Source organism: Nicotiana sylvestris, chromosome 9 (genome assembly GCF_000393655.2).
Source record: "Nicotiana sylvestris chromosome 9, ASM39365v2, whole genome shotgun sequence".
Lineage (NCBI taxonomy): Eukaryota > Viridiplantae > Streptophyta > Magnoliopsida > Solanales > Solanaceae > Nicotiana > Nicotiana sylvestris.
Genome location: NC_091065.1, coordinates 58453052 through 58525140, shown reverse-complemented (window position 1 = coordinate 58525140; position 72089 = coordinate 58453052). Strand labels below are relative to the sequence as shown.

The 72089-nt window shown below is 38.6% G+C and overlaps 3 protein-coding genes across 3 annotated transcripts; 1 reads left to right on the top strand and 2 right to left on the bottom strand.

The window, feature by feature from the left end:
- The first annotated feature begins 42575 nt into the window (after window positions 1-42575).
- LOC104239245 (BTB/POZ domain-containing protein At5g48800-like) lies at window positions 42576-46578 on the top strand. The gene is made up of 4 exons (XM_009793828.2): window positions 42576-43080; window positions 44091-44157; window positions 44400-45572; window positions 45887-46578. Exons 1-4 carry the CDS (start codon window positions 43019-43021, stop codon window positions 46403-46405), a joined length of 1821 nt encoding a protein of 606 aa, XP_009792130.1. The 5' UTR covers window positions 42576-43018; the 3' UTR covers window positions 46406-46578.
- Window positions 46579-49076: 2498 nt separating this feature from the next.
- Window positions 49077-53760, bottom strand: LOC104239246 (cytochrome b5). The gene is made up of 3 exons (XM_009793829.2): window positions 53415-53760; window positions 50075-50141; window positions 49077-49595 (listed from the first exon to the last, which is right to left on the bottom strand). Exons 1-3 carry the CDS (start codon window positions 53499-53501, stop codon window positions 49339-49341), a joined length of 411 nt encoding a protein of 136 aa, XP_009792131.1. The 5' UTR covers window positions 53502-53760; the 3' UTR covers window positions 49077-49338.
- A 16233-nt stretch (window positions 53761-69993) lies between these two features.
- LOC138877630 (uncharacterized) lies at window positions 69994-70443 on the bottom strand. Its single transcript, XM_070157255.1, has one exon. The coding sequence runs from the start codon at window positions 70441-70443 to the stop codon at window positions 69994-69996; it is 450 nt and encodes a 149-aa protein (XP_070013356.1).
- Window positions 70444-72089: the final 1646 nt, after the last annotated feature.

Sequence of the window (72089 nt, the reverse complement as noted above, 5' to 3'; positions counted from 1 at the left end):
TTACTGTTGCTGGGCAGTTGTTGCTATTGTACTGTTATTATTGCTGCTGATTCTCATCATCATTTTCTTTTGCTTCCAATATCAGGTACATATCTGAAAATTCATGTCATGAAAAGCTTCAACATGGCAAGTAAATGAAGTTTGATTATAAGGATGTTTTCTACTCATTTAAATTTTATTAGTTTAAGTTTCAGTTTTGTTTTAGTTGGTTAATATAGTATTAAATCAATTGGTAGATTAGTTCTCTTTCTTAATAACAAATGGCTTAGTTATTTTAGGAACGCGATCAACTCATTTCTTTTAATATATGAAATAATGTCAATGATTTTTTACAAAATATAGAGTTAGTGTTTGCAAATATTCGCATAGGCAGAATATAAGAATTGGTTTATTTATCTCAAACCCAATCTTCGTAAGCAAAATTAACCAAACAATTATAACCTCGGACTAAAAACAAGTGGTGTAAAAGAAGGATGAGATTTATAGATTGTAACTTTTTAAGTCAAAAAATGTGTAAATAGCGTTTGCTCCAAATATAACAATGAAAATTCTTCAAAAAATATTACTTCATTTATTAAATCAATTGTTTTCCTAAGTTTTATACGCAATTCGCTTTTTGGGTAGATAAATATTGTATTTACCATAAAAATGGTAGTATTAATCACACGTTGTTTATTTTTATTTTATTTTTATTTTACTCTTTAAACTCATGGTTTTTGAGGAATATAATTCACACGTAAAAAATATAATTTGCGGTCAACACTTAATGAATTGTGAATTCTTTTCAAGGAATTTAGAGGCATCTCAAATAGTGATTTCTCATGACTCTTACATTTAAAAATAGATGGATGCAATAAACATTTGTAGAGAATTTATATTACTGTCAAGAATATTTGCATAATTAAGGATGCGTTCGCGTGACTTGATTATACTTCTAAAGGCGATTCGGATTATGCGTTCGCGCAACTTCGAGCAAATTTTTAATAAAAAGGGGTTCTTCGGAGATCATCAATATTAATTTCATATAACCCGAGATGTGCAGTTCACTATTTAATCATACAAGAGCGACAGACGTTCTTAATTTTATTTAAGCACAATTTCGAACTTAAGTCTATTTTTTATAATAAAAAAAATCGAAAATAATAATAATTATATTATCAATATCATTGTGTACACGTGCGCGTGACACAACTCTGCATGTTTTAAAAAATATAATTTATAACACGAATATACGTACGCGTGATTCGATTCAAAGAAGGGTCTTTAAATCTAAATAGAAGCGGTAACAATAAAATCATGCAATAAAAATGTATTTAACAAATCAAAATAATCAAGCCGAATATAACAGTTGAGCGACCGTGCTAGAACCACGGAACTCGGGAATGCCTAACACCTTCTCCCGGGTTAACAGAATTCCTTATCCGGATTTCTGGTGCACAGACTGTTAAATAGACAGAGTCATATTCTTTTCCTCGATTCGGGATTAAAATAGGTGACTTGGGACACCCTAAATCTCCCAAGTGGCGACTCTGAAATAAAGAAATAAATCCCGTTTCGACTGTCCTTTAATTGGAAAAAACTCCCTACGCACCCTCGCGGACGCGGAAAAGGAGGTGCGACAACTCTGGCGACTCTGCTGGGGACTTAACCCAGAACCACTGGTTCAGGGTTCAAGAATTCGAGCTTAAAATAATTGTTATAGTTGGCTTTATTTATTATCTGATTTTTTTACATGATATATGCCCAATGTGCTAAATGACACTTTTACCGCTTTAATATTATTTGAATTATGAATATATACAACTGCTACGAAACCCCCTTCTTTCTGAGTCTTCTAAATTTATGGTGCACACGTGCGCGTGGCCCACCTTTCTGTTAAAGTCATACCAAATAAGACGAAGTTGGGACAAGTAACTAGGTCGGGTAGACTTTCGTGCTCCCGGTACATTGCCCCCGCTTCGGCTCAAACTGTCCGTTTGGGTAAGCCAGGGGTAGATCAATATGCCTCAGGTTTTTTCACTTAGAATAACTCAGCTTCATGCCGGATCCTTAGTAGGAGCGATTGTTTGCATCACGTGCATTTGACTTTGGAGACTCAACACAGGGGTTGGGTCTGTCTAGGAACAGGTGTACCAAAAAAAATGACCATCCTGATGCATCTTACTTGCTGCTACTTGCGCATTTATTTGATTCGGACTTATGTGTTGACTGACTTTTGAATATCATGAATAATATTTTGAAATTGAAAAAAAATAGCGGTTAGGGAATTGATTGTTTATTTTTGAAAAAAAAAACCCAATGCACAAATACTGTCAAAACTCTGCCGAAATTTTGAAAAAATGAAAAAAAAATAAAATGTTTTATTAGTTTGTTTTAAGCAAAGGAAAAATAGAAGAAAAAAAAAGTTTCTGTCTTATTTTTTCTAAAAAAATAAAAAAATAAAATAAAAATATATAAAGGAAAATAGTTTGTCTTCCCCTAAAATGACAATGAAAAGAGTCTTTTTTTTTAAAATAGTTTTTTTATTTGTTTCTGAAAATGCCAAAATGAAAATGAAAGAGTCGTGCTTGGAAAGTGGTTTTGTTATTTGCTGCTGGAAAAGAAAAAAAAATCATGTTTTAAAATAGTTCGGTTAATTTGCCCGAACTACACGGGTTTGATTCTCACTGGATGTGAGATACGTAGGCAACCCTCATCGGGTCCAACCCCCCTTTTTTGCTAAAATAAGCCAAAAACCAATAAGTAAATAAAAAACGTGTCTAAATTTTAATTTTGTCATAAATAAGTCGGATAGTGTCTAGCCTCCCCTTTATTGCTAAAATAGCCAAAAACCAATAAATAAATAAAAATGTGTCAAAATTTTAATTTTGTCATAAATAAGTTGGGTGGTGTCCAACCCCCCCTTTTTGCTAAAAATAGCAACAATAAAAAATAAATATGTCAAATTTTAATTTTGTCATAAAGAAGTCGGGTGACGCTGTTTTATCAAGACATAGTCGAATGTTCCCGAAAGGGACGCCGGAAGGCTGACTTTGCATAAACAGCCACCTTTGGGTCTTTTTTTAAAATTTGGTCCGTTGACCCACACAGCCTTAAAAAATCTTCGTCCCCGAGGCGCTGAAGGGCCGTGTTGCAACACCTGGTTTTTATTGTAATTTGAAAAAAAAAACAAAGAGTCAACGGTCAGGTGAATACCGTTTAGATTTTTGGTCAAAATAAGCCGAGCCAGCTTCGGCCGCATCTTAAACCGTTCTTGCCGAAATAGCCTCAGAGTATCTTTCAGTTGTCGAAAGGCTATTTTCATAAAAGACGGACAAGTGTGTAAAGTGTCATAAAATAATCCTCTCCGGCCTCAAAATTTGGACGGGGCCACATTTGCAAAAATAACCGTTTGGTTGCATTTGTCAAACGGAGAAAGGAAGCTGGCCGTTTGTTTTGGAGTTTGTAAAACTTTTGATTATAATATGTGGGTCGTTTGATTTTCAAGTTTGTAGGTCATTTTTAAACCTTTGAAACCCAATATGAAAATTGAAAAAAAAATGATTAGTATTGCTTATCTTTTATTGGTCCGAACTACGCAAGGTCTGATTCATGCGGGGTCATGATACGTAGGCAATCTCCATAAGATTCGACCACCACTGAAAAAGAAAAAAAAAGGGAAGAAAGAAAAATAAAGGAAAGCGCAGTGCATCGCATTTCTGATAGAACAGTTTAACTGCTTAGGTGCATTGCATCTCTAATATATGATTATCTGTCAAATGCCCTGACACTAATGTGCTGGCTTCCTTTTGTTGTGTTCATATATAGAAAAGTGGTTGGTTGTGGTAACTCCTCCCTGCAAAGCAAATGACACAGAACATCAAAACAGGATGGGTCGGTACTGATGACCGACAACAATTGGTCGAACAGAACAACGGGTTGGTAGAAGAAGTGAAAATGCTTAGACAACATGTGGCAGACATGTATCAGGCATGGATAACTGGGAAAGCACCACCCCCACCACCGCCAAGCTTTTCAAACTCTGGCATTACCCATCCCCCATACTCTCCATCCCAACCCACTTATGACAGCTTTCCTAGCTACCCGAGTAGCTCCATCACTCGTCCACGCTACTCCCCTCCCCAATGCTACTTCTCTCCACGAGGTTCCCAAAGATGGGCTTCACTTTCCAAATACCCAGCTCCACAGAAGGCCTATCCACCCTCACAAGCCTACCGGAAGCCCCCTGGATCAGGTTTCCGGCCCAATCAAGCATTTAGGAACGAAAGGTTGCTGAAACGAGGAAAGGCTCTCACCCCTATCGGAGTATCTTATGCAAGTCTGTTTGAAAGGCTAAAGCATGCTGGCTTGATTGAGCCGCTCCCCGCATATACTCCAGATCCACATGCAAGAAACTTTGATCCGGCAGCGCAATGCGCGTACCACTCCAATGTCATAGGGCACAACATTGAGAGTTGTCGTAATTTGAAAAGGGAAGTAGAGAAAATGATCCAAGAAGGGCGGATTGTGATCGATAACAGTAACATGGAGCACTCAAACCCTATCGAGAACTTGTTGACGGAGGTTGATGATATGGAAGCTGATAATGGTCTTGGCAATACTAATGCAAAGCTTAGTGGCTAAGATGCCAATTTTGATAAAATGGGAGGACGCTCCGTTCCTTGGTTAGCAAGAGAGAAGCTGTTGGTGGTTTATTTTGTTGTCATTTCTGTTATCCGGATTATTCTTAGGGTTGTAATCCGAATATTGTCTTGTGTCAAACCTTCTTATCTTTCCATTTTTGTCGTATCAGTTTGTTTAAGTCTCGTTGATGTTGTGTTAAGATTTTATTCTGGTTGTTTTGTTTGTTTTTCTAACCATTTCGCCGGAAGTCTAATACAAAAGCCGGTCTTTTATTATTTCCAGTCATCTTTTTATTTAGTCCTTTTGTCATTTTCGTTCAATGCCGATTCTAGGGACATGACATGCGCACACAGTTTGGGCCTAGTCTATAAAGTTAATCATAAAACCCTGGGAAGGTGATCAAAGCATTTAAAGGAAATAAGAACGGTTTGAGATTATTTGAAGCCCGAGTCATGTGGAACTGGGGCAAGTAAAACATAAAGAAAACCGTTAAATGCAAGATTCGCCAAATTGGCATGAGGGTCGTGCATGAGAGTGAGAGTGTCGCCCAGCAGTGCTTTAGAAATGACAAATGAAAAAGCAAGTGTTTAACATAATTGTCAAGTCCAGCACCATCGGAAGAGACTATAAATCTATGTTCAATTGTGTTGTTTGCACTTGGCATGTTTTGAAGACTGGAATGACGAAGGCATTTTATTCTGCTACCTAAACACTTTATCCTTCGTTACCCCTTTTGAGCCTTATTTATTTTCTTTCATACCCCTCGTTCGGAATCAATAGCAATGACTAGGAAATACGAGCCTGGAAGGTAAAGAAAAAATCAAAAAAAAAAAACGAAAAAGAAAAAGGAAAGAAAAAAAAAAGTCAAATGAAAAAGAGGAATTGGGAACTACGTTTGACCTGATTCCTCAAAGAGGATACGTAGGCGCCTCACGGCTCGGTCATAGGGTGCATAGTGTGCATAATGTGCATGGTATGCATGGTGTAATAAATTTTTAAAAAAAAATTAATTAAATAAATAAATAATCCCCAAGCAAGAAACTGGGGCAAGGGTTTCGCTTGTTGTAAACAAATATGATTTCGAAGGTTGTAATTTTTAAACCCCAAATTTATTTGTTTTTTTTTGAGCCTTTAATACCCTTTCTTTCTAAACCTATCCAAAAAACCCACATTACGGTCCAAAGAAAGACATTCTGATCAGTCTGCAAAAGATGCCAAGTCAGACAAATGAGAATCTTACCGACGAACATAACATTCTGTTCCACAGCAGAAAGAACTCTAATCTCCAGTAGAGAGAATCATACCGACAACACTCCAAATCCCCAGCTGGAAAGTGATATAAATGAGAGAGTCTTATCGGTGAAAATCTTCACGGACACCATAAGGCGATGAAAGCTGAGAGAAAACCCAAAATGAGAGAGGCTTGATAGTGAAAACCCTTCGGGCACTACAAGTCGAATAAGATTGGGAATCAGATGGGGGATAGTCAAGGGAAGACCTTGAAAGACGATTGATGACGAAGGATAGGCCACATATGCATGTCATGACCATTAGAGTCAGTGTTTTCATTTGATAGGTTTTTATTTATAGTTTCTTTTGTTAAAGAGTCATTTTTTCCTTTGTCTTTTATTCTGTTCCCTTTTATCTTTTCCTTTCATAGAAATTTCCCCAGTAGAGTCTGTTTGGTCAAAACCAGTGGGAAATGACTTCAAAGTAGACCATAAGCTTTCCAAGATAAGATCTGACTAGTACATCCAAGTGATATAGTCAGGAAGGAACAAGCGCAAGGCCAGTGTCAAGAAAGATATCCCCAGCAAAAGGATTGACGAGTGTCAAGAGGGATATCCTTTCCGAAATCAAAGGTTATTAAACCTCAAGACCAGAGCCCGTGGACAAAACAAGAAAAACAATAAGCATGATTTGGGAAATTCATGCGAGACTAAAAGGTCGGGAAAATGCAAGTTTCCGAGCCATGCCACGAAAGAAGAGGGATATCCCCAGCAGAAAAGGATTATCCCCAGCAAATAATATCATCCCCAACAAGTTGTGGAATGCAGAGCAAGGAAGGGAAAAGGGAAAACCATCCCAGTGGGAGTATCACAACCAACCACCGCGTTTTAAACTAACAAATTTTGTTTAAATTGAAACAGGTAAAGGAAGTGGCATTGATGTCGGAAATGCATGCCACAAGAAAGATTGTCAAACTGGGGCAGAAAATTTTCTTTTCAGTTAGAAAATTTTCTGGAAAATCAGGTACCCATTTGGGGAAGAATAAAAATAGCACCAAGGAAGTGGTCTTTGAACCAGGGTTGCCCCCAACATAATAAGTTTCCAATGGAGGAAGTTATCCCCAGCAGACAGAATAAAGGGATGACACTTGTGCTCAGAAAAGCAAAGAGCCATTATCATCCCCAGCAGCTTCCAAAAGAATGAAGCATCGATTTGAAGGGATAAAATTCCCTAGCAGCGTTATCCTCAACAACGTTATCCCAAGAAGATAACACTTTTATCCCCAGCAGTGTTGAAGAAAAAAAAAAAACCAGAAACAAATTTGAAGGAAGGGAAGAAAGGAGACTCCCACAGTGGTATTTTCTCCCAAGATAAGATATCAAATCTTAGTCGGATGAATCTTTCTCCTAAGATCACAACAAAATGGACCTAGTCTGACGATTTATCTCCTAGAGTCAAAATCTTGGTCTGATGAAATTTTTCTCCCAAGATAAAATCTTAGTCGGATGAATCTTTCTCCTAAGATCACAACAAAATGGACCTAGTCTGACGATTTATCTCCTAGAGTCAAAATCTTGGTCTGATGAAATTGTTCTCCCAAGATAAAATCTTAGTCGGATGAATCTTTCTCCTAAGATCACAACAAATGGACCTAGTCTGACGATTTATCTCCTAGAGTCAAAATCTTGGTCTGATGAAATTGTTCTCCCAAGATAAAATCTTAGTCGGATGAATCTTTCTCCTAAGATCACAACAAATGGACCTAGTCTGACGATTTATCTCCTAGAGTCAAAATCTTGGTCTGATGAAATTTTTCTCCCAAGATAAAATCTTAGTCGGATGAATCTTTCTCCTAAGATCACAACAAAATGGACCTAGTCTGACGATTTATCTCCTAGAGTCAAAATCTTGGTCTGATGAAATTTTTCTCCCAAGATAAAATCTTAGTCGGATGAATCTTTCTCCTAAGATCACAACAAAATGGACCTAGTCTGACGATTTATCTCCTAGAGTCAAAATCTTGGTCTGATGAAATTGTTCTCCCAAGATAAAATCTTAGTCGGATGAATCTTTCTCCTAAGATCACAACAAATGGACCTAGTCTGACGATTTATCTCCTAGAGTCAAAATCTTGGTCTGATGAAATTTTTCTCCCAAGATAAAATCTTAGTCAGATGAATCTTTCTCCTAAGATAAGGTATCAAATCCTAGTCTGATGAATTTTCTCCTAGGATAATGATAATAATAAAAAAAAATGAAAAAATTGAAAAAAGAAGTCAGGCGTCCACCTGGAGAATGAGGATGAAAAATCGAAGAAAAAATCAGGCGCCCACCTGGAGAACAAGGGAAAACAGTTGAATTATCAGAAATCAGGCGTCCACCTGGAGAACAAGGAAGGACAGTTGAAATAGCAATCAGGAATCCACCTGGAGAACAAGGAAGAGGAGTTGAAATATCAGAAGTCAGGCGTCCACCTGGAGAACAAGGAAAAGCACCAAAACTGGGGCAAGAAGATTTTCTGCCATGATCGAAAATTTTCTCGGAAGAACGAGGAAATCAATTCAAGTTTTAAGAGATAGCAAGACGACACGATTCGAAGAAAAACAGTCGGAGGTAAGACAATTCCAAGATTTTGAAAATGGGATCATCCGCCCTCGAATAGGATATTTTGGGTTCATCCGCCCTCGAATAGGATATTTTGGGTTCATCCGCCCTCGAATAGGATATTTGGGTTCATCCGCCCTCGAATAGGATATTTGGGTTCATCCGCCCTCGAATAGGATATTTTGGGTTCATCCGCCCTCGAATAGGATATTGTTGGGTTCATCCGCCCTCGAATAGGATATATTGGGTTCATCCGCCCTCGAATAGGATATTTTTGGGTTCATCCGCCCTCGAATAGGATATTTGGGTTCATCCGCCCTCGAATAGGATATTTTGGGTTCATCCGCCCTCGAATAGGATATTTGGGTTCATCCGCCCTCGAATAGGATATTTCGGGTTCATCCGCCCTCGAATAGGATTTTATTTTTAAAAGTTGTTGAAGTCAGGAGCTCGCCTGAAGAGAGGAAAGGCATTTTTAAAAAAGTTGTTGAAATCTTGCCAACCTAAAGAAAGGAATGGCGATGTATGGTTTGAAGTCAGGAGCCCGCCTGAAGAGAGGAATGGCGAATTATTTTCAAAGTTGTTGTTGAAGTCAGGAGCCCGCCTGAAGAGAGGAATGGCATTCATTTTTGTTGTTAAAGTTGGGAGCCCGCCCATAGAACAGAGGCATACATTTCAGTCTTTAATTTTCAAGCATTGAACTTGGGAGCCCGCCCAGATAACAGAGGCATACATTTCAAGTCTTTAATTTTCAAGTATTGAAGTTGGGAGCCCGCCCAGATAACAGAGGCATACATTTCAAGATCAAGTCAGAGGACAATAAAACAGAGGGTTACAATAGGAATCCCCAGCAGGAAACAATAAAATTCCCCGGCACCGGGAAGCAGAAGGTTGCAACAAGAGGTCACAGCACAAACTCAAGTGCATGTGTCAAAAGAAGAAAAGTACCGGAAGAAATGCAAGCAGACAAGAAAGCAAGGCAACAAAAACAAATTGTACTCTAGCCTAGCTTCTTGTTTTCTTTTAAGCATGGTGTAACAAGAAGATCGGTAAGCAGTGATAACAGCATGCAACAACAGTAACATCGCAGTCCCACGGTAGTCCCAGCTACCAAAAACTTCCCGAACTACATTGACCTGATTCCTGTTTAGCCCAGGATATGTAGGAAACCTTTGAAGCAAAGGTTCGGTCAAATCTTTTTCAAAAAATGCTTCACACGGAGTACTCGGATGGGCAAAAATCGCTCGCTTTATCTTTGCACGAAAACCCTTCGTGTCTCCGGGCAAAGAGGGGCAGCTGTAAGCACGTGATTTTTGCCCTATATGAGAATTACTCCCAAAAAATTCAAAAATAAAATGATTTTTCTTTGGTGTGCAATTTTGTGATATTTTGAAGAATTATTTGTATTTGTCTGTGCGTGTTTATTCGCTAAATTAATAAAAAATACAAAAATATGTCGCATTTTGCATGTAGGATTTAATTCTACAATTGTTAGTAATTAAAATTGTTTTACAAAAATTAAAAATTACAAAAATAGGCATCGTTTGCATTTTTAGCATTTAATGTCCAAATATACAATTTTATGCTTAATTAATACTTAATTGTGTGTTAATTGTTATTGGGAGTTAATTTGCGCCTTTATAACTTAATTTAGTTCTTAATAATAGTTTAAGTATTTTTATAATTTAGTTTTAGAAAAAATAAAAGAAGAAAAGAGAGCGAAAATATAAAGAAAGTCGGAATTAGGCCTCTTCTTCAATTTCAAGCCACAGGCCCAAAAATGGCCCAATCTTCCCTACGACCCAGTCCATTTCGAACTGGGTCGACCCAGTCCATAACCCAAAAGACCCAATACCCCTATCTTGCATTTCAAAGACACAAAACAAAACAAAAAAAAAAACCAAAAAACCCTAAAAATGACCTAAGTCATCCGCCCCCCCCATTCTTCTTCTTCTTCTTTTCTTCTTCTTCTCCATCTCCAAAATAGTGAGCTGCCATGGCTACCCAGCAGCCACTCCCCTTCGTCAAACACCACCCAAGCACCGTCCAAACACCACCAAACGACGCAACCTCCTTCGCGTTCAAACGACCCCAACCCTATCCGCCATTGATGAAGCTCGGCGAGCTCAAGCTCATTGAGCTTGACGTCTATGTCGTTGTTGCTTCTGTCTCAACCAAACAACCAAACGAACACAGCCTCGACGAGTCAGCTGCTGTTCGAAGCTCCCATCGCCGCTGCTCGTCACGACCAAGCTCGCGCGCTGCCATCGGAAGCAGTCCATTCCGCCATGGACGTCGTCGACAGTTGCTGCTGCTCGCTGCTTTGGACTGTTGCTGCTTCACGTCGTCTCCTTCACTGCTGTGTACTGCCATCGACGACCCCAGGAGTCTTCCGTTTGGTTGCTCACCATTGCACTGTTGTTGACGACGCAAGGCAGTCCGGTTAAAGTCCGGCAAAAGTTCGAGGGTTTTTCGTCAAGTGAAGATCCTATACGTCGTGAGTTCATCGTCAAGTTCGTTGTTTGTTTGGTCGTTGTTCGTCTTTCGATCCGGTTAGTAGTTTTTGAGTTTTATTTTGTCCGTATTTTGTTTTGATATTTTCGAATCTAAAATCAACAAATGTTTGTTTTGTTTATCGTTTGAATTAATTTTTAGTTCATGTTCATGTGTTATTTGTTAAATTAATTTTCAGATTTTAAAATGGAAGTTTAATTAGTTGTTTTCATATTCATGTCATGTTTGTATTATTGTTTAAGTGAATATTTGTTGGTTTGTTAGATTCAAATTGAAATTTAATTAATTATTTCTTCAATTTGTTTCATGTGTTATGCATTTGTATTAAAGGAATATATTGTTTTAATCGTTTAATCCGTCATGTTTGTTGTCTTAAAATAGATTCATTCATGTTCATACTTTGTTTGGATGATCTTGAATCCGAATTTTGTATAGTTTGATTTCTTGTTTACCATTTATGATTATTGCTTGAATTGTTCTCATAATCTTGTTTAAAGTTTAATATAAGAATTGTTTGTTGTAATGTTGTTAGAGTTGATTTTAAGTTCAATATGATTGAATTTAGAAATCTTCATACTTTGTTTGTTGTTGTTGTTGAATCCGAAAATAGGATTGTTTGTTGCTAAAATATTGTTCAATCAAATTTTAGTTGTTCTTTGTTGTTCAATTCGTGTTCATGTGATTTGTTGTTGAAATGTTGTTAAAATCGTGTTCATGTGATATTGTTGTTATGATGTTCATCCATGTTCATATTGTTGTTTGAACATTGTTAGAAATTGATCATATTGTCTATATTTTGGTTATGCTTGATTAAATGATGTGTTATAGCTGATGGGTAGTTTGGTAAATTTGTAGTACGTTCAGGGGTAGTTTGGTAATTTCAGTAAGGTCGGAGGGGGTAGTTTAGGAATTGTACATTTTGTAATTGTTTATTTGAAGCATGGGGGACAAAATGAAATGGGGTGGGTTGTGATATGATTATTTAATATAAAGGGGGGACAAGATTTAAATTAAAGGGGAATCTTGCATTATTTTAAATAAAGCATGGGGGACAAAATATAATGGGGTGGTGTGATATGTTTATTTAATGTAATGGGGATGAGTGGAAAGATAATGGGTTGGGTAGAGAAAAAGTATTGATTAATTGATTAAAAGATTTAGGGGATGAGATTATATATATGTGTGAAGTCTTGAACACAAGATAGAAAAGAAATACAGAGAGAGAAATAGGGAGAGAGATACGAAAAAAATACACACACAGATAGAGAGAAAAATTCCGAAAAATATTTAAGCTTTCAAAATAAAAAATAAAACTAAAAAAAATCTACTGCTTTCTTTCTTTGTTTGAAATTAGTATTAATGGTTGTTGTTTCATTTAAAGCTTAAAGCTTTTGTTTTTGGGATTACTACTCCACCGGTCTGTTACTGGGTTGTTACTGTTGCTGGGCAGTTGTTGCTATTGTACTGTTATTATTGCTGCTGATTCTCATCATCATTTTCTTTTGCTTCCAATATCAGGTACATATCTGAAAATTCATGTCATGAAAAGCTTCAACATGGCAAGTAAATGAAGTTTGATTATAAGGATGTTTTCTACTCATTTAAATTTTATTAGTTTAAGTTTCAGTTTTGTTTTAGTTGGTTAATATAGTATTAAATCAATTGGTAGATTAGTTCTCTTTCTTAATAACAAATGGCTTAGTTATTTTAGGAACGCGATCAACTCATTTCTTTTAATATATGAAATAATGTCAATGATTTTTTACAAAATATAGAGTTAGTGTTTGCAAATATTCGCATAGGCAGAATATAAGAATTGGTTTATTTATCTCAAACCCAATCTTCGTAAGCAAAATTAACCAAACAATTATAACCTCGGACTAAAAACAAGTGGTGTAAAAGAAGGATGAGATTTATAGATTGTAACTTTTTAAGTCAAAAAATGTGTAAATAGCGTTTGCTCCAAATATAACAATGAAAATTCTTCAAAAAATATTACTTCATTTATTAAATCAATTGTTTTCCTAAGTTTTATACGCAATTCGCTTTTTGGGTAGATAAATATTGTATTTACCATAAAAATGGTAGTATTAATCACACGTTGTTTATTTTTATTTTATTTTTATTTTACTCTTTAAACTCATGGTTTTTGAGGAATATAATTCACACGTAAAAATATAATTTGCGGTCAACACTTAATGAATTGTGAATTCTTTTCAAGGAATTTAGAGGCATCTCAAATAGTGATTTCTCATGACTCTTACATTTAAAAATAGATGGATGCAATAAACATTTGTAGAGAATTTATATTACTGTCAAGAATATTTGCATAATTAAGGATGCGTTCGCGTGACTTGATTATACTTCTAAAGGCGATTCGGATTATGCGTTCGCGCAACTTCGAGCAAATTTTTAATAAAAAGGGGTTCTTCGGAGATCATCAATATTAATTTCATATAACCCGAGATGTGCAGTTCACTATTTAATCATACAAGAGCGACATACGTTCTTAATTTTATTTAAGCACAATTTCGAACTTAAGTCTATTTTTTATAATAAAAAAAATCGAAAATAATAATAATTATATTATCAATATCATTGTGTACACGTGCGCGTGACACAACTCCGCATGTTTTAAAAAAATATAATTTATAACACGAATATACGTACGCGTGATTCGATTCAAAGAAGGGTCTTTAAATCTAAATAGAAGCGGTAACAATAAAATCATGCAATAAAAATGTATTTAACAAATCAAAATAATCAAGCCGAATATAACAGTTGAGCGACCGTGCTAGAACCACGGAACTCGGGAATGCCTAACACCTTCTCCCGGGTTAACAGAATTCCTTATCCGGATTTCTGGCGCACAGACTGTTAAATAGACAGAGTCATATTCTTTTCCTCGATTAGGGATTAAAATAGGTGACTTGGGACACCCTAAATCTCCCAAGTGGCGACTCTGAAATAAAGAAATAAATCCCGTTTCGACTGTCCTTTAATTGGAAAAAACTCCCTACGCACCCTCGCGGGCGCGGAAAAGGAGGTGCGACAGTTGGGATGACTAAGATGCCCCTCATTTTGACAAAAGGCACATGGCCTAATCTATTATGCCACAAAATGTCTACATTGCATTTCTCCTAAGCAGATGCATTAGGAACAGGAACAGAATTACACGATTCATGAGAACCAAAGGAAAGATAAGAAGAAACATTTGAAACATGACACTCATTATTATTGTTTGTAATAGTCTTTCCTACAATGGACTGCACTTTATTTCTATTGTGTGCGGGAATGGATGCACAAGGTGCTATATGTGAGGTGTGTGACAAGGCAGTAGTGTCAAGTGCAGAAAGTAAAATTGAGTTACTTTTGCATGAGTTTGTACAATGAAAGTAAATGATGTCCTTCACTTCACCAATATCCAGTGGCCTCTTCAGTGAAGGGCCCTATAGAAGAAGACAAGAGAATTTTGTAAATACAACAATGCAATCTAGTTGCACAGTTAGGGAATGAACAAAAATCAAGTTAAATTTGAAGCTGGGCACATAAAGTACTTTTTTCCGAATGAATTTTGGACTAAGGATCACATCACCAATGAGTGTCACCTTCACTTTGTATCCATTGGGTAAGGAAACTAAGTAAGGGTAGACTAAGGTCTTCACATTGCATAGTAATTTCTTATTGAAGGTCATATGGTTTGTGGCCCTGGAATCAAGGATCCACTGATCAACATTTGAATCAGAACAATCACACAATTGATTATCATGCTCAATAGAAAAAGAACAAGCGACTATACCTGCAAAGTTCACAGCTCCTCCCGTCAGCTTCATTTCTCCTGGTTTCTTCCCTGTATTTCCTACTTGGAGCATTTTCAGAATGTTAAAAAGTTGTCCATATTGCTCTTGAGTCAGGTGATGCATAAGTCTTCCCTCTTCATGATGATCTCCTTCGACTTCTAAAGCATTAAGTCCATCATTTGGTGTTCGAAACACATTTGATGCAATTCTTTTCCTTTTATTGTTGTTACCATAGTTGGGATACCTTGAATTCTGAGGATACCCATGGAGTTTGAAACATTTATCCTTATTATATCCTGGCCTCTTACAGTAGTCACAAAACATGGGATGTTTGTTTGAAGGATATCATCCTCTATTTGCATTGTTTCAAGCATTTCCAGTATTGTATTCACCTGTGTTGTAATTGGTCCTAAAATTATTGTTTCATGTACTTGCATTAAGAGATGCAGATTCCATCACAAACTGATTGTGTGGCTTAAATTCCCTCTGTTTCTCCTCTTGAATTAGTATGGAAAATGCTTGTGCAATGCTGGGTAGTGGATTCATCATCAAGATACTGCCTCTCACCACAGTGTACACCTCATTTAATCCCATTAAGAACTGAATTGATCTTCTATCCCGTTCCGCCTTGTGCATGTTTGCCTTAGCTCCACAAGTGCAGGTGCAATTGCATTGAGCATGTGCATTCAAGGTGTTAAATTCTTCCCAAAGCTTTTTATTTTGGTGTAGTACCTAGTGATGTTAAGAGTTCCTTAACTTAGATCACTGATTTCTTTTGAAGCTGATACAATTTGGCACTATTAGTTTGGTCATATCTATCTTCCAATTCCTGCCATAACTCATTTGAATCCTTAACATACTGCAAACTATCAGCCAAATCTTTTGAAAGTGAGTTGAGAATCCAGGAGGTGACCATATCGTCACAACGTTCCCATTGATCAAAGGTGGCATGAGTTGGATATAGCTTCTTAACCTTTCTAGTGATAAAACCGACCTTGTTCTTCACCATAATGCCCTAAGCCTCCTCTTCTCCAGGATCTATAACTTGTGCCATCGAAAGCCGTCGGTACCAGCATCGTTTCGGCGTTCTCTGACGGATGCATGTACAGCGGGCTAGATGAATCTAGGGCTTCCTTGTCCGTTGCCATGATTAAAAAATGTAGGAATCATCTCACTATCGAATAACAATCAGAAATTAATATGAGTAATTACCTTCTGCAATTATGCCCTAATTAAGGCGAATCAAAAATCTCGAAGAAGAGAAAAATGAGTGAAGCGTTGACAGAAATCAAATAAATCGAGTGATTAAGGAACGAATCGGAGCCTATGCTCTGATACCATGACAAAATACTGAAGATCAACAATGGTGCTAAGCTTAGATCGAGCTCTAATGAACGACGAAGAAAGGCATTCTCACTGAGAAGCTTCAAGAAACAGATGGAGAGGCGAAAATGAATTCTTCTTACATCAAAATATCTGTACAATGTCTTATATACGTGTACAACTAATTCCACTAACCAATAGCCTAAATTGACTTATTACAATGATAGCCTAACTAATTACAAAATTGACCTATACAAAGAATAGCCTATGTAAATGTAAAATAATTACAGTGTGGCTAACAATTAAATAATCTCAACACCTTTAATTTTTTTTTTGAGAATCAGAGCGACAAACTCATGTGAACATCATCAATTAAGTTCACATTCGCAATGTTATATATGTGAAGGAAAGTTATAATGTATGTGAGCAGCGCTTAGTTCTGAAGGAAAAATCAACAGCTACACCTATATTAATATACTAATCAAAATGATGAAGACCATAAGAAATGTCAAGTATTTAAAAACATTTAAAGCGATGAAGAACACATCTTCTACACTTTTTTTTTCATTTCTTAGAAAAAACAAAAAGGATTACTTGAGAATGGGTAAGAATGTTATAAATGCATCATACGCTAGGCCAGTGGCTAACGTGTCTAATAAATATATTATGTTTATGTATGTATATGGTAAAAATCAGAGGGTCCGATTTTATGGTCATTATGGCGCTTCACAAACACGTCTCCAAAGGCTCAAGGCAAGGGTCGAGGTTTAACCCCAAAGTGTTCTCAACGTTCGATCTCGGGGCAATGCAAAACTGTAGTTATGATGGAAAAATGGAAAGTTCCCAAGGCACGTGAATAAGGCTGATCCGGTCTATTAGCCTAGCACAAGCCCGTACCGTGGCATTAAATGGCTGTACCAGCCATATATCTTTGTAATAAATGCGTCTGTACTATGTTGGGATTCCATCTCACATAGAAAGGGGACCCTTATCATTTTGTAACACACATGACACAAAACACAATATTCAGTATACAAGAACATTCTCTGCTCTCTAACTTAAACACATTCTCCCTTGATTCTACTATTTACATTTATTGCTTACATTTATTGTGTTCCATTAATTGTTCTTCATTTATTGCTCATTATTGATCATAGATCAAAGCTCTTAGAATTGTTAGACCTTCATCGGTCGATCATAGCCTAACGCTTAGCTCGACTTCGAGGCCCCGTATAGGCCAGCTCGAGGCCCTGATTCTCAGCCTCTTGGTTTGCTTAAACACACTACCTTCAAGCTCTTATCTTATTTTCTAGTCTCACACTTAGCATTTACTGCCTAACAACTAGCATAAAATTAAATCACGTATTTTTAGAATCACAAAATCAAATTTAATTGTAATTACCATTTTCAAGGTAAACAGTTTGGCGCCCACCATGAGGCTAAAAATAATAGTGATTGTTTTCTTGCTGGTTTACTACATAACGCAAGTTATCTTTCACACTTTTTTTTGTCCAAGAATCTTTTATTTCAGGACAAAATATCTAACTCAGTGAACGCACATGAAAACAATGGTCTTGAGAACCATGGGGAGAATGGTGTAGCTGTTTCAGGTATTGGTGTGCCACCACGAAACCCTAAGGATGCACCAGAACTGATTCTCGTGGATGTGGTCTCACGCAATGCCCAACACGTCGACGTAAACTCCCACACTGACAGGAGTATATGCCAAGAAAACCAACAAGAAGCTGAGGAAATCCCAGCGCGAGGGGAACAAGAGGTTAGCCCTCATGTTATTTTTGAGATGTTACAGGCACAACAGCTAGCGATTTCTCAACTATAAAGCCACAAAAAACTCCAAGCACATCAGCACCGGCAACGACTCCTCGAGCCGACAGGTACCAGAAAGATCGAGTAACAACGGGTCAGCGGCCGACCCCGCTATTATGAAGATGCTCGAGGACCTCACAAAGAGGATTGAATCGGGCGAAAAGATGATAGAAGCTAACGACAAAAAGGTGGAGACCAACAATTCAAGGGTCGAATAGATCCCAGGCGCACCCCCGATCCTGAAGGGTATTGATTCAAAGAAATTCGTACAAAAGCCATTCCCATCAAGTGCATCTCCGAAGTCCATCTCGAAGAAATTTAGAATGCCCGATCTCCTAAAGTACATCAAAACTTCGGATCCTAATGAGCATGTCACTGCTTACACTTGCGCGGTGAAGGGCGATGAGCTGAGGGACGACGAGATCGAATCCGTCCTGGTAAAAAAGTTCGGAGAAACACTTTTGAAAGGGGCCATGATGTGGTATCAAAACCTAGCTCCGAATTAAATAGACTCATTTGCCATGCTGGCAGATTCTTTCATAAAGGCACATGCTAGTTCCATCAAGGTGGCTACAAGGAAACCCGACGTCTTCAAAATCAAACAAAGAGAAAACGAGATGCTGCGAGAGTTTGTATCTCGCTTTCAAATAGAGCGAATGGAACTACCACCAGTCTCTGATGACTAGGCAGTGCAGGCCTTCACCCAAGGTTTGAATGAGCGAAGCTCGGTGGCTTCGAAGCAGCTGAAGCAGAATTTGGTTAAATATCCTGCCGTGACTTGGTCGGATGTCCACAACCAATATCAGTCGAAGATTAGGGTCGAGGATGACCAACTGGGAGCCCCATCGGGCTTCGTATATCCAAGCAGACTCATGGCAAAGGAGCCAAAGCCAAATAAGGAAATGTACCAACCATACACCAAATATAGGAGAAACGCCCCAAGGCATAACATACCCCGAAGTGATCGAAGTATAGATCAAGGTCAGAATCCTTGGGGACTGGTAAGCAGAGCCGAATTCAACAGACATATAGGACTGACGGAGGCACCCGCTTGTCTAAATACAACTTCAACATTGACGTTTCGGACATCGTATCTGCCATCGGTAAAATCAGAGACACCAGGTGGCCAAGACCTGTACTATCAGATCCGTCACAGAGAAAACCTAACTTAGTGTGCGAATTTCACGGCACACACGGTCATATGACTGAAGATTGCATACAACTTTGAGAAGAAATAGCCCGACCACTCAGTAAAGGGCACCTCCGAGAGTTCCTTAGCGATCGAGCCAAAAATCAGTTCTGAGAAAGAGAGGCAAACAGGAAAAATGAAACATATGAGCCACAACATGTCATCCACATGATCGTTGGAGGAATCGACATCCCGCGGGAACCCATTGTCAAAAGAACAAAAATATCCATCACCAGGGAGAAGCGAACTCAGGGTTACATACCCGAAGATGCTCTCACATTCAGTGACGGGGATATCGAGACCCTGTCTCAACCTCATAACGATGCCTTGGTAATTTCTTTTCTTGTGAATACATTTCCAATTAAGCGCATGCTTGTGGATCCAGGTAGCTCGGCCAACATTATCAGGTCGAGGGTGGTAGAGCAGCTTGGACTACTCGACCAGATCGTGCCCACCTCTCGAGTCCTCAACGGATTCAACATGGCGAGCGAAAAAACGAAAGGAGAAATCACCCTCCCGATCAACGTGGTCGGCACGACCCAAAATGTCAAATTCCATGTCATCGAAGGAGACATGATTTACAACGCCTTGCTCGGAAGGCCATGGATACACTACATGAGAGCAATACCATCAACCCTTCATCAAATGATGAAGTTTCCGATGAAGGGCGGAATAAAAACTATGTATGAGGAATAACATGCAGCGAGGGAGATGTTCGCGATGCACGATGTGGCACCGACATCGATGCCTTCAATATCGAAGGAGCCAAAGGATAAGCAAACAATGAATTAGCAATCATGAGACATATTCTCGGCTTCACCCGAATAAAACAAGCAAAGGACCGTGTCGCGTCCCCAAAGTAAATGTTTGAAGCATAGGCTCAAAGCGCCATCACCACTAAGGTATAACCGCATCCGTTTTTATTTACATCCTACACTAACCTTAGTGCTGGTGTCCGATCAGAACAGTCGAAGTGATGTCCAGTTCGAAGACCTTAGGTTTCAAAACATACGTTGCACTCTTTTCCTTCGATCGGGTTTTATCCCAAAGAGGGTTTTACCGGCCAGGTTTTTAACGAGGCAACATCTATATGCTACCTAAGGGGAACTTAACAAGTATTCAAGGCTTCTCTTCAATCAACCTCGAACACTGGGGGTCATCCCCCCCGGGAGATCACCTTCTCAAAGAAGTCAAGATGAACCAAAAAGGGTCTCGATAGGAAAATGATGTAGCGGTCCAAATGGTTGAATGAACCGTGTCCGCATAAAAGAACCGAATCCTTGACAACAAAAACATGTATACTTGTTCCAAGTAATCAAAGAATATTTTTTCCTCCATCAAAACGCTTTACGCTTCAAAGAAGTCTCCTATTTTTTTTTACAAGAAACGGATCCAGAGCCAGAAATTTATGAAACACTCAGGGACTAACGTCAAAAACTCGAAGCCAACCGGGTCGGAAACTTCAAACTCGTAAGCCCTCAATGAGGCAATATCGAGTTTACAAGAAACGACTCCAAAGCCAAGAAACTTTCGATGCCTCGAGGACTGTCGTCGACTGTCACCCCATCGATTTGTCGAAAACCCAAGGCTATAAGACCCATGCGGGCAACCTCGAGCTTGTAAGACCTTCATAAGGCAATAACAAATATGTAAGACCTCAAGCAAGGCGTGAATTATACTTGTACCAAATAACCAAATTTGTAAGACCTCAAGCAAGGCATGAATTATACTTGTACCAAGTAACCAAATCTTTAAGACCTCAAGTAAGGGATGTTAAAATTTATAAGACCTTGCAAAAAGGCATCATCCCGATCTTAAAGTTAAGGCTATATATTCGAACTTGTAAGACCCCTAAAAAGGCATACCCTCGATATAAACGCCGAAACTACTTCACTCAAGAACTGAAAGGCTACAGCCAAACGCAATGACTACGGTCACAAGGCTCCGGGCAAAGTCACGTGACTTGAGGATGCCCGACCATCGCTATAAAATCATAGGCCTTCAATTACTTCAATAAAACTTCGAAAAGAATCGGTTAATCGGGCTACCCTCGGCATAAGCAAAAGAGCTTCAATCATATCAACTCTAAAAAATAGGCTTCGAAACAATTTAGTCATCGAGCGAAACCTCCCAAGGTGCTCATTTATCGCTACCTAACGGCTCACAATCGAGCCTTTTATCAAGCCGTCGAAGAGTCGGGCAAACACAAAACTTCAAAAAGTCTTTAACGAGGGAAAATAAAGCCCACATTAGAGGTCGGTGCGTAAGAGCCATTGTCGACATCCCACATTAGAGGTCGGTTGTAAGAGCCACCGTCGCTATCCCACATTAAAGGTCGAACCGACCCCAATGCGTAAGAGCCACTGTCGCCAGCCCATATTAGAGGTCGTATTGACCAAATGCATAAGAGCCACTGTCTTCAGCCTATATTAAGAGGTCGTACCGACCCTACGCGTAAGAGCTAACTTAAAATTCAAAAACCTTAAGGGTCAATGAGCTCTAGTCGAAATCCGATTCGAAGACTGAGCCCGAAACAGTTAACTAAAAACGCCTAACAGCAAATGCGTAAGAGCCTACAAGCCAGCCCAACAAGCCTCAAGGCCGACTTGCAAACCTAAGGGTTTTACCTCGAATGAAAGATGAAACCAAAAGGTTCCCTTTTATACGTATACATGAAAAAATACAAAGGCTCTATTTACAAAGTTCTCTAAGAACATTGTACAAAGAATCAAAAAGAAAAAAGCCTAGTCTATTTTCCCCTCGGGGACTGCGGCCCCATCAGTCTCTTCTCCATTATCTTCGGCATTAGATACGAGGAATTTGGTGTCATATCCATCCGCCTTGGCCTGCGCTATCTCTTCCTAGAGATTGAAGCCCCTAGCGTGAATCTCTTCGAGGGTTTTCCTCCTAGATTTGCACAGGGCATATTCATTACTTCTGCACTCTCGATCGGAAGCACCTCTCAACTTAGCTCGAGCATCAACAACATCTTTTAAATAGACAGCCACTTTCTTGTCGGCCTTAGCCCGAATCTCTTCAGCTTCGGCCCGGGCGTCCACAACCTCGACCTTCATCTATAAAAGGTCAGACTTGAGCCTTGCAATCCTGCTCGTCTGAACCGAGCTATTTTCACGGGCATTCCAGAGCTGCACCTCGAGGGCAGACACCTTGGCCAAAACATTCTTCTTGGACGCAATATGGGTGTCACACCTCCTTTTTACCCATACCCCGTAAAGGGCGCGAATATAAGGGAGTTTTTCCAATTAAAGGACAATTGAAACGGGATTTATTGTTTTAAAAAAATTTCAGAGTCGCCACTTGGGATAATTTTATAGTGTCCCAAGTCACCGATTGAATCCCGAATCGAGGAAAAGCTTGACACTATTTAACAGTCCGCGAACCAGAAATCCGAGTAAGGAATTCTGTTAACACGGGAGAAGGTATTAGGTGTCACACCTCCTTTTTTCGCGCCCAAGGGGCGCAGAGGAGTTTTTTCCAATTAAAGGACAACCGAAACGGGATTGGTTTATTTATTTCAGAGTCGCCACTTGGGAGATTTAGGGTGTCCCAAGTCACCAATTTTAATCCCGAATCGAGGAAAATAATGACTCTATATTACAGTCTGCATACCAGAAATCCGGATAAGGAATTCTGTTAACCCGGGAGAAGGTGTTAGGCATTCCCGAGTTCCGTGGTTCTAGCACGGTCGCTCAACTGTTATATTCGGCTTGATTATCTGATTTTATACAAGTGAACTTATGTGCAAAATTTAACTTTTAACCGCTTTTATCATTTACTGTTATTTTATAAGACTTGCAACGTCGTGAAAACATATTTCGAACCACGCTACATCAATGCACCCGTGGTTGTTGACATATTTCGACTCGGTTGAGATTTGGATTTGGGTCACATAAATGTGCACCCGAATTAAGGAGAATAAATTATTAAGACGCGCCTAAAGCAACTAGCGTATTGTTGTTTTGGGGAAGGCCGAAAAATTCGCTAAACGGCCTGTCCCGAATTCTAAGTGTTTTAATATATATACAGTCAGAGGGCCCCGCAGCTGTGTACATTTTTGTTTGATGAGGCTCGTCTCGTTCTACTTTTAAAAGGAATTTGCGACGTCATGGATATGCCTCTCGAACCACGTCACAATCAATGTACCCGCGACTAGAAATACATTTCGAATCCGTCGAGATTTGGATTTGGGTCACATAAATGTGCACCCGAGTTTAAGAAGGTAAGATTTATTAAGGCGCGTCCTAAAGAGTCTAACGTATGGTTATTTTAGGAGGGTTGTGAGATTTGCTAAACAACCCGTCCTGGAAACTAAATGCTTCAATAATATACATTTAACAAGGGCCCCGCATCTGCGCGTTTTGTTTATTTTCATCGAGGCTCATCTCGTTCTTATTTTTAAAAAGGATATCCTATAGCAACTACGTTTCTTGTCGTGTTTGTCTTTATCAATTGAAAACAGTAGATAGTCCTAATTAATTACATGATTGCAAGTTGTTTGTAACAACATTCAGAAAAGCTTGAAAATCAGAAATGAGGCTGCATGTACAGTCAGCCGAACAAATAATCCCGGGCCCAAATCCAGCCCATGTGTAATAGGCCAGACCTGGGCCACTGTTCGTTCGATGCGGGCCCGCCTGGTCTGTTTTTGACCTGGGCTCGACCTTCATGAGGTTGAGGCCCTGAATTTGTGTTCTTTATCTTAAAACATGGTTTTAAGAGTTATATATGGCAATTTATTGGAAAGGAAAGAACTTATTTACAGTGTACAAATTTCATGCTTAGCATACATTACGGGCTTATACTACACCATTAAACTAAATATGAGATACAACCTACTGCCTTGGGCATACTCTCATCACCAACCTATATACACAATCTAACATTCAACTACCATTCGTTGACAGTGGTTAGGCTTGAAGGCTATTTCCAGTATCCAAAACAAGAATAAAATTTTTCTACATTACATGGTATTTAAAGTAACAAACTATGTATACAAAAAAACATTCTTCAGGTCTTTTCATTTACATTCATGCTCAAGTTTCCCAATTACATTGGACAGTGCATTGGTTGTGTACCTGGAATAGAAGGCAAAGAAGAAAGGGATGATCAGCTGGGCAGTATGCAGTAAACACAGCAACATCAGACACACAGCAACAACACAGCAGCAAATTAAGCAAACCAAGTGTTTTCCACAGCCACAGACGACCAACAATATCTCCCAGAACAAAATAACTAGCAGATAGTCGAGTACCAAAACAGCAATCCCAGGAAAGAGTAAGGAAATAGCAGCAATAACTGAGGGTTCAATGCAGTAAAACCACCAGTTCAACCACCACAAACAACTCGGTCAATGCAAGCAACAGAACTTGGCCAAGACAGCTTGACCAATATGCACTCTTATACAACTTTCAAGCAGTGTTTGGTTACAATGTTTATTGGAAACTGCCTTATGTTTTTCAGTCTTCTTTGAACTCACTAGACCTCTCTTCAGACTAAAAATTTTCCAGCCTTTTTTTCTTTTCTCCAGACTAAAAGTCCAGCCCTTCTTAGGTTCTCAAAGGACCTATTTATAGGCCAAATGACCCAGTGCAGCTGAGCTGCCCTCATGCTGCAACTTGCAGTCTGCCCATACTCTGTTAAACCCATGCTTGAGCATCTCTTGATGCCAGCCATTGGTTCCCCACGCCTGGTTTTGTTTAATCAAGAGTTATGGGCTCATTTTATTATTCATTTTAAGCCCCATACCCTTGTGTCTTGTTCCCCATTGGTATTAGTTTAATCTTAATTAGTACCCTACTTGTCAGCTTCATTTAAACTAACCTTTTCTGCCCTTTTCAAACCCCAGATTACCCCTGTTTAACCTTGATTATTACTGCCCTGCCTATTGCAGCATCAGGGCACTTTGGGCTTTGATCATTCGATTTCAGAACTGCCCCAGCCTGGCTTTTTAATTGTTTACAATGTAGTTACAAACTAACATTCATAGGTAATGCCCAACATTCAAATCACAATACAGGCCCATTCAGAATATTTGAACATTCAGTCGTAGGAAACTAATCGACGACATTTATCAGGTCGACTACACTAATTATAACAGGTAATAATCAGTCGCTCATATAAACAATACGTTCAGGGACCTAAAGGGCATCAAACAACTTTTGTTCAATTACTGGGGGGGCCTATATGAATTAACTCATTTGACGACTAATCTAATTGACACACATGTATGTCACATAGTACATTTAGAACACAAACAGAAAACCAACTGACCAAATAAGAGGCCTTTGACAGAGATGGAAGAAATCCGAATGAAAATAACAAAATAACAAACAAACACAACGAAGCATGCTGACAACTTAATTAGAACCAAACAAAGAGAAAAGGAAACTTACCGAAAAAGTTTGAAATCAAAACGGACCCAAATCTGACTCAACTTCGAACTCTTGAGGCCGAACAAACTTTAATCAGGGTGTTCTCACATGAGAACACCTTGATTAAGGTCTATTAGACCTCAAACCCTTGTCAAGACCGGCCGGATTCCCCAGGTGCATGTGTTTCAAGTTCTGGATTTTCAGATCTGGATTTTTAGGAGTTGTGGGTAGATTCGGACCAAACCAAGCTTGGTTTGGTCACGAGGAAGGTCAGGGGAGTGTCTGGTATGAAGATGGGGTGGTTTGGCATAGATCGAGTTTTGTCTCGAATCTTCAAATCCAGATTCGAGACGATAGGAGGTGATTCGAGGTTCGTGGTTAGTGGATTCGTGTTCAGGGTGGTGGGGTCTTAGGGTGTTCAGGAGGTGGCCACCGGCGTTCGTGCCGCCGGCTTTAATGGCGAGGGGGACTAGGGCGGCTTGCTAGGGTTTGGGGTTTCAGGTTTGATCTTGGGGACGAAGGGATGGGGTGCTGGTATAGGGGGCGTGGGGTGTAAGGGAAGGTTTATATATGGTCTATGGGATTGGATCTGAGCCGTTAGATCAGATGATCTCAACGGCTTGGATCTGAGGGTGAGAAATGAGACGGGGTCGTTTGGTAGTTAAACGGGGTCGTTTGGTTTAAGTGAGGGGTTGGGTCGGATTGGTTCCTGGGTCGGGTTTGAAAATGGGTTGCTGAAAGAGATCCTGAGCCGTTGGATTGGCCTAGACAGACGGCTCAGATTGATTTGCCTGAAACGGCGTCGTTTCAGGAGGTGCCTGGGCAGGCCTGGACTTGGACTGGGTCTGAGTGCTGGTTTGGGCCTGTTTTTGCTTCATTTCTTTTGGGCCCAAACCGATTTTCCTTCACTCTTTTGCTTTTTTTTTCTTTTAAACAAAAAATGAGATAATAATAAAATAGTGAAATTAAAATCAACAACACTGTAACATTTCCACATAATTATCACAAAAAATATTTAAGTAAGTTAAATCACAACCTAGAACGAACGACGCACATATATTTATATTTTTTGAATTTTCTTTTAACGACACATATTTTTTGTATTTTTGTTTGATAATGACTAGATGCAAAATGGACAGACCCACAAACGACTAACAACACATGTCACGGAAAAAATCGAAAAATTGTACAGCGAAATCATTTGTCACTATTTTTATTTTTTCGTTTTCCTTTTTGGAGTGATTGCTCGTGAAGCAAAAATCACGTGCTTACATTAGGCATTCCCGAATTCTGTGGTTCTAGCACGGTCGCTTAACTGTTATATTCAGTTAATTATCTGATTTTAAACAATTATGGACCTATGTGCAAATTTTAGTTGTTAACCGCTTTTATTCCATTTGAAGTAGATTGAACGTCGTTTAAAACATATCTTTGGATCGCGCCACATGAAATGCACCCGCAATCCGGAACACATTTTATTCAACGTTTTAGGATTTGGATTTGGGTCACCTGAAATGCGCACCCGAGTTTAGGAAGGTTGTTTTTAAAAGAGCGCACCTAAAGCAAGCTACGATGCCCATGAGCTATTAATCTAGACTAGTTTTAATACTATTATAAGGACATGATTTATGGAAGGGTTATGGAAAATGGAGTAAGTTAATTAATAGAATGATTAGGTTAGCACGGCCTAAGACTTGTAGCCAAACAACTAAAGCCAGATATTTATTAAAAGGTTCAGATCTTTTAACACTAGATCAAAGACCAAATTCTGTATTTCAAAACATTCAATGATCCAAATCTAAATCCGTTCCTATGTGATCCAGCTTTGTCTGACCAATTGGCCTTTAAGATCAAACTTACTATTAGCCCATGCAATTCAAAGAACAATTTAATGAGTTGCCTCAATAAAATCACTTGACAGAATAGAGTAACTAATAAATATACAATCAACCAATTTGAAGGCATTCAAATACTCAAACAGTTTAAATAACAGTTCCGAGCAAATCAACCATAAAAATGAGATTAGAAAAGAAAGAACCTCGACGAAAGCTCTTCTGTGTATTTATAAAGGACCTTCGAAACAAAGCTTGATACACCGAAAAAGCTTGATACACCAACCAAGTCGTTCAACTAGCAAATAGAACCCGATGACAAGTACTGAAAAATACGAGCAAGACCGACAGAACTCTGACTGGAAAAACTCGACGCAAGATGCCGTCGTGTTACGCACCAAGGGGTTGTTTTGACTGGTTTCGCGCCACTTCGGGGTGATTCAAAGCTGAAGTTTGGAGGGTATTTTCACTGAGATTAATGGTGTCCAACAGAACAGGTTTTCCGGCAAACAAAGCGAATGGAAATCTGGCCAGCAAATAGAGCCACCAACAACGACGCTACTGCCACGACGAGCGACGCCTTAAGGGAGAACAAAACGAAACAGATCGACAACGTACGTCAACAACAACGAACAGAGCTTCGGACAGGTTTAACAACCGAGCTCCTTGAGAGACTCAAAGCTGCAAAACTTACGCAGCGAACTGGGAGGGAACGAAAATGGTGATAACTGTAGCGTCACAAATGATCGCCGATTGCTGGAGTTTTCCGGTGGGTTAGAGGCTAGCAGCGACACGTCTGGAACTCATTAAATCGACGAGCTAGTGGAGCTCGTTTGTCCAACGAGTTTCAGGCAAAGATGGGGGTCGTTTGATGATTAACGTTAGGGTCGTTGGTATTTTTCCGGCGAGCTGGGGTCATCTGACTCGCCGCTTGAGAGCTATAGCTGTGTTGTTGCCGTTGGTCGAAGAAGAAGAACAGAGAAGAGGGGGTCGTCGAAGAAGACGACGTGAAGGGGGTGGGGGTCGTTCTGGTTCGCAGCTGCTCGTGTATTTTTTGTCCGTCCTCTTTTCGTTTTTTGCTTTTCTTTTATTTATATAGTCTAGGATTTTGTTAGGGTTTTAGGTTAAGGGGTATGGGCCTAAGAATTATGCGCATGACAATTGTGGGCTAGGTCCAAAATTAGGCCTAAAGATGGGTTGCTCGAGCCCAAGCTCTATTCTTTCGCTACGAACGAGATTAAAAATACGGGCCCATTTGTTAATTATTCCTACTATTCAAATAATTATTAAAATAAAACTAACTATTAAAATAAATCTATTTTTGGTATTTTCAAATATCATATTAAAATAAAAATACGATACTATTGTTGTATATATTTTTTTAAGATTTTGTTTTTAGATTAAAAATGACTACAAAATATTAATGAACCTATTTTTGTGATTTTTTGTTTTTTGTAATAAAATAAAGTAAAAGAGTCAAAATTACTTAAAATATCTATATTATGCCTAAATTAAATATTTTACGCTAATATATAAAAAATCTTGGGGAGGGTCAAAAATCACATGTCTACAATGGGCATCTATCTGAGCCCTTAGCTCGTTACACTCTTACTTGGCATGGCCAACCTAGCCCCAAAGGCATTCCAGATCCTCTGTCTTGCTCTGCAACTAAAGTATCGAACTATTAATCTCCGAGGATAGAAAAATAAGCATGCATTCCCTTGGAGCAAAGGTTACCTGTTTATCGATTTGGCTTTCGTAGTTCATGCTTCGATTTGCCTCGTACCGAAGGTGCCTCAATTCTTTTCCACTTTTATCATAAAGAAGCCTGAGGGATTTCTCCCCATCCAACGCTTTCCTCAACCTGGCTTCACAGCGCAGCAGCTTGAACTTGAGCTTGTCAAAGGCCTATGAAAAGAAGCTCAATGAGAAAATGAAAATGTAAAATCAAAAGACCAACAAAGTCAACCAAAGCTCACCATAAAACAAAGTCGCTGGGCCTCCTCAAAGGTTGGGCGTGCATCTGATGGCCTGGTCTCACCGGCCCCAGTTGAACCAACCTCGGTGGAGACATGGTCGCTCGAGACCCCGCTTGATTTAGGCGGCCCCTGATCTCAAACATCCCTCGAAGTACCTTCAACGAGAGGTGAAAACGGCAGCCGAAAACCTGTATCCCCCGAAGTACCTTCGGCAGCAGATGAGGACGACGACCGAACACCTGTATCCCTCTAAGTAATTTCAATGGGAAAGGAAGACGGAGGCGAAGGAGGAACCATTTTTCTGAGGCTAGAAGCCTCAGATGCTACAGACTCAGATGCTACAGACTCAGTCGATACATCTTCTTTGAGCCTCCGAGCAGGGCTTGCCTCGCTAAGAGAACCTTCGTCCTTCGAGGACTCCTTCGGTTTGTTATCATTCCTCAACCCTGAAGCCAATGATCCTTCCTCCTCCCCGAGGAGGCATGATCTCATTTTGGAAAACCCTCCAATGCCCGCGGTGACAGAGTTAGTGCACATAAAAGAAATTACCTTTCAAAGAAATTACCTCCCATCTACCCTTGGACAGGCCTCGCCACTTATGCTCATCGTAAGTCGAGCAAACCTCCAGTCTCTGAGACCAATCCGCCAGGTTGGGAACCTCGTATGGCATCCATGGGATTGCTGCAAAAAAGAAAAAAGCATCTTTACAGAATCCGCCTCCACCATGGGAAAAAATAATAAGAACACAAGTGTACCACTTACGTGTGAAGTTCCATTTCTCAGGAAATGGGAGGAACTTTGCAGGGATAATATCAACGGTTCGCACTCAGATGAGTCGACTCATCTACCCTCGGTCCCCGTCTTCTTCATTACTAGAAACAAAGGGCCGGGTGGATCAATGTCGCAAAGTAATCAGGCCTCAGTAATGCAAAGGTCGGTACAATCTAATAAGATGGCTGAGGGTGAACTCGAGCCTGGCTTTATCTGCAAAATACCTTATCATCAGCACTATCCTCCAAAACAACGGGTGAACCTGTGCTAGGGTAACTTAATATCTTTACAAAATTCGAGCACGGCCCTATCGAGGGGCCCCAGAGTAAAGGGGTATGTATATACGTTCAAAAACCCCTCGACATGAGCCATGATGCTCTCTTCCGAGGAAGGTACCTACAGTACCACCTTTTCTCCCCATCCACAGTCTTTTCTAACTACCTTGAGGTGTTCCTCCCCTATCGAGGAAATAAACCTCGATGCATGCTCCCGATGGCCCTGAACATTGGGAGGTCTCTCTAACGTAAAGTCCCTCCTCGAGACAAAGCACCTCGAAGTTAGCTCATCAGACACTGGCGATGTACCACCGATCGAGTGCGAAGCAAAGGCGGAGCTCTCCTCTCCTTGGTGAACGGATTTGGACGTAGCAGCCATGGCTATGGTAAAATAAGAAAAGGAAGATGAAGATTGGGTGAAAGCTTTGAGTTGAAATGGTAAGAGAACTGGGGTAAAGAATAAGAGCTCTATGAAAGGGATATCTATTCAAAGTAGCGGAGTCCCCGATAAGAAACAAGAAAATGCATATGTAGAGCAAGCAACGATTGTTCGTCTATCTTGAAGGACAATTAATTCTGACCATGTCAGTACCATTTTTGGGGAAGTGTATCGGTGGGGCCACCCCGGTCACTTCACAACCATGCCACATAAATGACACTGTCATATAGCGCTCGGGAGTCATTGAGACCCCGAGGATTTATATTATTACAAGCATCGGTTCTAAAAAACTATTGACCTAATCTCGAGATGGTGCCCGATCTCGAGGGTCCCGATTACTCGATGTATGGACTCTAAAGAGCCAATATCAAAGTCCAAAGGCTAACTCCGCATAAACGTTGAAATATAAAATTCGAAGACTTGAAGTAAAAAAATCTTCTTACATTACCAAAAATATATTTAGAAATGGGTGTCTTTACAAAACCTTTCCCCCCAAGAAATGTATACACAAGAAAGAAAGGAAGACGATGTGGGTCTATTCTTCACCATCACTACTCTCTAGATAATCTCCGGAGCCCTCGTCCGAAGTGGCCGAAAATGCCGATTCTTCCTCCAAGATCCGGGATTACTCAATCTCAGTTGAGAGATCGGCGTCTTTGGCGCTTGAATCCTCGAGAGCCTCCCTCCTTGCTTGCGAATGAGCGTAAGCAATGACCCGAGTCAGCTTCTGTTGAGCCTTCTCTGATATCTCTCTGGCCCGATCATTTGCAGTGGCGGCATCTTTCATGTATGAAGACGCATTTTCTTCGGCCTCAGACTTGGCCGCGAATAGTGCAACAACCTCCTTCTGAGCAATCCGAAGAAGATCTTGGATCGATGCCAACTCCTTCCGCAAAAGGTCTCTCTCCGAGGTCACGACCTCATTTTGCCCCCTCAGTTCGAGGATCTCCGCGTTCTTGGCCGCAACCTCTTCCTGAAGTTGCCCCACCAGGGCATCCTTTTGACCCAATCTGCAAAGGCAAAACAAGTTGGTAAGCATCGAATCATAAAGAATAAAAAGGTGAGTCCATGGATGCCATGTTGCCTGCTCAGCAAGGTCAGCCCTTTCACGGCGCACTCCCTCCAAACTCACCTGAAGCCCGCTCAACTCCTCCCCCTTTCGGACAGAGGAGGCCTCTGACTCATTCAGCACCGAGGTGAGCTTCTCGAGCTCCTTCCCGCAGCACAAAAGCTCATCTTGTAGCCTAGATAAGGCATGGTCATACATTTTCTTAGCCTACAACAACACAGAAAAGTTAGAAAGTCAAGAACAAAGATTTAAAGCACAAATGATATGTCAAGAGTATCACATGCTGCTAAAGCCTCTCCGCCTCCTCGAGAGCAACGAGAGCATTGAGATCAATATTTTCATCAACTCTAGCGAAGAGGTCTCTGAGCACATCTTCCCCTCCATGAGAGGCCCCCACATCGGCTGTATCCTGGTCCTGTGCATCCATGATTTCCCCCGGTGAGTACGAAGGGCCCAAATTAAGGCCACCTAGAGCATTAATTTCTCAAAGGGTCTCATCTTGACCCTAAAAAACTTCAGTTTCAGGCTCTCCAAAATCACCAGCCGCGGGTTCATCGGCACGGACTGTACCATGTCCGACTTGAAACTCGAGGACTGTACCCGTACCCTCCTCGAGGGTCTCATCGGTACGGGTTTGGTCCATGTCGACCACCCCCGATTCAGCGGCTTTTTTCCCATCAACTTGTGGAGCATCTCCACCTCGTCTCGTCCTTTGTACAAAAGGGCCTTCATCATTATCATCACCTTCATTCTCGACATGGGGACTCTCCACAGCAGCCAAAGTCGAGACCTTGGTGTTAGTCCGAGGCCTTTGAACTTTAGGTTTCTCTGATTTGGGAGACGCAACTGATGCCTCTTTCTTCCTCTTCTTGCCCTTACCGGGCTTCGAGGTCCCTTCCTCACTATCAGGAGACGGTCTCATCAACACTCCATCCCTGAGGCCTACACAAGCGTGATACATCAAACTTACCACCATAAAATATTTTCGTAAGGAAACATGGTAAAGATAGCAGTACAGAGCATACCGTGGTTCTTGGCCTGTCACCGCGTTTTGGCCAAGTCGCGCCAAGAACGATCAAAATAAGGGAAAGCGAATCCAAATATTTGATCCATCCCGATAGGTTGTGAACTCCGCCAGGGTACCAAATAGAGGCTACATAATCAAAAGAAGATCATTTTTCAGAAGGGGATGAAAAGGCAATAAAGTATGCTTGAGGTAGGGGCACTTACGGTTCATATTCCATTCCTCCAGGAATGGCATCTTATTAGTCGGGATGATGTCCGAGGTCCTTACTCAGACAAACCCGCTCCTCCACCCCCGATCCTTGTCCTCATCAATGCTAAAAAAGAACGACCTCGCAGATCGAGGGTGCAGCTTGATCAAAACCCGGAAGAGACGAGGGCTGTATAATCTGACCAAGTGATTGAGGGTGAAGGTCATACCCTCGACCTGGTTGGAAAAGTATCGAAGCATATAAACGATCCTCCAGAAAGAAGGATAGATCGACACTCGATACTCATGGCAAAATTCGAGAATCACCGGAACTATCGACGGGGAAGAAGGATCCGAAGAATCGACGGGACCTAGAGTAAATGGGTATGTATACACGCTGAGGAAGCCAACTTTGTGGTTTACTATGCTTTCCTCAGAATTGGGGATCTCTACCAACACTGCCTCCTCCCATCGGCAATCTTCCTTCACTCTATTCGTATTGGTCACCACGTTGATGTACTGAGACACGTGCTCACATCGGCCTGGTGTAGAAGGGGGATTTTTGATAGAGAAATCAGATACAATATCGAATTAGGTAGGAGTACATTGCTCGACGGTTGGGGGTACTTTTGGTTTACCCCCGGATGGGCGAGACGAAGAAGTAGTGCCCTCTTTCTGAGGTACCATTCTAGAGGTCCTAGCCATGGCTATAAAAAGGTTTCTGAGAAAGAAAGTGAGGAGGCAAGCGCAGAAGGGAGAAGAATGTAGAAGATGGTGAATTTAACTCTAGAAAATTGAAGACGTTGTAAAAGAGTGAATAACAAAATGGTTGAGGTATTTATAGAAGCCATATGGGCAGCGTTTGGGAAGCGGAAAGGCCAAACCAATAGCAGTTCGTGGGCTTCTCGATAGTCGTGTTGATAGCGACTCCTACGCAACCTTTGAGTCATGGCATTTAATGCTCTGATGGGCTGACGTCATGATGGTAGTATCGAAGAGGAAAGAATTCAAGACCATTTCTTATTATTTTTATTATAAGAAATGCGAGGACTATCTGTATACTGTAAAAATCAGAGGGTCCGATTTTGTGGTCATTATGGCACTTCACAAACACGTCTCCAAATGCTCGAGGCAAGGGTCGAGGTTCAACCCCGAAGGGTTCTCAACGTTCGACCTCAGGGCAATGCAAATCGGTAGTTATGATGGAAAACGGGAAGTTCCCAAGGCACGTGATTAAGGCTGACCTAGTCTATTAGCCTAGCACAAGCCCGTACCGTGGCATTAAATGGCTGTACCGGTCATATATCTTTGTAATAAATGCGTCTGTACTATGTTGGAATTCCCCCTCACATATAAAGGGGACCCTTGTCATTTTGTAACACACATGACACAACACACAATATTCAATATACAAGAACATTATCTACTCTTTAACTTAAACACATTCTCCCTTGATTCTATTATTTACATTTATTGCTTACATTTATTGTGTTCCACTAATTGTTCTTTATTTATTGCTCATTATTGATCATAAAGAGCTCAGATCAAAGCTTTTAGAATTGTTAGACCTTCATCGGTCGGTCACAGCCTAACGCTTAGCTCGACCTCGAGGCCCCGTATAGGCCAGCTCGAGGCCCCGATTCTCAGCCTCTCTGTTTTCTTAAACATACAGCCTTCAAGCTCTTATCTTATTTTCTATTCTCACACTTAGTATCTATTGCCTAACAACTAGCATAAAAATAAATCACGTATTTTTAGAACCACAAAATCAAATCTAATTGTAATTATCATTTTCAAGGTAAACAATCTAATACTAATTTGCATTTGGCATCATGAATTTTGATTTGCTATTCCATAGATTTTCTTCATTATGTTCTTAAACCTTTAAAAAGTCGATATCTCTAACGAAATTTATTTTAGTATAACTTGAACCTGCGACTTCTTTATCATAACACTTCAGCGAATCAAATTGAATTAGATGTCATTAGCCTAAACATAGCAACTCGAAAGACATGATAAATTGACACATTGTCCAGATTAAGGACATGTTTGGCCGACTTTGTTGTTTTTAATTTGAAGTTTGAGCTTTCTATTACCACATAATGTGATGCATTATGGCCAAATAATTGGTATAATATAGCCAAGAGAGGGGGGGCATAAGAGGAAAACCAATGGCTTGAAATTGTCTTTAACATGCAATTGGGAGGATGGAGTTGCTAGTTGCCCTAGCTGGCCAGATTTGTCGAACATAGTTAGATGTGAGATGTCTGAACTCTGAAACCTCATTAAACAAATTATTCTGTATAAACTTAGAAATATTATATGCTTAACACATCTTGGAAATTCTTTGCGTGCATTCTTTTACACCTTAATTTGCAAATTCAATCTGCAAGATTCAAATCTAGATCTTTTTTTTTTTTTTTTGGAAAATTGCGCACTGAATAACCTATTTATTATACAATAGCTCGCAAACCACATAGGAAAAAATCTACAATTTTTTTCTACGACTACTTTTTAAGCTGAACTCCTAAATTTAGTAATTAAGACCTCTAATATAAATAAAACTCCTACTCTAAAGAGGAGTCTACTATATAAATTTAAGTCGCTTTACATCATGTGAAGTCGAATCCCAAATTAAATCCATAAAATGATGTAAATACAAATCTAGTTGCTATTAAACTATGAAAATATTGTTGTGTGTTGTCTAGTTAATCTTATTAATTAATGAGTGACACAAATCTTAGAAAAATCAAAATTCAGTCTCAGTCCACGTCTGAGTGCACATAATCAGTCAATTATCGGTAAACAAATCTTTAAGGGTCAAATCAAATAGTTCAATCTAATCTAATAATTCTAGGTTTTAGCTTTGCTGGTCACAATTTTTTTAAGGATTATATTTGTCATTTTCCAACCAAAAGAAAAAGAAAAAAGAGTGCGAGAAAGAGAGAAGCGAAGTTTTTATTGATCTCTCCCCCATCGTTCGATACTTGCTTTAGGATTCTGATTAATTTGAATTCATGCCGGATAAGACTCATTAAAAAGGTAAACACTTTTTATCAGAATTTTTTTAGCTCGAATCTGAAACATTTGATTAAAGTGAAAGGATCCTATCAATCTCGCTACGATTCAAATAGTAATAGAATTGATTACACCTCTACCTATTCATTTTTGTCAAGAAATTGAACAGAGCGGGGTTACTCAAACATGTCAAATTGTGCCCGTGTAGTGTGTTGGGGTCTCAGTTTGGGTCCTACTGCGCATGCTCATGTCTATAAAATTTGATTGTATCAAGTGACTAGGAGCATGATGGACTTTGACTTGATTATTATAAACCAACTGCTTCAAGTTTTGTTCTTTACTAAGGGCAAATGTGGTGAAACTTGACATAACATAAATATCTAATATTTTATTTTGAATTTAATTTCTGTGTTCTCGTCAATCAAGGTAACTTACAACAACAAATAATTGTCAGTTGTAAATCTAATTTGTCAAGTTAAAAAATAAAGTAACTAACGTACTATGTCCAATTAAAATATATAGATAACATAAATATTGTTTTATATTGTACGTACATATAAGTATAACTTAATTGTTTTTTAAAGATTTTCTCCGAAGTTGATAACATTAGAAGGAATGGAAACACCATGGGGCCTCTAGTCAAAGTAAAGAATGAATTCCTTAAAAGAATGGTGGAAGGTGGTGGGTAATCATCATATAAAATTATCAAAAGTGGCCACCGTTACTCTTTTTTGATTTCTAATTTTTTTTTTTTTGGTGCAACTCTTTTTCGTTCTCTCATTGTGTTTCCTTTCTTTTCCAAACTTTTCTGTTGATTGGAATGAAAAGCCAAATTTTGCGTTTTTTGGATCTATTTTTACATATTATTTATAATCTTACCAACAACTATTTGGATTTACATATGTATGGACCGAACTACATGGTAATGATTAAATATTTTTGCTATTCTGCCGCATTCATGACAAGGTTATATTAGTCTTCTACTTACAATTAATTGAATGTATTATCTAATTACCTTGTTGAATTGCTAATTTAGATGTGTATAAAGAGAGCTAGTTATGAAGGTAAGTTGGGATGTTCGTCGGTCGGTAGGGTGTGATACTTAGATATTTCGATTTAGAATTTTTGGTATTCGGTTTGTTAAAATGTTATATCAGTATACCTAATTAAATTCGGTATGGTTCGATTTTCTCCTTTCGATTTCGTTTTATTTGGTCCGATTATTTTGGTTTGTTTGACTTGAATACTAACCTGTGCATAGAGTCATATGCTGTAATATTCTTAATTAAAGTACTCATAAATACAAAAATAAAAATATTTTAAGCCCATCTAACTGTTGACAAAATCTTTATCCAAAACCAGCAAGTATCAACCCATAGCGAGAAAAAGTGCATAAAAGAATATATTTGATCATTTAAAATACATTGCAATTTGCTTAAAGTTAATTGCTGAACTTAGAGAATACATCATGGTCTAATCCAACACATGCAACAATAATATATAAGTAAGAAATACCCTAAAATCATATAAATATTACGTTAAACTACTTAGCAACTTGAAAAGTAAGAGTTATACTGTAACACTCTGTAAATTCGGACTAGGTGTGGACACATTAAATGAGTATTAAGATGGCATCTTAGACATATGAAATCCTACCAGGATGAGTATGGGTGAAAAGTGTTGTTTGGAATCAAGACGGAGAGTGAGGTGTATAAGATTCGATAAAATCGACTAAGTTTATGGAAGGTCTGACTTTTATAAGGATTTCGTAAATATCAGTTGGGAATTTGGGAAAACGTAAATATGAAATTGTATCACTTTGAAATAGCTTTCTAATGATATATTGTACAGTCCAAACGAACTTCTGAGCAAAATGTTATGTGCATTTTACTGGACAATGCACAGTAGGCGTGCCCAGATGGTCTCGCGTGTGGCCGCGCACTTGTGGCAGTGCTATTGCCCTGATGCGCGTCCAAGTGCACAGTCGGGCCTTCAGGTGCGCGGGAACGCACCAGGGGGGTCATTTTTAAAGCCCTACTTTGTCCCCCACACCCCAAATATACAAAACTTGCTCTAGAAAGGGAAGCTCTCAAGAACCTAACTCCTCAAAGGTCCCTCCACCATCCAGGGTAAGTTCTAATGGTGATTCTAAGTTAGGTTTAATTCCCCAATATCTTATTAACATGGGTAAACCCTCCAAATTATTAGATATTCGATTGGAACATCATGGTTGAGAAAAGAAACCTTAGAACTCGAATTCAAGAGAATTGAACTTCAAAAAGGTAATATCTTCACCCTCTGATTGATTATTGTGTTGGATTAATAATTATAGACTCTAAGTTTATGAGATATGAGTTGATAGGTTTGATATTAAAGTAAGAATAGTTATATGCTTGGGTTGTTGATTGTTGATTATTGATTAAGGATATCGTTTATTTTATGGGTGAAGAAGAATGATATTGATTATAAGAAATTTGAAATTTTAGAATTTATCTAGGAGCAAGAGAATGGCTTGTTGGGTATAAAATACCATTAATGTGGGTTATGAGGCTTTACGCCCATAAGATATTTGATAAAATGCCTAAGTGACCAAAATATGAGTATTATTGCTAATATAGAATCTTTTTGACTTGTATTAATATAGATTAAAGTTGAAAGAGATGGCGAATATTGTATTACGCTCAAGAGCAGGAAGTTAAGGTATGTGAGACTAACTCTCTATGTTTGGGAATGTTAATGCTTCTCCCTACACTACATTTCTTTTACGACGTTACTAATTACCTCAAAAATATAGTTAAGCCTAGTTCCTTGAATAGTTGCAGAACTTATATTATCTATCTTCATAACTCATTCATGACTTTCATTCTGAACGTTGTTAGCTCAGTGCGCAATCAATATAGACTTGGGTTTGATGTCTCAGTCTAGATTTCTTAGCATGTCATAAACAATTGAAGTTTCAGTTTTAATAATCAGTTCAAGAATACATGTCTCAGTCTAGTCCTATTCAGTATTTCAGTATCATGTAACTCAATATGATTCAGTATTTCAACATCACATATTGCAGTATGATTCTCAGTTCTTGAATTTAAATCCCTGAATGTTGAACATTTGTATTTGGGCCTAAGGCCATAGTCTATGCTTTCTGCATCTTTGGGCCTGAGGCCGTAGCTTGTGTACATATATATTGCACCAAAGACCGTAGTTAAACAGGTTGTTCATCATTCAGAAAAGGGAGTATTAATGTCCTTACTTCCTTTATTCAGTTCAGTTATCAGTTATCATTTCAGTTATTAGTTATCAGCTATCAGCTATCAGTTATCATTTAGTTATCAGCTATCAGCTATCATTTATCATTTCAGTTTCGACTTCAATAGTTATCATTTCAGTTATCAGTTATCAATTCTCATTTATCAGTTCAGTATCAGTTTTGGCATTTATATTTCTTTCTTTCAGTTGCTTTACATACCAATACAATTCAAATATACTAACATCCCTTTTGCTCGGGGCCTGCATTTCACGACGCAGATAATAATTTACAGGTTGATAATTCAGAGCGCTAGGATTCTCGTACTAGCTATTTGGTGATCCACGTTCTTTTGGGACATTATAATTACCTTACAATCTTCAGTATTTTCAGACAATCAATATTTTCAGTACTTCATTAGAGACTTCATAGACTAGATTAACAATTAGACAGAGTCACATGCTTTTCATATAAGCAATGTTGGCTGCAAATATACTTCAGGCTTATGTTGGTGTTTCCGCACATTAATTTATATCATTAGACTTTCAGTATATCAGCATGGGTTGCTTTATCTTCCGCATTCAGTATGTTATGATATCACATGTCGATTCAGCCAATCAGTTGGTTCGCTCGGTCACAGTAGTCAGGCACCGAGTGTCGTGTTACGTCCAGGCCCAGGTTCGAGGCGTGACATAGAATGACCTACCTTGTTCCTCCATTTTCCTAAAAAAGTACATGAGTTTCATTGTCACCCTCAACATGAATGCCAAAGAATAGCAATGTATAACTTAGTAGGTTATAATCAATAATATGTGTATTGTTTAACTTAACATATATTTAAATATGATATCGATATTTTAATATTTTATTTTTTAAATACCAAATACCATACCTAATGCCAAATATTTTTAAAACGAACCAAATATTAAACCACCAAATACCAATTTTTTTGATTTCTATATGCGTAATTCGTTATTAAAGCCCTAAAGGTAAGTGTAACAGTGGAACAATGTCAAATAGTTGTCGGTCCAAATTGGCCCGGACGCAACAACAACAACAATAATAATAATAATAATAACAACATATATTTCTTATTAGTTTGTTAAAAAAAGAATGACAAATTTTTGTATTTGAAAACTATTTAATTTTAAAATTTTTATTTTACCATTTTTACTCTTTATTCAGAAACTTTTATAGTCACATAATGTCATTGTTTACCCGTAAAATGATACGGATGAATTTATATGTGGTTTATAGACAAGCGAATCGATTTGATCCCAAAATGATAAGTAAATTAAATAAATGCAAAACTTAGCGTCAAAATCGAGATACGACAGTGAATAGCTTGACTCCGGGAGCAGAGCTTCCGAAGGCAGTAATAGCAATATTAATAAGCAAGAAATGCAGTGTTATTGAACTTTTGAATAGTTTATAGCATAAGTTTCTCAGAAAATCCCCCTGCAATTGAATTCACTATTTATAGTTGCAACTAAGGAACTAGGTCCTAGGATCAATCCCCTCTTAAGTGATAATTATGAGGTCATTGAAAAATGTGTAACGGCAGGCTACAAATGCTATATTTTTTATAACGGGATATGTATTTAATACTGCAGAATATTCTTTATTGAATGTCATAGGGTGGCAGACATTCATGAGCAACATTCCCTTTGGGAGGTTACTGAAATTGGTGCCCCGAACTTGATTTCCACCTGTCTCGCTTTTCATCTGCCTTTGGTTCCACGTGTCGCTCAATTATGCGAGTATTTAATATGAACATATTTTGCCCTATACAGTCATGACTTCACAAAGCTTTTATCCCTTATACTTTTAAAATTACAAGTTAAAAAAAAATATTCTTTTTTAAATTTTATTCTGAATTAAACTATCTCATATAAAGTGAAACTATAGGAGCTAATAATAAAGTTGAAACTCCAAAGTTGGAGTTAATTAGCGTACCCCACTAAGTGAGGTTGTGAATTTTTAATTTTTTTTCGGTTGAGAAGTCATAATCAGCAGACTATAGGAGCAAAAGCCATTCGATTTGATCATTCTAGCTTGTGTTATAAATACTTCAATATCATGGACTTGTTTTATTTCAATTATATGCTCCCAATTATTCGTGTTTACAGCACACAGCCACTGGCTTCGTTCTTTTGTATTTTGTTTTTTTATTCCCTTCGGTGGGAGTTATTTTCCTACAGCTACATTTATATTGTCATATTTTGTTGCTTCTTTAAGCTTTGACACTCATACAAAATCATCCACATACAATTGCATAGGGTATCATATTTTTACCAGAATAATAGGAGTAGCAAAGGAAGAAAAGCACATTGTATACAATCATTTTTCCTTTCTTTCAAAAAAAGATATTTCAGCATACTAGATACCATTTAATAAGAATTTAAGTTATATACCTTAATAATATAAGTAAAGTTTATATTTATTGTATTTCAATATGTTGTAGAATGTAATCTTAGCATGGCTTGACATTAGCTACTTTCTAAGTCCAACAACCACAACATCTCCCGCATTATTTGTCCCTCCCCCTATGTTTTATCTGCTTCCAATCAGCATTGTTCGGGAACTTTAATAGCAAGGAATCCTAGTATGTAATAACTCTCTTTAGCTTAATATAATTATCCATAAAAAAAATTGGCCATACTTTTTAGTGACTAATCTTACTTTTAATGGATAATTATATGTAACTATCCTTTAGTTGATTTCATACTATTATTTTTTTATACTGTCAGTTATATAGAAGGTAACTCTTTGAATAATACAAATATTAACACGAAACTTTCTTGTGAATTAGTAGTAACTTTTGAATTATTCGCTCAGATCATACACCGCGGCAAGATATATACTTAGCTAGTGTTTGGACATTTGGTTGAAACTTAAAAAAAATGAATTTTTGGAGATGAGATAAAAATGGGTTTTGAATGTTAGAAATTGTATTTGGACATGCATTTTACTTGAAAATAATTTGAAATTTTGTTACTTCAAAAACTATTCTAGAGCTATTTTTGGGATTTAAAAAATTTATTTTCAGACAAAAAATGATTAATTTCTATAAACAAATAGATATTTAAAAAACAAAATTTAAACCAAATGTAATGGCCAAACGGAGCTTAGAAATGAAATGTCAAAAGGACAAAGCGGCAATAAAAGTCCAGGGACATTGAGAAAAATTTGTCAAAACAGAATAACGACCTTTTCTTCCCGCTTTTTTCCCCGTTCTCTTTTCCCTCATCTTTAGCTGACTGTTTTCTTGACTTTCTCTGTTTCGACTGAACCAAAGTTTGCTAAACTTGTTCCTTTTTTGGCACCCCTTTATCTGCTGCTAAACATTTATCCCACTCAAATTTTATAACTTCATTATACAGCAATAAGAATATATAAAATGCTACAGAAAGAGAGTTAATGGTGGGTATTTTAATTATTGGTACTATCAAGGACATGACCCACAAAAGTGGCCCATTGGTTTGGACAAGTGTAATCTATGATTTGAGCACAAACAGTTTGACTCAAAAATGGCCAAAGAAGTAGACCAACACCAATATTTTCCACTGTGTCTTTGTCCCCCCTTATTACTTGGCTTCTTTAACAACCTTCACGTTCTCCTGTTCTGCTTCTCAGAATTTGCAGTTTTTTCCTCTGGATTTTCTTCACTACAGCCATGGACAAACACCATTCGCAATTGCCTCTCGCCAAGTGTTCACGGCAGCGTTATAGTGAATGGTTTGTATTTAATAGTTCTATTTTTTTTTTGGTCTATCTGGTCGCTCTGGTTCATTTGTAGTTTTGTATTTGGTTTAACTGTACTTTAGTGATTTTTTTGTCTCTAGGAACTGGAAGTGTAAAACAGGGTTCATTTGTTGTTATGTATTTGGTTTATCTGTAATTCTTTATGAATTCTTTTTCTGTGGGAATTGCGAAGTGCAGTCGGTTCAGATACCACAATAGAAGTGGGACGAGATAGCCATAGACTTTGTCTTTGGATTGCTGAAGATGGCAAAGCAAGATGATGGCCGTTCGGGGTGATTATTGATTGGCTGGCCATTAGCTCACTTCCTGCCGATGAGTATGACTTACTTTACGGACAAGTTAATCCCATATATATATATATATATGGGTTGGCTTTTGAGGGGAGGAGGTGGGGGACTTCCATTCTTTTCCTCTATTATGGTTTGTTCATAAAAAGATAGTTTGGTGCACAAAACTCTCGCTACGTGCAGGATCAGGGAAGGATTGGACCATATTGGGTCTATTGTATGCAGCGTACCTGCAATGGCTTATTTCCACAACTTGAACTAGGGACTTCCTGGTCGCACGATGACTACTCTTACCATTGCGTTAAGGCTCCCTTCTCATAGCTACCATAGGCAAGGTGAAAATGTTTCAACTTTTAAAGGATTGTTGAAGTGGTAGGGGAAGACATGTAGTTAAAAAACACTTGAAGCTGTAGGGACATCTGAATGCATCATTTTTGCTTCAGATTTTAACAGTAGTAGAAATCTTATTGGCAATAATCGTTTGGGTGTTTTTATGTGCTCCTTTTTTCATGTTTCTTCTGCAGTTTTCTTTCCCCACTCCTCTTTCGTGCTCTGAATTATAGCCATTAGTATACTTACCAAACATAATGATTTTCTAGTTGTGAGCAATGTTTAAACGTGGCATAAATGCTTAGATATCTGCTTTTATAACTTGTTGCTGTCTTATATTTAATCAACTATTTTGATCTGGTATAGGGTGTTTCGGGATGTTCCAAGTGATATAACGATAGAAGTAGATGGTGGCACATTTTCATTGCACAAGGTAAATCTGTCAATTCTCTTATTTGCCCACTGCGAACTGGTGATAGATTTTGCGGAGTAATTCGCATTGTAGAGGTAATGAAACATAACGAAAAAAAGACTTCTTTTGGAGAGGGGATTCGTGTTAGTCCCTTTCATACTGTTATAGCTAAGCCTTCAGAAAATGTTAATTTCATGCCTATGAGCAAGTTCAGAGACTATAATGTAGCAGAGCTCCTAACATAGAGACGTGATGTGATGCAGTTTCCTCTAGTCTCGAGAAGTGGGCGAATCCGGAAGCTTGTAGCAGGGCACAGGGATTCTGATATATCAAGGATAGAGCTACTTAGCCTACCAGGCGGAGTTGAATCATTTGAGCTGGCAGCAAAATTCTGCTACGGCGTTAACTTTGAGATTACAGCTGCAAATGTTGCTCAGCTTTGTTGTGTATCAGATTATCTTGAGATGACTGAGGACTATTCAAAGAACAATCTTGGTTCCCGAGCTGAAGAATATCTTGATATTGTTGCTTGCAAGAATCTTGAAATGTGTGTTGAAGTCCTGAAACAATGCGAAAATCTACTTCCTTTGGCTGATGAGCTGAAAATAGTTACCCGATGCATTGATGCTATAGCATCTAAGGCTTGCGCGGAGCAAATTGCCTCAAGTTTCTCGCGCTTGGAATACAGTAGTTCTGGTAGACTTCATATGAACCGCCAAGCCAAGTGTGAAGGAGACTGGTGGATAGAGGATTTGTCAGTTCTTCGTATTGACTTGTATCAACGAGTCATAACAGCGATGAAATGTCGTGGTGTTAGGCCTGAAAGTATTGCAGCATCACTAGTGAACTACGCACAGAAGGAGTTGACAAAGAAGTCCAGTTCCTGGAATCAATCGAGCCAACCCAAAGTTGACGTGGTTTCTGGTTCAAACGGCCATGAAAAGGTTGTGGTCGAAACAATTGTTAGCCTTATGCCTGTTGAGAAATTGGTTGTTCCAATAACCTTTCTTTTTGGGTTGCTGAGAAGTGCAGTGATGCTTGACTGCACAGTTGCTTGTAGACTTGATCTTGAGAGGCGGATAGGATCTCAATTAGACATAGCTACTCTCGATGATCTTCTAATTCCATTCTTTCGCAATGCTGGTGACACATTATTTGACGTTGACACAGTGCATAGAATCTTGGTTAATTTTTTTCAGCAGGAGGATAGTGATGAAGATATGGACGATGTCTCAGTGTTCGAGTCTGGTAGCCCTACTTCGCCATCCCAAACTGCATTATTCAAAGTCGCAAAACTGGTGGACAATTACCTTGCTGAAATTGCACCTGATGCAAACCTAAAGCTGAACAAGTTCATAGCAATTGCCGAAAGCTTACCAGCACATGCTCGTACTGTCCATGATGGACTTTATCGATCAATCGATGTCTACCTCAAAGTATGTACTACAAATTTCTTGAAAGATGTTTTAGAAAAAGCATTAATGGTTTGAGTTAAAGTTTTAAACTTAAATGTCAGGAGAAAACTCATGGTACTTGTCTTTTCGAAAAATAACCTGTTTGCTAATGGCTTAAATGAATATGGTACCCTTATATGAGGAGGATTAAGTACTTTACATTGAGTTTGATTTTGCCTTTAATAGAATCTTCTAACCTAAATCCATATTTCTAAGGAAGTAATAAAGCTTCCTTAGGCATTTCCTTAAGTTAATACTTTTGACTAATCATCGACGTTCATTCATGGAAATTCCAGGCTCATCAGGCGTTATCAGATCCAGATAGGAGAAGACTATGCAAGCTGATTGATTTTCAGAAGCTCTCACAAGAAGCTGGATCACACGCTGCACAAAACGAACGCCTCCCACTCCAATCAATCGTGCAGGTTCTATATTTCGAGCAACTGAGGCTTCGAAATGCCTTATTTTGTTCTTATCATGATGATGATCATAAGCCAACGCACCAATCGTGGAGGATCAATAGTGGTGCTTTAAGTGCAGCTATGTCTCCCCGGGATAATTATGCTTCTCTAAGACGAGAAAATAGGGAACTAAAACTTGAACTAACACGAATGAGGATGAGATTGAATGACCTGGAGAAAGATCATGTTTGTATGAAGAAAAATATGGAAAAATCTAATTCCGGGGGATTCATGAGTAACTTCTCGAAAAAGATTGGCAAGTTAAACATTTTTGGACATAGTTCTTCAAGGGAGTCATGTTCTCCTTCAAAGAGGTCACAAGTTACTGATTCTAAGCTAACTGAAAGAACATGACAGGCAAACTTCTAGTGAGTAATTGCGAATGGTACTTGTAATCTATGTTCCATCGCGCAATCACTATTTTCTGTCCCACATCTTGTATATGAGCTTTAGAGATATGCTTTAGCAACTGAGATGAAGAAAAGTAAATTTTGAGTTTTGATGAATATGATCACCATATTGATATATCTCATATTGGCAAATATAGCACTTCATATGAACATTCAACTCCACATGCCTGAGATAGCCATCCATATGGCTACTAATGCACTTGTTTTTATTATGATTATCTTTCTGTTCTTTCGGTTTTCTTGCTTTTCTCAGTATCAGCCATTCATTTTCATAGCTCCAAATAAAAAAATTAAATGCATGAAAGTTTGTTTAGTTCCTAGATGTAGCCACTGATATTCATATCAAGTTTCTGAATCACATTTTTCTCCTACTTTCCTCAAATTGTTTCATATTCTCCCTTCTTTTTGTTCATTTCTTCAAAAACAAACTTGGAATGATTTTTTTACTTTATTTTTAGAACCTCAATGGTAATATCCTTTCATCAAATTAACTTGGGAGTGTACTCTTTCATTGCTTATAGTAACACTTGGCTATGACAAAAGTCACTCTTAGATTGAGCCGTCTTCGTTCACTATCTGGCTTTCTCAAACAAGATTTCAGCTCAGCTTGGTTGGAACTTATTGTGTACTGACGATGGTGGTTAACTACTCGCGATATTGGAGAATAACTACTGTAATATGTTTTAGAGTGCATAAATGTACTATCAAAGGATGAATCATCAATAGACTGCTGAGAGTAGTTTTCAAGTCCATTTCTGTTCTCCTTAAAATCATCTTCTTCATAACTTGCACCATACCAAGGTGAATTCTGAAATCTATTTGGATCCTTGCCATGTCTAAGATGCTTCGGAGTCATTCCAGCTGTCGACTTGAAAGGTGAGATTCGAGGATTTTTCATGGACTGATTTCCCTCGAACGATGAATTCCAATCAGAAAGACTACGGTTACCATGAATCTTCAGGAACTGCTTTTCCTTAAATTTGGAATTCTGAACATTAAGACGACGATTTTCATGACTCTTGAGGTATTGGTTTTCCCTGAGAAGAAGTGAGGTTTGACAAGTACTTATAGAAGTAAAATCGCGGGAATCATGATCACTGTTGAGTGAGGGAATTGCTAGTGGCATATGTTGATTCTGCTGCTTTTTACCTTTCAAAAGATCATATATTGTTTTCTTAGGGACTATGTAGAAAACTTTGCCAAGATGCAAAACTGCTTCAGGACGAACAACGATCCAAGGAAACTTGAAAACATCAGGACGGGCAATGCAGTGTCTCGGGTACTTCTTGAGGACTTGTGCAGCAATAATAGGCTCAATATGAATCTCAATGCGCCTACCAGGATGTACTAACTTCAAGACACCATCCTCTCTTATTGATGACATTTTGCCAGTTTAGTTCTGGAATTTCCAATAAGCTAGTGTAAAAAGGAGGCAAAGGGGAGGGAACTTGATTACCCAAATTAGCAATCTTATAAGCTGCTAGTTTTCAAAACCTGACAAAAGATGGTGATAAATACAAGAATTGTAACATTGGAAAAAGGGGTGGCCTTGTTTAAGAGATACTTGTAATTGGATAATATGGTGTCAGAATGACTCGATTTGGTGGTGTATAAGATGTGTCGATTTTAAGTTGTAGTAGGATATCAAAATTATTTAGAATTTGGTATTTGCAAAATTATTTAATTAATGTCTAAATAGGATTTGTAGTTAGAATTTTAATAGGAATAGGCTTTCTTGTTTTAGTTAAAATATGTTTCATACTATTATAAATAGGGATATTAGTAGCTTATTTTATGTGGGAAGGAAATACAGAATTATATAGATCAATCAGATATTTATAATAAAATATTTTTCTTCAAGATCCATTTTGTCTACTTTTGCATAATCTGTGACATAGAATGATGTCTTCAAAGTTCAAGAGGCAGTTAGTTAAAGTGTTGCTCTTGTTATTATATAAATTTATGCGATTCCAAAACGGACACTTGGCACTTAAGAAACATCTCATTTTTCTATAAACATACTCTTTACTGAAATAAACTCTGATTACCTTCTGCAGCTTTGTAGGATCAAAAGAGGAAATGATAAAAGGGGAAGGGGAGAACGGAAGTTACAATATTATAAAAACAATGTCTAAAACAACAAAACATAAACCCGTAGTCAGTTAAACTGATATTACATCATAACTAAAATTATATACATAAGTTTTGCTTTATAAGAAGGAAATATGTTCATCCAACAAAAAAAAAAAAAAAAACGTAAATAAACTTCAAGTCAAACTCATTTCTATTGGGACCAGGAATAGCACAACTATACCTAAATTGGGTTCGAAGAGAAAGCTTAATCTTTCAGCAAGAGCGTATGATTGGTAAAAAAAGTAGTCCTTTGTTCATCTTGAGTGTCTTACCTTGCCCTGGTAAAGAAATTAAAACAAGATTTAAAACCTTGAATTGCCATGTATTGAGTCTATATGAGTGTCTTCTTGCTTTCCTATTCTTTCTTCCTTGATCCTGAATTTTTCTTTCCTGTAAACCAATTTTCAAAACACGATGATGACATGTATTGCCAGAATGTAACATATCTACCACGCTTTTTCACGTTTCAGAAGGTACGCATGTCAAGGAAATCGAAAGATCCTAACAAATCATCACCAAAAGCCAAGAATCCAAGTTTGCAGAAACTAATAAAAAAGACAACCATATGATGTCTCACAAAGGGAAGCTAAGAAATGTTAAAGGCATTATTACCACAACATAAATTTTCCTACAATCCCCATAATTTAATCAAGACTTGTCTAGATGACAAAAAACAACCCCCCACAACGCCCCTTTTGGCTTTTCTTTTGGACACTTCTTACGAGTTCACCACGAACTCTATCTTCAAGCTGATGACTGTTTGGTATAGAAGCGGATGCCAAAAGCAACACCCAAAATAATCAGGGGAACTAAGAATTGGAGGAGCTTGACGACAAACTCTGATGTTTTGTCCTGGTTGTAATGTGGCTGATTGGGAGGAGTATACTTGGTCTTGGTGGGGATGGTTGCTGAATCAATATCACCTACGTAATACTCATCCAACATCGCTCGAGCACTGCTGCTGTGGCCAACGTCCTCAAAATCATCGGTTGCATCCTTTCCTGCACAAAGAATCAGGAACACAATCACCACTGTCTCCTAATGGATTACAGTTCTTTATGTCAAGGTTGTCTAATATTTGTCTATAAAATTCTAATTCTATTTTGCATATAGATCATTACGTATAAGATTTGAGAAACGACGACTTATCAAATCAGTAAGGCTTCATCTGCATGTAAAGAAAGTTACCAAGATTGTAAATTTGTAGTAAATTTGCAGTAAGATAAAGGAAAATGAAGTCATTTCTTGCACGCTACTGAATAAAAGAGAAGCAAAATTTATATTAAAGGAAAGCATTTTCCCTCGAGTTTCCTATTATTTCGCTTTGACTTAATTTGGAGGGAAGTATTTATTACTCTTCCCCACAGCTATCCTGTTAACAAGGTGTAAAAATATTAACTTCCTGGAGCTTTCCTTTTCCTTCCATAGAAACCAAAAGCACCAAAATCTTAGTTGCAGGATATATGTCAAAATATATTACCAGTTGCAGACAACAAAACCTCATCACCTCCTGGGTGGTCATCCAAGAATTTTGTCACATCATATACCTGTTAAATGGCAGACAGAAAATTTTAAAAGAATAGAAGAAACAAAGAAAAAAAAATTTAGTAAAAGTAGAGTAACACGAAATACAAGGCGCAGTTGATGTCAAGTACTCAAAACAATACAACAGTTTGTTGCTCCCCGAAAGGCAATTATTGGCAATCAGATGTTTTCTTACTGCTTATAAGGTCTGCACGCTACAAATACTCTATACAGCTACAACAGAAACATATGATATCCTGAACAGAGGAAGATTTCAACATGTGGATGGAGTTGCTAAAGACGCTACCTTCTAGCGACTCCATCTTCTCCATTAAAACTGAGTTAACTAGTCTTTAGTTCCAAAGTAACCCCACTTCACATTATTTGCAATATGACTAGCTTCAACAAAACCAAAACACCTACGGCATTAGCTTGGGCTATTTCACGTAGATGAATTTTGACGATTGTAAATTATGCCAACTTTACTTTCACAATAAGATCCAGAAGGCACATAGGTATTTCTTAATTAGAAGAAAAAAAATGAATGCCACGAAAATATAAGAATTTTGGATGACAAACATAGAGCATGCCCCCCTAAAAGATAAATGAAAAATGCATACCCACATTGGTTTTACCAACTAGCAAATCCCAAGGCAAAAAAAAAAAAAAAAAGTCATCCAAAAACCAATGAGTGCATTGCCGAAATTTCATGCTTAATACATTTGTCAATCCTTTTTAAAGTTGGTACTATTGCATATAATTGCATTATGGTGTTTGAAAGTTTAATTAAACACCTCATTGTGACAAAAAAAGGCAAATAATCTCCTGTGAACACTAAGCATCTCAACCAATCAAATCTTAGAAATAGCAAGGACCCAAGGGGAAAACTAGCTGGGGTTGTAGGCATTTAAATTTCATTGGATTTAAGTCCATAACAAATTGGGATTATGTTCAGATAAAATTAGTCCAAAGACTAATATAATTGGATTAATTACTTAAGTCCAATATGCATGAATTTAATTAAAAGTCCAATTTCATTCGACTCGTTCATCTAGTGGATTGCAAATAACTTTATTAGCCCAAGATCCATTGAATGCCTTCTTATCCATAAGTGCCCAAATTTGTAGAACACGTCAAGTGTCGTGGCAATGCCAATAAAATCTTGTCAAATGACGCGGCATGCCAAGTCAAATCAAAAAGACCAATAAGTTCAGGTCACGAGCACCTCAATTCGATGGAATAGCCAAACAAAATTAGACTTTTAATTAAATTTATACCCATCAAATTCAAATTGTTAATTCAATTATATTAGTCCAGATATTTATATGGACTAGTAAGTTTTGAATTTAAGACAAATTTTATGGATTCAAAAATTAAATGCCTAAAGGGTTCTTTTTGGAATTTCAACAGGGTGATTAGCCTACTTCGTAGACATAGAAAGGTAAACTACAAGTTATTACCAACACAACAAGGTACCATGCATTTTATCATAACATGAAAGATTTGACAAGAATCTAGAATTGTCAATATATTACGGGAAAGCCAATGGTTTTAAGAGTATTATATGCCTGCATCTTCAGATTGTGAAGACTAGAGCTCTTAACCAAATTTTCAGATCTATAAGTTTCTCTAAGCTCCAAACAAGAAGATGTAAGAGCTAAATAATTAACAGTAGGTGAGAACTACAGTTACAATATTTGCTTTTTTTCAATGTATAGAAGTAAAATCTTTTTTGATAAGACAAAATTTATTACTAAACACTAAGTTAGGACAAGAGGGGCTGCTCTGATGGTAAGCAACCTCCACTTCCAACCAAGAGGTTGTGAGTTCGAGTCTCCCCAAGAGCAAGGTGGGAAGTTCTCGGAGGGAAGGATGCCAGAGTTCTATTTGGGAGCAGCCTCTCTACCCCAGGGTAGGGGTAAGGTCTGCGTACACACTACCCTCCCCAGACCCCACTAAGTGGGATTATACTGGGTTGTTGTTGTTGTTGTTGTTGTTGTAAGATGGTGAGAGCTAAAAAATTAACCTTGGATGACAACTACAATTTCGACGTTTGGGCAATGACATGATTTAGACTTCTTTTGCTGACAAACCTCTTATTTGGAAGAAACGAAATCTTCATTAGTAAATACCAAGACGGTATCAAAAATAAGTACAAGATGTCTATTACAATTCAAACATGTCATCTATTGGCACATATCAAATTTGTCAGTTCTTCACACATACCATTAACACCAAAAGTACAAGTAAACCAAGAACGATCTTTTAATACTTTCTACATCATTATAATTATTGAAATAATATCTTCTACTTCTTTCATTCCATAAAAACCAATGAGAGAGACATGCAGGTTCTGTAATTTGAAGATATATAACTTTGGGTACATAAAGTTGACTTTGAAGTCATGATTTTGTAATAGCAGCGGTGGATCTACTATATTGGCAGCAGGTGCAAGCTCACCCGATGCCTTCCGATAAATACAGATATATATAGTACTAGAAACTTTTAAAAAAAATACATATTCACTTTAAGTATGAATCTGGTCCCACAAAGAAGTAGTGAATGCAATGTGTACCCTGTATTCCACTGAATTAAAATACTGGAGTTACTTCCGGACAATACAACCTATAGACAATGACCCCCCACCCCCTGTTCAAAAAAAAAATAAAGAAGAATCTTGTTCTAGCAGTAAGTGGATGAAGAATTTTGCTAATTGTTTGAGGATTACCTACTGCAGGGGAATTTAGAGCATGAATGTGGCAATGTTTGATAAAATATACTACTACTACTATTTACCAATGATGTCTCAAAAGTCAAGACCAAAACTTTATACTCACTGAATTATACTCGTGCAATTCATAATGGAAAGAAACCTACAAATCGGTTCCTGGCATAGATGTGTTGCTATTCCCACAGAGGAATCAGGAATATATCCAATTAATTCATGAAACAAATAATGGAAGACTAAACAAACGCAGAAATCAGATAAAAACATGAGATCACACCCCACCCAACTCAAAGCCCGGGTTCCTCCACTGCCACCTCCCTAAGCCACAATTAAAAGATGGGGCGTAAAAAATTGAAAGCATAACAGAAGCGACCAAAATTGAATCTTTAACACATGCAACCGATCAAGTTACAACCTTTTTATTGTTTTATCATTAAAATAATACTTTCAGGATTGAATCTTAAACACACAGGAGGAGATCAAGAGCAAGATCTAGGCAATGAAAGCATAAATAATGAACGACCCACTAAATTAAATAAAATAGCAGAGATCAGGAAATAATTGATACCTTGCCACTAATAACCAACCAACAATCCTTGGCGTTGTTGTGCTGGGAGACCTCAGCCAAAGTAAACACCTTAGTTTCACCCCCCATTATTCAACAAACAAGAAAGAAAGAATGTAGGGCAGAGATGAAACAAAGATCAAAATTGGCTTGATTTTGACTCTTCAAGACCTGTGAAAAGGCTTGAAGAGATACAAGGCTGAGGGTGTCTCTTTACGGAGGAAACGAGGCGTTTTGGTGAATGGCAGCAGAGCGGAAAAGGTTGTTGTTTTGTGTAATTAAAAGAGAGGTTAGAATTCAAGTGGCTGTCATGTGGGGTTGGTGAGGGTATGAGGGAGCGAAGAAAGTTGGGCCATCAAATACCAAAGCAAAATATATAGAGTAACTAGTGAATTTACCCGCATTCGCGCGGCATTGAAAAGCTTCAATATCAGCACACTAACTAATAATGGATTCATATATTATTTTTTTTTAATGAGAAAAAATACTTATAAAATAACATATATTTAGATAGATTCATAATTTGGTTTATTTATGTGCACACTTATATATATATATGTATAGTGCGAAAGAGAAAAGAGAGAGTTAATTTGACAGCTCTCTTTAGTCAGGTATCATATCTATCTAATTTTTTTTATAACTTTTTTCTCCTTTTTGTCTACTAATAAAGCTTATTTAATTTTTATATATTAAGAAAGTTCAGGGAGTATTTATAAGAATTCTAAAAAAATTTGGCACAACCTTCACTATGCAAGTCAAGCTTCAAGACAATGGTGTGGTAGGCTGTCATTCTTTATTTATTCAAGGAAGTCACTGCCATACTTTTTCTCTTCGGAATCATTCTTCTTTTCTCCTCTCTTATTTGCTTTCTTCTTTTATTTGTTTTTCTAAAAGACAAACTAAAAGAGAAAGACAAATCTTCGAGTATTATGAAATAAAATGAAAACAACTAACATTTTAAGAAAGAATTTAGAGTGTTTAGATAGACATGTTATGAATGAACGTTTCTAAAGAGTTATGACTATAGAAGAAAAGTAAATTCAGACAAAGAAGTTGACCACAAAAAAAAATCAGACAAAAAAAAAACATATAACGTAATATTGGATTGAAGAAAAGAGAGAGGCAAAGAGAAAATATATAGGAAAAAGTTTTTTTTTATAAGAATGGTAATGCATATCAAAGTCTCAATTCAATGACATTAGGAAAAACACTGCATAACGATGCGGCAACTTGTAAACATATATAAAATGAATATCAGAATCTCATGCAAGCTACTACTCTATAAAGACAAAATCACTACTCAATGTTATTTCAACTTATAGATAGCAAAAGCCTAAAGATGTTAATTACTTCAAAGGCCAATCAAAGTTGTGAAATACACTTTATTTCGATCTTCGTCTCTTCTGTTGGCACCTTCTCTTAAATATTCTTCTTTTTAAGACATTTAAGACATACACCAATATATAAAATATCTTAGCCCATTGATAAAATGTTTGTGGTTCACCGGCATCAAAAGTCATTAAATATAATTTGTATGCTTTTGTTACATTCCTAATTCCTTCAAGCTGAATGATCTGAGGTTTGTTGAATGCAACAACCTCTTCATTGTCTGCAGTATAATCCTTTGTCTGCAATAGAGAGCTATTCGTTGGTAAACTTAACCATACACAATATTTTCAATAGAGCCTACAATATGAATCTAAGTAATTATGAATCTTAAACAATAAATTAATTGACCAGAAATTCAATTGGAAGAAAAAGATAGAAGAATATTAGAGTATACAAAGAAATTCTCTAAATATTCATCCACGTATAAAGAAGGAAAATGCTGAAACAAATATCTATTTTTCTAAGAATCTATGAGACAATTTTGACAAAAATACCTTTCTTGATGAAAGATAGGTATATATTACATGAATTGTTTGAACAATTGCTAAGATTCTTTGCTTTTCTTCTTGACCTCATCAATGCAATTTTTCTAGGGAAGTAAGCTGATAGTAGCAGATGCTTCTTGTAGAACATATGAATTGATAGCCAAAAAAAAACTCAGATTGAAAGAGGAAGAGATTTGCAACATAACCCAAAAGAAAGAAAATATAAGAATTTCAGGCCAAGGCCGGAATACAAAACGTTTGTATCCGTAAAGTAATTTAATAACACGAGCAATTATTTGGACAATTAATGAGGAAATTTTTGGAGTCTTTATAATATGACATAAATGGAAGGGGGAAAAACGAAAGAGTGGGAGGTATAATTAAGAGGATTTAATTAAAGAATAGATAGAAACAGATACAAATTGAAAGCATAAAAAGAGCATAAAATTAGACAAAAAGGAGAAAAAAATAAATAAAAAAAAGGAAAAATTAGATAAATAGGATCCTTGGCCAAAGAGAGGTGCCAACTCATCTCCTATTTTCCCAATATATATATATATATATATATATATATATATATATATATATATATATATATATATATAGAGAGAGAGAGAGAGAGAGAGAGATATTTTCATATACAATACAAAGCATACGCCTTGTATCGAACTTATTCATTCCGCTAACTAAACAAGTGTTCTAAGTAATTGAAATACGAGAGCTTGTTTCTTTTTTATTTTAGATCAAAATAATTAATCTCTTATTTAGTACTAAATGTGAATTTGCTATAAAATTCAAATATAGCTACAAATAATAACTTTATGAAAATATAGCCACAAAGAGTAAATATAATGTATATATATTTGTTGTGTCGCGTAATTATTCCAAATATATTATACGTAATAGTATGAGCTATGTTGGGTGTCCACACTCCAAAGGACATTTCACTCCTCTTGAGACTTAGGACCACAAGCAAACTTAATACAAAGTTTATAATTAATATTTTTGCCCCTAAACTTTTAATAATGTGACTAGGAGTACAGGATCATGGATTATCACGACCCAAAATTCCATTCTGTCGTGATGGCGCTAACACATTTGCTAGGCACGCCGAACATAATAATAAAGAACGAAAATAATGAAATATGCATAAATAACACGAGTCTGAAACCTTAATATAACAAAATACAACTAATACATGATAAGTGTCACGACCCAAACTGAAGGGCCATGACTAGCACCCGACCACACTTGCCGAGCACCAACGTACATTTCATCTAACCTTCATTATTATCTTTTAAGGCTGACGAGATCAATATAAATGGTAGACCTAGATCATGGACAACCAGCAATAAAATATGATGGCATGCATATACATAGCAGGGGATGACCAGACAATCAAGAAACTACATATAAGGTATGAGCTACCACGCTACTATGAAAGACTATACAACAAAAACTAGCCGACAAGGCATACCAAACTATACATGAGCCGACACCTGTCTATGAGCCTCTAAAAGAACATAAGTGTTGCAACATAGCCGGAACAGGGCCCCGACATACCCATAATGTCTATAACAAAAATTGCATACCAAGACCAAGGCAAGTCCGGAGAAGGGATCTCGCCAATCACCGCTGATCTACTGTGGTGGGGGAGCTGTACCTGCCTGTCTATCAGGACCTGCAGCACGACATGCAGCGTCCACAAATAAAAGGACGTCAGTACGAATAAAGTACTGAGTATGTAAGGCAAGGAACCATAAATACGATCAGTAATGTAAGCAAGGATAAAGAATATACAACCTGTAACATCTTAGTACCTCTGAGGGCTACTTACATGAAATGCATGATACATATGTATAAATACATAAACCTTTAAAGCATTCGCCTCTGTGGGCATCATCATCATCATATCGTACCCGGCCATAATAGGCTCGGTAGAATCGTACCCGGCCACGTGGAGCTCGGTAAAACCCAACTGATCAGTGGTTGCACAATAGGTGCCGTACCCGGCCAACTATAGCGTGGCTCGGTAGAGTAAAATAGATACATATATATAATGCATGCTCGACTCATGGAATCACATTTTAAACCTTTCGGAGTGACGTAAGGTCGGTATCCTCTGTACACGTTATTAGGACTAAGTCTTCACTATGAACCTTATAAGAATCAGGAAGTACCAACAACATTGATAACATAAGACTAAGAGAAGCAACATTAACATCAATCGTTCCATAAGAGGGAAAACAATGTAAGTACTGCTAGCTTCTAAGAGTAGAGTATCTTGGAAGATCGTTCATTACATTATGTGCAATCGGAGTCGTGCAAAAGAAGGAAAGGGATAGCCTCACATACCTTGTATATACTGCCCCAATCTCAAGCTATGCAATTGTCAAAACTCCTTAGTCTACAATAAGAGAAACGATACTATCGTTATCATTTAAGCGTCATAACTATTATGTATCGACCACAAACTATTTTACGATGAAACGGACAGCACCTCCCCTATATATATGACCTCACACCATTCAAAACAATCACCAAACAGCCCAAACATCATCAATAATAAACATATTGAGCCTCCCGAAATAGTCCACACACAGCCTAATCACTCCATACATACGACGACCACCGTAGTCGTGTCAAACAACCTGGAAATGTTACGAATAACTATCAGCCCATAAACCTACATATATATGGTGTTTCTCCACACCCTTCCTCCTCCAAAACTCCACAAGATAGTAGTAAAATACGCAGCCCAACAACAACGCAAAACAGTCCACAAAACAATAACACTACTACCAAACCTTTCGATATATATCTCACAAGTTCTAGCTTCAATGGCTTAGCCGCAACTTGGATAATCTTAAATACATATAGAGTAAGAGGTTCCTTACCTTTATACAGAAAGAAAAACTCCAATTTGACCTTAAATTTCCAAGAAATATCCCTCCAATGCTGCCACAACAACAAAAAAATGAAACTAGCGATCAATTAGTGTTTTTCGGCACTAGAATCACTTTAGAAGGCTTGAAATCACCTAGGATTAATATTAAGAACATTAGGGAGTATTTACAGAACATATACCCTTTAAAACAACCTCCCACACGAGCTGGAACGACACAAAAATGAGCAACAACAAGAAGAACAAGAGACTTACTAGCGCCACGGAATTCCCGACACTTGATTTGTGTTGTTTGCCCCTTTTTTGGGTCTTGAATCTTGAGAGAACCTTGAGAGGATGTTCCTAGGGTTCTAAGGTCTGAAAATAGTGAAAAGAAATGACTTTAAAACGGGTTGGAGTCATCCTATATAGGTCCAAATATCTTAAACCGACTTAGTGGGCCCCATAGAGAGGTGCTTGGCGCAGTCTCGCGAAAACGCGAATATCTCTCTACTCCGAGATCGTATCGATGAACGGTTTAATGCGTTGGAAACTAGACTCATAGATCTTTAATTTGGTGGGTAGATCACCCCGTAATTCCTTGTAAATTATGAGAAAAGATTAGAAACATTTGACCTAATGTTTAAGTAAAATTATGAACCTAAGTTGCGACAACTTTTGTCGACTTTTGTTTCATAACTCGTTTGACTTCAAGACTTATGATACAGATATTATATGATTAAAATACCTTAATAAATGACCTCTTGAGTGTATTAAGCACCGCTAGATTACCTGAAAATACGAGTTACAACATCCTTGATTCGTTTAACTTCTAATACTGGTTAATCACCCTTATACACTCTTGTATCACTTAAGACCAATAGGATTGACTTCTTATCATCTCAAAGATAATTCCTTCTTGGATTTATGTTAACTAATATATGGCATGAACTAACACATGTGGATATGGGTTGTAACACCCTCCCCCCTTAGGAACATTCGTCCTCGAATGTAAGGGTTTATGGGGAGTTTAAATCATCGTGGATTCCAATGGAAATTTCCGATCAATTTTCCCCTATAAAATGGTCACTAGCAAAACTTGCAAGTAATTAAGCCCAACATATGGTTTCACAAGTCTACACAAAGCATTATGCGTATTTACATTATCTACATATCACCATTTTGTATTAAGGAGGAGTATTCTCAAATTATTGCTTACCTCATAGAGCCGTTTCTTCTTCCAATGTATCCTGTCTTCCACCAGCATCCTTGTTATCTTCATTCTGGAATAAGTAAGGGTATTTAGACTTCATCTCCTCTTCTACTTCCCATGTCATTTCTTCCATATTTTTGTTCCTCCACAATACTTTGACGGAAGCTACATCTTTTGTTCTCAGCTTGCGGACTTGCCGATCTAATATCGCCACTGGCACTTCTTCATATGATAGGTCCTCTGTAACTTGTACATCTTTGATAGGGACGACTCGAGAAGGGTCTCCAATACATTTTCTCAACATAGATACATGGAATACCGGGTGGACAAATTCCAATTCGGATGGCAATTCTAACTCATAAGCAACCTGTCCAATCCGTCGAAGAATTTTATACGGCCCGATATACCTTGGACTCAGCTTACCTTTCTTCCCAAAACGCATAATACCCTTCATTGGTGAGATCCTCAGGAAAACCCAATCACCAACCTCAAACTCTAGATCACGACGTCGGACATCAGAATAAGATTTTTGCCTGCTTTGTGCCGTCCTCAATCGCTCCTGTATCACTTTCACCTTCTCAATAGCTTGGTGAATCAAATCTGGCCCATATAATTCTGTTTCACCGACTTCGAACCATCCAACTGGTGATCTACATCTCCTCCCGTATAGTGCCTCGTATGGGGCCATTTTAATACTGGAATGGTAGCTATTGTTATAGGCGAATTCTATGAGTGGAAGATGATCATCCCAATTCCCCTTAAAATCTAGAACACATGCTCGTAGCATATCTTCCAGTGTCTGAATGGTACGTTCAGCCTGTCCGTCAGTCTGCGGATGAAATGCAGTGCTGAGATTTACTTGTGTGCCTAAACCCTTCTGGAAAGACCTCCAAAAGTTAGCCGTAAATTGAGCTCCTCGGTCTGATATAATAGATATGGGCACACCATGAAGCCTAACAATCTCCTTGATATACAACTTCGCATAATCTTCAGCCGTGTAAGTTGTCTTCACTGGCAGAAAATGGGCACATTTTGTAAGTCGATCAATTATCACCCAGATAGAGTCAAACTTATGATAAGAGCGAGGTAATCCAATAATGAAGTCCATATTAATCACCTCCCACTTCCAGGTCGGAATCTCTATATTTTGAAGCAATCCACCGGGTTTCTGATGTTCTATCTTTACTTGTTGACAATTGGGACACTGGGCTACAAATTTTGCAATAGACTTCTTCATATTATCCCACCAATACTGCTCCTTGACATCATGATACATCTTTGTCGAGCCGGGATGGATGGAATATCGGGATTGATGAATCTCATTCATAATCTTCTCTCGCAACCCTGCCACATTAGGCACACACAATCGGCTCTGGTATCTCAGTGCCCCATCTTTTCCGATCCTAAAAGCCATACTTTTACACTGTTGAATGCTTTCTCTTAATCGTACTAAGATAGGATCTTCATATTGTCGTGCTTTTACCTCGGCTACCAAAGATGATTCTGATGTATTCTGTACAGTAACACCTCCGTCATCAGAGTCTAACAATCTGATTCTCATATTGGCTAGCTGATGAAGCTCTTTAATCAACCCCCATCTACCCGCCTCAATATGTACTAAGCTTCCCATTGATTTACGGCTGAGAGCATCTGCCACAACATTGGCTTTACCGGGATGATACAATATCTCGACGTCGTAGTCTTTCAATAATTCAAGCCACCTACGCTGCCTCAAATTCAACTCTTTCTGCTTGAAGATGTATTGTAAACTCTTGTGATCTGTGTAGATGTCAACATGGACGCCGTATAAGTAGTGCCGCCATATCTTCAAAGCATATATTACTGCAGCCAATTCCAAATCATGGGTTGGATAATTCTTTTCATGCTTCTTCAATTGTCTTGATGCATAAGCAATCACATTCCCACGCTGCATCAATACGCACCCCAAACCTATACCTGAGGCATCACAATATACCACATAATCTTCTGTTCCTTCAGGAAGAGTGAGCACTGGTGCAGATGTCAATCGATTCTTCAGCTCCTGAAAACTACGTTCACAAGTGTCAGACCACTGGAATTTGGTAGCTTTTTGTGTTAACTTAGTCAATGGTGATGATATAGAGGAAAATCCTTCTACAAACCGCCTATAATATCCTGCTAGTCCTAGGAAGCTGCGGACTTCTGATGGTGTTGTAGGTCTCGGCCAATTCTTTACTGCATCGATCTTCTGAGTGTCGACACTAATACCCTCATCAGATATCACATGGCCAAGGAATGCTACTGAGTTCAGCCAGAATTCACATTTGGAGAGCTTAGCATATAACTTACGATCCTGAAGCGTCTGTAATACTATCCGCAAGTGGCCCGCGTGTTCCGCCTCCGAACGAGAATACACTAGAATGTCATCAATGAATACAATCACGAACACATCAAGATAGGGCCTGAATATAGTATTCATGAGATCCATAAAAGCTGCTGGGGCATTTGTTAGCCCGAACGACATCACCAAGAACTCAAAGTGCCCATATCTTGTCCGGAAGGCCGTCTTTGGAATATCTTTCTCCCTAACCCTTACCTGATGATACCCTGAACGTAAATCAATCTTGGAGAAATACTTGGCACCCTGGAGTTGGTCAAACAGGTCATCAATTCTTGGAAGTGGATACTTGTTCTTTATAGTAGACTTATTCAACTGTCGATAGTCGATACACATCCGTAACGACCCGTCTTTCTTCCGCACGAATAGGACTGGTGCACCCCAAGGTGAAGTGCTAGGCCTAATAAAGCCCTTATCCAGCAAGTCCTTCAACTGCACCTTCAACTCTCGCAACTCTGCCGGGGCCATTCTGTATGGAGGAATAGAGATCGGTTGAGTGTCAGGTAACACATCAATGCTAAACTCAATCTCCCTTTTAGGAGGAAGGCCTGGGAGTTCATCTGGGAAAACATCTGGGAATTCGTTGACCACAGGGATTGATTGTAAAGTAGGCGGTTTCGCCTCCACATCCCTAACGCGAACGAGATGATAAATGTAACCTTTTGAGATCATTTTCCTTGCCTTAAGATAGGAAATAAACCTACCTTTCGGTGTAGCAATGTTCCCTTTCCATTCAATGACGGGTTCACCCGGAAATTGGAACCTAACCATCTTCGTACGACAGTCAACATTTGCATAGCATGAGGCCAACCAGTCCATTCCCATTATCACATCAAAATCAACCATTTCTAACTCAAATAAATTTGCCGAGGTTTGACGACTACAAATCATCACAGTGCAACCTCTATATACCCTTCTAGCAATCACAGAATCTCCTATCGGAGTAGATACCGCGAGGGGTTTACTTATCAATTCAGGTTCAATGCCAAACTTATTAGCCACAAAGGGTGTAACATATGATAATGTAGATCCCGGATCAATCAACGCATATACATCATAAGAAAACACAGATATAATACCTGTAACAACATCTGGAGACGACTCGAGATCCTGTCGACCTACTAGAGCATAGGTTCGATTTTGAGCACCACTCGAACTCGGCACTGCACCTCTACCCCTACCACGACCTGTCGACTGCTGAAAACCCCGTGCTGGAGGTCGAACTGATGAGGAAGAACCAGACACAGATCCAGTCGGCTGAGCCATACCATCACCTCCTCTATTAGGACAATCCCGCATCATATGGCCAGGCTGCCCGCACGAATAGCATGCATCAGAACCTCGACGACACAGTCCAAAGTGGGCCTTGCCGCACTGATCACAATGTGGTGTTGGGGGTCTCATCTGACTAGTATCCCTGTGATGTTGCGAGCCAGATGCCCGCGAACTCTGACCTGGACCAGAATAGGATCGATCATATCGAGGCCTCTGAAACTGTGGAGGAGCACTAGCTACAGGTGGCGCCGAACTCCTCGAAAACTGTGGCCTGATGCGGCCTCTGAAGTCATCAGAATACCCTGCAAATCTCGCCCTCTTATGCTGGCCTCTATCCTGCTCCCTAACTGCCCTCTGCTGGCGCTTACGATCCTCTAGGGTCTGGGCATAAGCTTGAATACGGGAAATATCCATGCCCTCCACCAAGGAGGCTGTCGTACACTCATTTATCAGATGTGGTCCCAACCCATTCACGAACATATGCACCCTATCACTCATCTCGGCCACCATATGGGGAGCATACCTTGCCAAAGAATCAAACTGCATACTGTACTCTCGTACACTCATATTACCTTGTCTAAGGTTCAAGAACTTATCAGCTCTAGCTCGTCGTATCTCAACTGGCAAGTAGTGACGAAGAAAGGCCTCAGAAAATTCCTTCCACACAGCTGGAGGAGGGTTCGGACCCCTGGATCTCTCCCAACTATCATACCAGAGAACCGCTAAATCCCGTAGCCGATAAGAAGCCAACTCTACTGTCTCTGTATCACTAACATGCATAACACGAAGTGTACGATGAACCTGGTCAATAAACGTCTGTGGGTCCTCCTTGGGGTCTGATCCGGTAAACACTGGAGGGTCTAAATTAATAAAATCACGAACTCTTGTACTAACTGGTTTCTCAGCAGCACCTGTATTCTGCCTCTGAGCCTGAGCAGCTACCAAGCTAGTCAATAACTGCAAAGCACTCCGCATATCCTGGTCTGGAGTGTCAGACGAAGGAACTGGAGGCGCTGGGTGCCTTCTAATATCCTCTGGAGGAGATGGAGTAGATGAGGTATGAGAGGGCATCTCACTTTGAGCCTCACTTTGTCCTGCTCTGACTTGGGGCACCTGACTGGTACCCTCTCCCGCTGCTGTATCAAGCCGCCTACTAATCGTTTGCTTCCTAGTCGAAGGCATCACTGAAAAAAAACAAGGTGAATATTAGAGACAAACACTTACGACTCAACTCTACGCACGATCTAGATTCAGGAAGAAGGTAACAACCCTAGATGTCATGTAGCCTCCTGATTATAAATGTGGCGCGCTACACATCCATAATCAAGACTCTACTAGACACGGCTCATAGACAACCCCTAGGACAGACTTGCTCTGATACCAAGTTTGTCACGACCCAAACTGAAGGGCCATGACTAGCACCCGACCACACTTGCCGAGCACCAACGTACATTTCATCTAACCTTCATTATTATCTTTTAAGGCTGACGAGATCAATATAAATGGTAGACCTAGATCATGGACAACCAGCAATAAAATATGATGGCATGCATATACATAGCAGGGGATGACCAGACAATCAAGAAACTACATATAAGGTATGAGCTACCACGCTACTATGAAAGACTATACAACAAAAACTAGCCGACAAGGCATACCAAACTATACATGAGCCGACACCTGTCTATGAGCCTCTAAAAGAACATAAGTGTTGCAACATAGCCGGAACAGGGCCCCGACATACCCATAATGTCTATAACAAAAATTGCATACCAAGACCAAGGCAAGTCCGGAGAAGGGATCTCGCCAATCACCGCTGATCTACTGTGGTGGGGGAGCTGTACCTGCCTGTCTATCAGGACCTGCAGCACGACATGCAGCGTCCACAAATAAAAGGACGTCAGTACGAATAAAGTACTGAGTATGTAAGGCAAGGAACCATAAATACGATCAGTAATGTAAGCAAGGATAGAGAATATACAACCTGTAACATCTTAGTACCTCTGAGGGCTACTTACATGAAATGCATGATACATATGTATAAATACATAAACCTTTAAAGCATTCGCCTCTGTGGGCATCATCATCATCATATCGTACCCGGCCATAATAGGCTCGGTAGAATCGTACCCGGCCACGTGGAGCTCGGTAAAACCCAACTGATCAGTGGTTGCACAATAGGTGCCGTACCCGGCCAACTATAGCGTGGCTCGGTAGAGTAAAATAGATACATATATATAATGCATGCTCGACTCATGGAATCACATTTTAAACCTTTCGGAGTGACGTAAGGTCGGTATCCTCTGTACACGTTATTAGGACTAAGTCTTCACTATGAACCTTATAAGAATCAGGAAGTACCAACAACATTGATAACATAATACTAAGAGAAGCAACATTAACATCAATCGTTCCATAAGAGGGAAAACAATGTAAGTACTGCTAGCTTCTAAGAGTAGAGTATCTTGGAAGATCGTTCATTACATTATGTGCAATCGGAGTCGTGCAAAATAAGGAAAGGGATAGCCTCACATACCTTGTATATACTGCCCCAATCTCAAGCTATGCAATTGTCAAAACTCCTTAGTCTACAATAAGAGAAACGATACTATCGTTATCATTTAAGCGTCATAACTATTATGTATCGACCACAAACTATTTTACGATGAAACGGACAGCACCTCCCCTATATATATGACCTCACACCATTCAAAACAATCACCAAACAGCCCAAACATCATCAATAATAAACATATTGAGCCTCCCGAAATAGTCCACACACAGCCTAATCACTCCATACATACGACGACCACCGTAGTCGTGTCAAACAACCTGGAAATGTTACGAATAACTATCAGCCCATAAACCTACATATATATGGTGTTTCTCCACACCCTTCCTCCTCCAAAACTCCACAAGATAGTAGTAAAATACGCAGCCCAACAACAACGCAAAACAGTCCACAAAACAATAACACTACTACCAAACCTTTCGATATATATCTCACAAGTTCTAGCTTCAATGGCTTAGCCGCAACTTGGATAATCTTAAATACATATAGAGTAAGAGGTTCCTTACCTTTATACAGAAAGAAAAACTCCAATTTGACCTTAAATTTCCAAGAAATATCCCTCCAATGCTGCCACAACAACAAAAAAATGAAACTAGCGATCAATTAGTGTTTTTCGGCACTAGAATCACTTTAGAAGGCTTGAAATCACCTAGGATTAATATTAAGAACATTAGGGAGTATTTACAGAACATATACCCTTTAAAACAACCTCCCACACGAGTTGGAACGACACAAAAATGAGCAACAACAAGAAGAACAAGAGACTTACTAGCGCCACGGAATTCCCGACACTTGATTTGTGTTGTTTGCCCCTTTTTGGGTCTTGAATCTTGAGAGAACCTTGAGAGGATGTTTCTAGGGTTCTAAGGTCTGAAAATAGTGAAAAGAAATGATTTAAAACGGGTTGGAGTCATCCTATATAGGTCCAAATATCTTAAACCGACTTAGTGGGCCCCATAGAGAGGTGCTTGGCGCAGTCTCGCGAAAACGCGAATATCTCTCTACTCCGAGATCGTATCGATGAACGGTTTAATGCGTTGGAAACTAGACTCATAGATCTTTAATTTGGTGGGTAGATCACCCCGTAATTCCTTGTAAATTATGAGAAAAGATTAGAAACATTTGACCTAATGTTTAAGTAAAATTATGAACCTAAGTTGCGACAACTTTTGTCGACTTTTGTTTCATAACTCGTTTGACTTCAAGACTTATGATACAGATATTATATGATTAAAATACCTTAATAAATGACCTCTTGAGTGTATTAAGCACCGCTAGATTACCTGAAAATACGAGTTACAACATCCTTGATTCGTTTAACTTCTAATACTGGTTAATCACCCTTATACACTCTTGTATCTCTTAAGACCAATAGGATTGACTTCTTATCATCTCAAAGATAATTCCTTCTTGGATTTATGTTAACTAATATATGGCATGAACTAACACATGTGGATATGGGTTGTAACAATAAGTCTCCTAGAAACTAGTAAATATAGAGTCATGAGCTCTAATACGAAAATATGAGTCTGAAATGACCAACTACAATACCGTCTAAAATAAAGATAACAATACATAAGGAAAGAGACGCCAAAATTGCGGTCAAGAATGCAGTTCTACCTCGTCTTTTAGCAAATGAGTATGCTACCAACCTCGACTACGGATGACTGGGTCTGATACCTGGATCTGCACAATTAAGTGCAGAGTGTAACATGAATACAACTGACTCAATGTACTCAGGAAATATCATAATTAACCTCGGTGAGGTAAAAGAAGCAAGAATTGATATCTGCTATAACCGGTATACTTTCATAAATTCAACAAGTGCAAAATAGTGATGTGATCAAGTATAAAGCACAGAAGGAACTATTTGTGTATATGTGCGCACAATTACTCAAGTACTCTGCTCAGCAAGTGATACGACACATAAGGATGATATGCAAATAAATTAGGTAAATAACCACAAAAATTGTAAGTAAAGATGAAATGTGAAATCCAAAACAAACATTGGCCAGATTTTCCTCAAGATCTTATATCCGAACCAAATCACTGATCAGTTTCCTCAAATCCGCGTGTACACCATCAAGAGAGAAACATGAGAGGGTGACCCTAGGGAGATGGATACATATCTACATGTTGTACGAACAACTCACGTGCTAATAATATCAACAACACGAATAACTCACGTGTTGCACGGATAACTCACATGCTAATAATATCAATATCTAGATTTGCACGGATAACTCACGTGCCAATAATATCAACCGTATGGATAACTCACATGCTAATAATCATAATCCGCCAACGTGATCACATGCTACCAGTCCAGATCATAACACACATAAAGAAAATATACGAGAATACATGTACATGATCAATGGTTATCAAGTTTCAAACTCCTGGACTAGTATAACTAACATGTTATGGTATAGGCATATGCAATGTGTGCTATCACTGCTAGAACCGATAATTTCATCATGAAATAGCAGTTTATCAAGTTCAACCGGGAAGATAACCTCAATGAAATCTCAAATATAGTACAAATAGCTCACAAAGAGGTACAAATAGGAGAACATCACATCTTGAAGCTTAGCAGTTAATTCAAGGCATATCATAGCCTAAGCACAACCTCGAGCATAATAATAGTACCCCGATGCACATATATGGTCTCAACCCCAGACATATACGCCACTCATAGCATGTAGATATTACAAATAATTTAGGCAACCAGTGCCTCAACCACGTTTAGGTAAGATACTTTCCTCAAGAAAGCCAAATCACTCCTCAGATGGTCTCATCTAACAAGCCAAATCGTGTTTCCTATGGCTATTATTGATGGTCTCTAGATGGCTCGAATCTAACCAAAATAACTTAGTACCATCAACAATAGCCATAGGAAATAATTCCAAATGATAAAGCTAAAGTTTTGGATCAAATATACAAAAATTCAACATTGGGCCTATACCTCAGAACCCGATAAAATTCACAAATTCTTAACACCCATTCAATTAAGAGTCCAACCATACTAATTTCATCCAATTTTATCTACAAATTAATCCGCAAATCACCAAATCTCACTCTCCAATACCGTGGTCTAAAATTCCAAAATTTTACCTCAAACACACATAAACTAGGTATAATAATTAATGGGTAATCAATATCCATCATCAAAATAAAATAAACTTCACTTACCTCTTCAATTGTAGCAAAAACCCTCTCAAAAATCGCCCTTAGCAGAGTTCCAAATCTCCTAACATGAGAAAAATAATGAAACCCTTTGAAATATAACACGGATAGTGAATCCGCACCTACGACCACTTACCGCACATACGGTCCCGCTTTTGCAGAAGTTTGGCTGCATTTGTGGCTCCCTCCAAAATTCAGACAATCGCTTTCACGGAAAAATATCGCATCTGCCATAGCGCTTTTGCGCAAAATCTTCTATTTCTGCGGACAACCTCCTCCAACCTCACCTTCGCTCCTATAACCCAAAGGCCGCACTTGTGGCTCCGCTTCTACGGCTCTTCGTCTGTATCTGTAGACACAGCCCTACCCAGCCTTCTTGTCATATGTTCTCCTTTAACCGCACATGCGGCCAAGTCCAGTTGCGATCACATCAGAAATGAGCTCCCTTCAACAGTCTTTTCAAGTCCAAAATGAGTCCGAATTCAACCGAAAACACACCCGAGGCCCTCGTGCAAGCATACCAACAAGTCTTAAAATACAATACGAACTTACTTGAAGCTTCAAACCGCATCAAACAACATTAAAATCATGAATCGTACCCCAATTCAAGCCTAATAAAACTAATAAACTTCCAACTTCTAAAACTAATGACCATATCAATTCAACTCCGATTTACCTCAAATTTTTCACACAAGTCATAAATGATATAACATACCTATTCTAACTCCCAAAACCGAAATCCAAATCAGATATCGACAAAGTCAACTCTCGATCAAACCTCTCAACCTTCCAACCCTTTAACTTTCCAACTTTTTCCAAAAATCATCAAATCAACATACGGGCCTCCAAATTAGCATACGTACATACTCCTAAGTCCAAAATCACCATATAAAGCTATCAGAACCATCAAAACTCCATTCTAGAGTTGTCTTCATAAAAGTCAAACTTCGGTCAACTCTTCCAACTTAAGCTTCCAACTTTGGGACTAAGTGTCCCAATTCACTCCGAAATATCTCTGGAACTAAACCAACTATCCCGTCAAGTCACATAACCACAAACAAACATAGAAGATTAGGGGAATGGGGCTACAATACAAAAATAGCCGGTCGGGCCGTCACATTCTCCTCCTTTTAAACAAAAGTTCGTCCTCAAACGGGTCTAGAATCATACTTGGAGTCTCAAATTGGTGTGGATAATTGCTCTATTTCTCCCGCTCAATCTCCCAAGTAGCCTCCTCGACTGACTGACCTCTCCATTGAACTTTCACTGATGCAATATTCTTTGATATCAAATTTGGAACCTGCCGATCTAAAATGGCCACCGGCTCCGCGTCATAAGTTAAATCCCCATCTAACTGAACCATGTTGAAGTACAAAACATGTGAAAGGTCACCATAATACTTCCGGAGCATAGAAACATAAAACAGTAGGTGAACATTCGATAGACTAGGTGGCAAGGCACGTTTGTAAGCCACATCTCCAATCCTCTCAAACACCTCAAAAGGAACAATATGCCGAGGCCTCAACTTGCCCTTCTTCCCGAATCCAATCACACCCTTCATGGGAGAAACTCTGAGCAAAACCTTCTCACTCACCATATATGCAACATAATAAACCTTCCTATCAGCATAACTCTTTTGTCTGCACTGCATTGTACGGAGCTGCTCCTAGATCAACTTTACCTTCTCTAATGCATCACAAACTAAATTAGTGCCCAATAACTTAGCCTCCCCGGCTCAAACTGACCAACCGGAAAATAATATGTCCTCCCATATAAGGCCTCATATGGAGTAATCTGGATACTCGGTTGGAAGCTATTGTTATAGGCAAACTGTGTTAATGGAAGAAATTGATCCCATGAACCCCCAAAATCCATAACACAGGCACGTAGCATATCATCCAAGATCTGAATGGTGCGCTCGGACTGCCCGTCAGAATGTTGTACTCAACTCAACTCGTGTGCCCAACTCTCGCTGCACTAGTCTCCAAAACCACGATGTGAAATGCGTGCCTTATTCAAAAATGATGGAAATGGGCAAGCCATGCAAGTGGATAATCTCTTGGATATAGATATGAGATAACCACTCTACAAAATAAGAAGTCACACCGGAATAAAGTTACAATAACCCAAACGATGTCATATTTCTTCAAGGTCCGTGAAAATCCTACCATAAAATCGAGAGTGACGTTTCCACTTCCACTCCGGTATCTCCAATCTCTGAATCAACCCTGCCGATTTATGATGCTCGTAATTCACCTGTTGGCAATTCAAACACTGAGAGACATAAGCAATGATATATTTCTTCATTCTCTACCACCAATAGTGTTGTTTCAATCACGGTACATCTTTATGACACCTGGTAAATAGAATATATGCGAATTGGGAGCCTTCTCAAGTATCAAATCTCTCAACCCCTCAACATTTGAAACACAAATCTAGCCTTTAAGCAACATAGCACCATCATCACCAATCACAACCTCCTTGGCACCCCGTTGCACCGTATACTTCAATATTAATAAGTGAGGATCATCAAACTGGAGAGCCTTGATAAGCTCCATTGATTGTGCCACAATACATGCAAGAAAATTACCCCACGCTCCGAAACATCCAATCTCACAAACTGATTGGTCAAGGCCTGAACATCAATGGCTAGTGGCCTCTTTGCTACCGCTAAATATGCCAAACTGCTCATACTCTCCGCTTTCCAACTCAATGCATCGGCCACCATATTGGCCTTCCCCGGATGATATAATATGGTGATATCATAGTCTTTCAGCAACTCTAACCATCTCTGTTATCGCAAATTAAGATCCTTCTACTTGAACAGGTGATGGAGACTCTGATGGTTGGTATAGACCTCACAATGCACACAGTATAGATAGTGCCTCTAAATCTTTAGTGCGTGAACAATATCTGCCAACTCTAAGTCATGCACATGGTAATTATTCTCATGAACCTTCAACTACCGAGACACATAAGCAATCATCCTATCTTCCTGCATCAACACCGGGCCAAGCCCCAATACATGACACATTATAATACACGGTGTAAGATCTCGAACCTGGAGGCAACACCAACACTAGGGTTGTAGTCAATGCAGTCTTGAGCTTCCGAAAGATCTCTTTACACTCATCGAACCACATGAAAGGAGCACTCTTCTGGGTCAATCTTGTCAAAGGTGCAACAATAGACGATAAACGCTCTACAAAACCGTGTAATAACCTCCCAAACCAAGAAAGTTCCAAATCTCTATAGCTGAAGACGGTCTGGGCCATTTTTGAACTACCTAAATCTTCT

Coding starts and splice junctions, on each gene's coding strand:
- LOC104239245 (XM_009793828.2), top strand. CDS start 43,019: ATGGACAAACACCATTCGCAATTGCCTCTCGCCAAGTGTTCACGGCAG. Junction 43,081..44,090: donor CGGCAGCGTTATAGTGAATG/GTTTGTATTTAA, acceptor GATCTGGTATAG/GGTGTTTCGGGATGTTCCAA. Junction 45,573..45,886: donor CAATCGATGTCTACCTCAAA/GTATGTACTACA, acceptor TGGAAATTCCAG/GCTCATCAGGCGTTATCAGA.
- LOC104239246 (XM_009793829.2), bottom strand. CDS start 53,501: ATGGGGGGTGAAACTAAGGTGTTTACTTTGGCTGAGGTCTCCCAGCAC. Junction 50,142..53,414: donor GGTTGGTTATTAGTGGCAAG/GTATCAATTATT, acceptor GCCATTTAACAG/GTATATGATGTGACAAAATT. Junction 49,596..50,074: donor GGTTTTGTTGTCTGCAACTG/GTAATATATTTT, acceptor TTCTTTGTGCAG/GAAAGGATGCAACCGATGAT.
- LOC138877630 (XM_070157255.1), bottom strand. CDS start 70,443: ATGCAGTGCAGACAAAAGAGTTATGCTGATAGGAAGGTTTATTATGTT.